This window comes from Idiotropiscis lumnitzeri, chromosome 14 (genome assembly GCF_059441095.1).
Source record: "Idiotropiscis lumnitzeri isolate Australia: NSW breed Sydney's pygmy pipehorse chromosome 14, RoL_Ilum_1.0, whole genome shotgun sequence".
In the NCBI taxonomy this organism is placed as follows: domain Eukaryota; kingdom Metazoa; phylum Chordata; class Actinopteri; order Syngnathiformes; family Syngnathidae; genus Idiotropiscis; species Idiotropiscis lumnitzeri.
In genome coordinates, this window is record NC_142404.1 from 20,011,344 (window position 1) to 20,076,320 (window position 64,977).

Genomic DNA, 64,977 nt, shown 5'->3' on the forward strand with positions numbered 1-64,977 from the left:
CAAAGCGTGTGTTGTGGCACACTGGTTGGTTTTGTGAGTTTTTCCTTGCCCTCCTGGGGGTTAAGATCGGGGATGTCGATTGTGGCTATGTAAAGCCCTTTGAGACTGTCTGTGATTAAGGGCTATACAAATAAAATTGACTCCTCCTTTTTTTAAGTATTGGTATAAAGACGCCAAGATTGCCTCATCGATTGTCCTTAACTAGATTGATGGCGCATTGGCGCCACCAACTGCCCTTGTCGTTTCACTACATGCAAGTCTACGTGAACTGAAGGTGGTTGGATGTTGCAAGGCTTGCTGCCCTCTAGTGGGGAGAATCTGACGTGCACTTCATTTAAACACTGTTAAGGGACTATTCAGCTGGCTGTTAAGATGTGGTTTAATAATTCAAGGTTTTCATAGAAACATGACGTTCAAATGCATTTGTGTTGGGTAAAAAGATTATTGCGGGCGGCACTTCCTGTGTGGCGTGTGGCAAACCAAGAAAACAGTGTCATCATCTCATGTACAAACTTTATTGAAAGATTAAAAAAAATGACAACAAAAGACGCGAGGCCGGCCACACGCACGCACGCACGCACACACACACACGCATCCTCATCCAATCAGCAACAGGTGTCCAGCAATGATGTCACCATCCAAACATGTACTCCATGGCCTTGGAGACGAAACTGTCGTCTTTCCTGGGCGTGTGTCTGTCGGTCACCACCTACAAAAATAAATGCGGACCCACACAAATATATACGCACTTCTGATATACGTGCACGCACACTCATGGTGACGCGCGAGCGTACCTGGTAGTTGCTGGCGGAGTTCCTGTAGGTGGCGCTAAGCGGTCTGATGGCCGAGCGTGGCGTGCAAGGAAGGGCGGAGCTTGCCAGAGGTGAAGCGGCCACTTCGCCGCTTTCCATCACACTCTGGCAGCCAAAACGCGACAATGCACAGACGATAAACTTCATTCATTGTCAAGAAGCCCGACATCGCTGCTTGGAGCCAAAATTCTTTGGCCTCTTAACAGTCCATAATACAAATTACATTTCAGAATACCTTGTCTATGCATGGTTTGACGCCCACCATGATGGCGTCTCCGAAGACTTTGCCGTCTTTGGACAACGCTTTACGTGCCTGAAGTCGCGACTGATACTGAAGATGCATCCAGTTGCCGGGAGACGCCATCTACACCGCACACAAACATGATGATGATTATTATTGCGACCTCACATTACAACGTGTGTGTGCGTCTTACGGTGTGTTTGAGGATGTTTCCATACTGAGCAAACTGCAGCAGGATGTAGGAAGCCGAAGCTGGCGGGAAACTGACACGTCACAACATGCACACACGTGAGTCCACCTCAACATTCGAAAGACGACATTTGGCATTTCTGGAGAACTTGCGTGTGTGAAGACGGAATTGTTTCATGCCCAATTTTATTCATGGCACGTGGACATTTTTGTGTTTTGTTGAAAACCATGAGCAAGGTCAATTGAAGGATTTGAATTTCAAATGGGAGCAATGATGTCAATCTGTTTTGTTGAATGCGTCATTGAAAACATTTTTGGTCGGAGGTCAAGTGGTGAAAAAGTTTTTGTCCGAGGGAATTTTTAGGTAAGTTGAAAATGTTTTTTTTTTTTTTTTTTAAATGTGTTTCAATTGTAATGAATTGGAATGCATGGCAAAATAATGGGTGACATGTTGCGCAACAATACACTCGTGAATATTTTGCTTGGGATTCTTTGACAGACCCAAAGACGGTGACCCAGGTCTGGTCGAGAAGGTCCTCGGAGGACAGAGCCTCTCCCTGACTGTAGAAAGGGTCCACTTGAGCAGGGGACAGGCACAGTTGCTGCACGCCTGAAAACACGTGCGTGACATCATCAGTCGTGTGACATCACAGCCTGATGAAGATGATGATGATGGACGCCGTGTACCCGAAGTGGACGCCTGGCGTGCCGACACCGGAGACTGCATGCTGGGGAAAGACTACACACGCACGCACGCACGCACGCACGCAAGGATTATGCACGCTTGAGAGACTGCGATTGTGATGCTGCTTCACCGCCAACCTGTCTGTGAGCGCTGAGGGGCGTTGCCACGGTAACCGGCCCATCGTGGATGCTGCGCACGGGCGGGGCGCCACTCTTGTCTTTCGGGGTGGGGACCACTGGCTGTGGGCTCGACCCTGCAGCGCCTCCTCAACACACACACTATTGTTAAAAACTCACTCTCTCGCTAACAAACGCACGTTGTTTCTCCCAACACACATTCGCACAGTCCCACTCACATGCTCAGGCCCTCTCACCTTTGAGGACAGAGCTGTCCATAAGGGGCATGGTCACACTGAAGGGGCGTGGCTGGGGACTGGTGGGTGCAGGCAGGTCGCCCATCAGGAAGCCCGGCAGGAACTGAGCGCCATGGGCGGGCTTGGGAGAGGTCGGGGAGCCCAAAGCCATGGGTTCCGATCCCACTGTGAGGACGCACGCAATTTACGGTCACTTTCAAATTCTTATTTCTTGCCATGGCGGAATTGGCTGGTTTTAGTGGCGGATCTGCTGCCCCGCAGAGCGTTTGGGCCAATGGCGGGCCACAAAGCCAACGCAAACGCACAAACATTTTCAGAGATGGCCAGTCCGTTTTGGACGGACGCTCATTTTTTTTTTATTTTTAGACGGAGGCCGGAGGACGATAAGACGGACTGAGCAATAGAACGGACTGCTTAAAAGTAAGGACGGCGCTTTAAAAGGAAGAAGACGGACGTTGACAGAGGGCGATTCTTTTTAGGAATAAGGATAAAACTGTAATGAGGGAAAGGTGCCCAGGATGCGGACGGACCAGCAAAATAGGGTCAAGTGCTCATCTCTGTAGATATTATTGCGGCACGACTGGTGGATCACAATTGTCAATTAATGTGGTGCCGTGTTGCCTGTCATGGTCAAACAAATTAGCCTTACATAATTTGAAATACATTATCAGATTTACGAACACAAATCTGCGCCAACCATAGCCCAAAAATAGACATTATAGTAAATGTATTACCAGAAGCTAGAGTTGCTAACGCTAGTCTGCACCAGCAGTGCAGCTCTGCTTACCTTGTGGCTTTGACATGATAGTGCTTCTGTGCTGTAAAACTATGTCTGCAATTCTTGATCCTTGGGGGACTTTGACGAAAGCGTCCCACAGAGATGTTATTAAGACGCCTGGTAACTCTTTTAAATTGTGCAAAAACGGCATAATGTCTTCTTGAAGCTAACCAACTATTAGTAAGAAAAATAAGGAGAACGATCAGCGCGTTATGGTCAAAGTGGACTTACCGTGGAGCTCCATTACGGTTTGGTAAACTTTGGCTTGTTTTGGGCCGCGGGTTTCAAATGCCGGAAGTGACGCCGGGCTAACGCCTGGCTAACGCGGCTAGCGGCACGCTAAAACGTGTCAAAGCGCTGGACGTGACGAGCCTTTCGGGGACGGATCGATGTCACCCAAATGTTTCGTAAAAAGTGGCCTCAATCCAATTTGTAACGAGTCCAAATGTGTTGGGAGTGTAGAGGGTATGTATATATGTAGGTCGCTCCGTCGGTCGGTCAGGCACGATGCATTTCATCGGTAGCTCAGACCGGAAGTAATTTGCAGTTTGAAAAGATGCGTTCAAGGACCCAACGCAGAACGCGCTACAGGTTTCACCACACAGGCTAACCTTTAAACAAATCTATTTTCAAACTAAAGTGTCTTAATTTCCCATTCCAAAACATTTGGTCTAACCGGTTTGGCCAAGTTTGCTATCGTTTTTTTTTTAACCACACACACGAATGTATCTAACTCTGCTCTCGGCACACTCTTTTCTTCTGAAAGGCAGTTACCGGAAAATGAAGCGCGTGTTCACTAACTTGATACCGGCGATATCCGGATGTCGAGGAGGATCTTCAGTTTTCACCGCAACCAGTGCGACTTTTTCCCTCTGAGGGCGATAAAGCTTCAATTTAGGTATCCACGCCTAGTTGCATGTACGGTAAAATTGTATAAAATATCGTTTCGGTAAATTTCAAGAACGATTTAGATCGCGACGAAGCCAATGAGCTCAATTAGTCGCATATGTTTCCACTTGTTAGCTTCCTTTGGCAAATCTTGCTCATTTTAAAGACGACAAACTCAACATGGCATCTCATAAGTTTCCGGATCGTATCGTTTCGTGAGTTTTAAAGTCGCCGGGAAATATAATTTTTGTAGCTGTATGTTGATGTAGTTCATATTTAAGTGTTGTGTGAAACAGTTGCTCTGTGCTGTCAAAGGCAAGTGATGTACATGTGCGGACTAAAATGTTGGTTTATTTCCAATTTGAGCTTTCTGTTCCTTTCTCATGTTATGATACATCGCAATGTATTTTTTTCTCAGGACTGTTTCTGACAATGATTCTTAGTGGTCGAGGTGGCTGCCAGGATGGCCGAGTGGTCTAAGGCGCCGCGTTCAGGACCCAGTCTCCCCCAGGAGGCCTGGGTTTGAATCTCGAATTTCCCCATTGTGGGACTAATAAAGGCATTATTATTATTATTATTATTAACCGATATTTGGAGACGATATTTATTTGCTCTAAAAGGTGTCGTAATTATGAACATTGAAAACGTTTGTTGTTGTTTAAAAAAAATCATGAGCACATGTGTCTTTTTTATTGTAGTTATTTCCATCCATTCTCTAAACTGCATATCCCCATGAGGGTTGCTATTTATATCAAGATATTTTCCATCAGCGCAAATGTAAATACAGTACACTGACTACAATGAAGTATCTTTTATGAAGCCGGTGGGCCTCTCCACCACCAAGCTTCACACATTTTCTGGGAGGAAACCCTGCTCACCATTAAAAGGGTAATGTACCCTTTAAAAAAAAAGTGACTTGCAACCAAGCAGGTACGATAGTCGACAACAATACTGAATACAAGTTGTAAGTCCACAGACTAGTATCATGCACGTGTCCGATTGAGGTGAAGTCCTATTAGGATGTCTGCACAAAGATGTACTTCGACTAACTCCCGTTGTGTGGTGTTTGCATCGTATTTGTCCAGCAGCAGCGTGCGCAATGCCAAGACAGGAGATGTGGTCCCGGCTGGCGTCGCGGGCTCCAAGACCTTGTCCCGTTGGCGCACTTCTAGCACTGCTGCTCCTCGGCGCCACCCTGTCGCCAGTCTTGGTCGGTGCGGCGGGTCGGGACTACTACGAGCTGCTGGGGGTGGGCAGGGACGCCAGCACGCGCCAGATCCGACAAGCCTTCAAGAAACTGGCGCTCACCATGCACCCCGACAAGAACCCCGTGAGCAGCAGACATCCCCCCAAAACACTATTACTGTCTAAATCAGGGGTGGGCAAACTTTTTGGGATTTTCAGAGGGGTTGGACCAGGAGGAGAAGAGGGATGAAGTGTTTTGGTAACCTCACCTCATCTGAGAAAAAAAATCAATTTAATTTGAAATGAAAGTGAACAAAAGCTTTACAACAAAATATGTCTTTGACGCCTCACAATATTTCGAAAATAAAACAATTACCAGGTTTATTCATTTAATTTTTTTCAACTTTGGCAGGCCGGATTAAATGTGGGGTTCCCCAATGTTGGCCCTCAAGAGCCCCTATCCAGCCCGTTTTAAATGTCTGTATACATTATACAATACATTTTTGTAATTGACCTCGTGAAATACTGGCACCAGCTTCCTTTATCAAATTCTGATTTTTATTTTTTCAATCTCAGATTGCAACTTCATTTTGGAAAAATCCAACTTTATACGCCACCATAATATGTATTGGTTGGAAAAAAAAAAAAAAAAAGACTTTTTTGAACTCAAATAACCCCCCCCCAAAAAAAGTGAGATTGTGACTTGAACCCTCCCCACAAATGGGTCTCCTATTGAATTCTTCTGGCATTTATGGTATGCAGTCGTTGTGTTTAATTGCCGTTTGGCTCGCTTGAAAACAATTTGCGAGCGCCTGCCTCTCCAAAATGTCAACAGGGAGACGCGTCGGCCCACGAGAAGTTCCTGCAGGTCAACCGAGCCTACGAGGTCCTGAAGGACGATGACCTGCGCAAGAAATACGACAAGTACGGCGAGAAGGGGCTGGACGAGGCGCGAGGCGGCCGATACGAGAGCTGGAACTTCTACCGCTACGACTTTGGTGAGTCGGCGCCGTGCCACGCTTTCTTTTCAGCTCACCCGGGAAAGTGTAAACCATCCTCCGATGTTGGCCAGGAATCTACGACGACGACTTGGAGATCATCACGCTGGACTCCGCAGACTTTGGTAAGAAGCCGACAAAATTGACTCCGGATTTGTGTTTGCCGGCCACAAAATGGTTGTGTCGCGTTTGATCGTTGTGTGCGTGTGCGTGCGTGTTTCAGAGGCGGCGGTGAATTCCGGCGAGATCTGGTTCATCAACTTTTACTCCCCACGTTGTTCACACTGTCACCAGCTGGCCCCCACGGTAACGGCGATGTCCTACGTGCACGCACAAGTGCGCACGCCATCATCATCACTTTGTTTGTGTGCGTCAGTGGCGGGAGTTTGCGAAGGAGATGGACGGCGCCATCCGCATCGGCGCCGTCAACTGCGGCGACAACCACCACTTGTGTCGGAGCAAAGGCGTCAGCAGCTACCCCAGCCTCTACATCTTCGCAGCGGGACACGTGAGCGCCGCGCCTGCCTCGCCGTCGGTCCTCCTTTTGCCCTCGCCGTCTTCGCGGCCTCGTCACGCGTCACATGGGCCGAGCTCAGAAACTCCTCCCGCGTCGTGGGCCTTCATCGCCCTCCTCGCGTTCCTCCCATTTCGTATTTTTCACTTTCCTCGTCTTGCTCGTCTTCGGTGCTGTTCTTCACCGTACTCGTGTCCCTCGCGACCGTTTTGCTCGCCCTCACGCGGTCATCCTTCAGAAACCGGAGAAGTTCCACGGTGAGCGCGTCAAAGACAATCTGGTGAGCTTCAGCATGCGGTTCATCAAGACCAGCGTCACGCAGCTGTGGCAAGGTGAGCGAACGGCCCACCGCCGCGCAGGCCTGCCGTGGAGCGATCCCTTGACGGCTGTCGTTGCTAGGCAACGTGTTCAAAGAGATGGAGAGCGCCTTTGCGGCGGGCCTGGGCTGGCTCATCACCTTCTGCGCGGACACGGGAGGTAAAACCGGCCGCCGCTGCCTGCGTGCGACGCGCTCGCTCACAACTGAGCACGTGCTGACGAGGCGTCTTCGCAGATTGTCTGGAGCACACAACTCGACAGAAGCTGGCGTCCATGTTGGTGAGGATGCCGATCCCTTTGGAAACGGGGAAAATAAACGCTGAGAACAACAAACGTGTGCGTGCGTAGGATGGCCTGGTGAGGGTCGGCTGGATGGACTGCATTTCACAGCCGCGACTCTGCCAGAGTTTCCAGGTAAACGTTGAAAAAGATGCATGGAAATATGATCCTAAAGGATAGAAAATAATGCGAGCAAAATGAAAGTTGCACGCAGCGATGGGCGGACGGGCAAGAAGCTTTTTCGTCCTTTTAATCGTCCGCAAGTAGCTTGGGACGACAGAAACACACTTGGCCTGTCTTGCGCGCACCACATCACTTATGCCAATTATCTGAAAGCTGGCTGTGTTGCATTCCTCCAAGCCGGAAACAGGAAACCTCTGCCGCTAGGCTTTTTTTTTTTTTTTGGGCTGGTGAAAGGTCAGGGCTCGCCCTCTCATCGATTGATCTCCAATCACGCGCCTTGTATATGAGTGGCCGTGAAAAAAAGCCGTCTTTCTGCATTTTGGCTCTTCTGAATATTGCCGAAGCGCAAGGTGACAAGTCATGACTGTCATGCCGCCGGCAGGTCACCGGCGGAGCGACCGCCCTCTTTCCGCCGGGAAGCGCTCCGGATGTGGAAGGCAGCGTGCTGGTGAGCGTTGCGTGGGCACGTCCGCCGGAGCGCACGTGACTGACGCAAGTTGTGCTCGCAGTGGCTGACGACGCTGGACAGCGGCGAGATCTACACTCGGGTCCTCCGACGCCTGCCCGACTTACAGCTGCTCACGGCCGACAACTTCCACGTAAATACCGACACGTCCGTTTGAAACCGCTCGGGACTTTCCGCGCCTCTTTTCTTTTCACACCGATACCACGGCGATAAAATGACAGCGCATTTCACAACAGCTGGAGATGTTACAAAGTGCTTTCCGTACGAAGGCGTAGAAATGAGCGGGAAACGCGTAAGCAATCGATGGCAGAAGAGCGTCTCATGTTGAGTTGCAAGCGAAGGAATCAAAATGTTTCTTCAAAGATGCGCTTTCTTCGGCTTCATTTGGGAGGACGGTGAAAGATGAACCTCACACGGGAACACGTTTCGGTCCGCCGGCGCTCGACACCCGCACGTGTTAAAAGTCGCACTCGCCGTCGCTAAGTGTCCTCGTGTCCTCAGTTGAAGCTGGCCCGCCACCGCTGGTTGATCACCTTCACGTTCGGAGAGCGCGGCCAAAGCGTGGACGAGTACAAGAAGCTGCAGGCCTTCCTCCGCGACGACCACATTCAGGTAGCGCTCCGTCTCGGTGTCACCGTCGGCGCGTGAGCGTGACGCGCGCGCGTGCGTGTGCTCAGGTGGGCCGGGTCGACTGCCTTGTGGACCTCCCGCTGTGTCAGTCCATGTACGTCGGCAAAGCCTGCGTGGCCGTCTTCAAAGGCTTGGGAGTCCACGACTTTGAGATCCATCACGGTCGGTGCTCCTTTTTTTTTTTTTTTTTTTGACACGCCTCCTGCGCTCACCTGCGGCCTTCCTCGCAGGCAAGGACGCCATCTACAACGTGGTGGCTTTCGCCCGCGACAGCGTGCGGGCTCACGTGACCACGCTGAGGCCCGACAACTTCCCCTCCGACGGGAAGGAGCCGTGGCTGGTGGACTTCTTTGCCCCCGTGAGTCCTCCTTCGACAAAATGGCGACACGTGACGAGAGCGCCAGTGGAATGCGACGCAAGCTCGCCCGTCATCCATTTTCTGCGAATGAACAAAAAAGAATATGGCGATGACGGATTTGTGCTTGCTTTGTTGTCGCGGCGGCGCCACAGTGGTGCCCGCCGTGTCGAGCTCTGCTTCCCGAGTTGAGGAAAGCGTCCATCCGGCTGGCGGGACGGATCAAGTTCGGCACCTTGGACTGTAGCGTCCACCTGGACATCTGCGCCACGGTGAGGTCCTGCCGTCATTTGCCTCCATTTAAAATCCGAACCGGTCGAATGCTTTCGAGAGATCGGGTTGTTGGAAATCAAGCGATGTCGGCGGGTAGTTGCTTTAATGAATCAATGGGTGACGATTGCTTGATGCTTTTTGCTGCCGCCCTGATCTTCCAACGGCCCGTCCGCGATGTTGCCAGTACAATATCCAAGCGTACCCCACCACGGTCATCTTCAACGGCTCTTCCGTTCACGAGTACGAAGGACGACACTCGGCCGACGGCATCCTGGAGTTTGTACAGGTGCCGCCCCGTCGTCCGCGTCGTCCGCGTCGACGTCACAAGATCGCGTTCATGCTGGACTTTTTTTTCCGCTGCGTCCGCAGGACCTGGTCGACCCGTCCGTGGTGGTTCTCGATCCTTTCAGTTTTGCAGAGAAAGTGACAGGTGAGCCTGACGCCGCTTCCTCCTTCTTCTTCTTCTGCTTCCATGTCGTTGTCGTTCAGGTTTGGGCCAAGGTGAAATGTGGGCCATTGACTTTTACGCGCCTTGGTGCGGCCCGTGCCAGGCTCTGCTGCCTGAATGGAAGCGCATGGCGCGGGTACGGACGACGCTCTCACGACTGGCACGCAATTTCATGCACAAGTATACACACAACGGAAGACACTGTGTGTGTGTGTGCGCAGATGTTGTCGGGCCAGGTTCTGGTGGGTTCCGTGGACTGCCAGCGCTTCCATTCGTTTTGCCAAAGTCAAAACGTGCGCTCGTACCCTGAAATCCGCTTGTACTCTGGCGGCGGCAAGACGACCTTTCGCCACACGTATGCGCTTCAACATGCTTCACGCGATCATGACGACGTACAACGCGTGACGTCTTGCCTTTTTTGTGCAGGAGTTACAACGGCTGGCACAGAGACGCGCACACGCTGCGAACGTGGGCACTCAGGTGGGCGCACACGAAAAACTTTCAATTAAAAAAAAAAACAAATTCTTCAGTTCGAATTGAATGGTAATCATTTTTTTTTTCATGATCCAAATTCTTTAGAAATCAATGCAAATTAGAAATTAATTTTTCCATGAAGTTGCTGAAACTTTTGGTCTTTACACAAAAAAACGAGTCACTCCCCAAAATTCTATTTTCAAGATCTCGTACAGAAAAAGAATGTACACTTTTTCCTCCCAAATAAGTCAATTGTGCGCCACAAACTCAAAAGAAATTCAACATTGATGGATGGATTGTGTGTGGTGACGTGTGAACGTGCAGCGCGTTGCCTCGAGCGTCGCTGGATCTCACGCCGAGCTCCTTCCAATCGCTGCTGCTGGAAGGTCGCGACCCCTGGGTGGTGGACTTTTATGCCCCGTGGTGTGGACCCTGCAAACACTTTTCCTCAGAGTTTGAGGTTCTGGCTCGGGTGAGACTCCATTTTCTCAATCTTACTCATCCTCGTCCCACCCCAGTTTTAAAAAAGTGGGCGTGGTCTCATGGCCTGTGCGATTGACAGATCCTTAAAGGGGAAGTCCGGGCCGGTAAGCTTGACTGTCAGGCTCATTATCAGACCTGTCAAGCAGCCGGAATCACTGCCTACCCCACGGTACGCTTCTACCCGGACCAGGATGCCAACAGGGTGAGGACACGTACGCACGCACACACACACACACACACACACGCACGTGAATTAACTATGAGATGTGGTGACAGAAACCACGCGGCGGCGAGAACATAAGCAGCCGAGATGCAAACGTGATTGCGGACGTCATCAGACAGAGACGACAACACTTGTCGTCACGGTTGCACAACAACAGGAAGGTGGGTTACTTGAGCCCGTTTATCGCGTGGTGCGCTCAACACCCCCCCCCCCCCCTCACAGCCTAAGATGTTAAGAGCTTGAAAGGACATCAGTTGAAGTAACCTAACATAACATCTGATGATGTTAGCTTTATGCTAATACATAGTTGGAATTCGCTTCAATGTTGTGCTACTTGAGCATGCATGGACAACTTATAAGCTGTAAAAACCCACCCCAAAAAATTGTCCCCTCAGGACGAACTCTGACGGACGGGATTGGACAGCCCCACAAACACTACCGAGGGACAGATGGCACCCTGGACTCTAGTCATCAGCTCCTTCTCTGCCTTGTTCTTATTTCTTAGTTTTCCGTTTTAAACATGAACGTCTCTGTGGTTGGTATTTACTCTGTGAGGTAAAACAAGGAGACATTGCTTCTGACACACACGCGCACGCGCGCACAATTGCTGAATGTATACAAATAAAACCAAACTATTCCCAGATAGTCCTGTCATCATCTTGGTTCGGTCATGATGTCACGTTAAACCAGCAGAGAAGCGACCAACGTGTCAGGTGAGTTGGCTGTCAACCAATTTAGGCTCCTGCTGGAAGGCAGCCGGGATGTGCTGCAGCATGTCCGGAAACAATGGATGGATTGTAGAACTGGGTTTGAATTTAAAAAAATAAAAACATTGATTGAGTTTTTTCGATTTTCCTTTTCATAGCTTGATGTGGATTCCTGAAACCATGAATCGATAGTAACCCACACAACGCAGTTTGGAAAACCTGCATAAGCTATTTAGAGTCAATACCTCATTCTGCCACAAGGCGGCGCAAATCTAATACATGGACTTAAAAAAAAGAAAAGAAAATGCGGGTCTGGTAACTGGTCGATGTCGTGATCAAATGAAGCAGTCGCCCGTGAAAATCATATAAAACAGTGATTAGCTCATTGATATCAGTATCTATTGAGTTGCTTCTTGTCAGGACAACAAAATGTGCGCGTATGTTGACGTGACGAGCTGTTTTCCGTCGATGTTGCGCTGCGGTGAGCTCTCCCTCAAGGCTGTTTTGGCTTAACGATGTCTTACCAAAGAAATGGGTTCGAATCCATCCAAATCCTAAAAGTGCTGAAGAAAATGTTCTAATGTATTTTAAAATACGTGATTGTAATGAGTAGAGGCTCGACAATTAGCACATTGCTAACGATAGTCGCGAGTGGCTAGCAGCTACGCTAGCACCCAAGTACAATTATTCATGTTAGTTAATTTGTTTTGGATGTGTAAAATCTAAAAATGTACACAGTTGATTGAAAAGGATTCATCAATTTCAATTATTCAAATACAGAATGTAAAACGATATGCTATGATGTGTATATTGTATTGCTTGTGATGGTGATGTCTTTTTTTCTTCCTAGAATTAATGTTGGATTCTGACCCTTAAGTGGTTCAGTGATGAACCAAAACTCAGGACAAGGCAAGCCACAGCCGGCTCGAACACCATACCCAGGTTGGACATCCTCCATCCTCCGAGGGATGAATCGAGGGACTCACGCCACACTTAATGAGCAAGCATCAGCATCAACAGTCCAGTTGCTTGGACTCCTTTTTTCAACATAACAGCTCCTGTTTGTTCTTCGTGTCACATGAAAACTGCTCAGATAATGTAGTTTGTTGCAGTCCACTTAAACCTGGATGTGACATTTACACTTGCATGTGATCAGTACAGAACATTGTTGGCAGACATGCTTTTTGCAGCAAATCATGCATCGCCGGTTTCCTCGGCTCATTTCCTGTTTGCGTGCCTGAGTAGAAGCTTTCGAGCAGCATGGACAGCCCGGTCTTACTCGGCTGCCAGGCAGGTGCGTGTTTCAGCTGAAACTGACAAGAGGACGAGCAGGCGGAGGATGGGAAAGATGACAAGGATGGGGAGGCGGTACGCCTGTAAATCCCCACCAAAAACATTTTCTCTTCACTCGCGGGGCCAAAACGCAGCTGAGAAAACACGGCGGGAAATGAAGGAGGTAAGAACTGCTGGACTTGTGCCCGTCCACACACACTCACACATGCTGCTGTTTCGTTAGTCTTTCCTCACGTTGGCATGTGAAGAAATCTGTTCAGTTCAAGCTCTTTTTGTTTGGCTTTAATTGCTTTTGTTATTTGACCTTTTTTACTTGTAGTGAGTCCTCCAATTTCCGTCCACGCGCAATTCTTCCTGCCCATCTGTTTAGCATTTCAGGTTTAAATTTGGTGGAAAAAAGATGTTTGATAAGTTGTGTTGGAACTGGCCGTGTCCAATCCAAATGGGCCGTTTGTATCTTTTCTGACATGGTTTCTTGCCACCTTTTGGTGGGTCTCCTCACGATGGAGCAAATCTTTTTTCAAATACGCTGTGTGGACCGACTCCTGGAAATGGCCGCATTGTCCTTCACTCGGTTGACGCGATCCCACATGACAGACTTGGTGTGTCTTTTTCGCGTGTGCTTTCTTGAGACTTTTGCTGGGTCTCCTCATGATAAGTTGCATGTTGCTTTGTCCAAATGGCTTTCGGGATGAATTTTCAAAAGATTTGGTACACGTCGAAATCGGTCACGTTGAACGCCAATGGGCGACTTGTGTCTTTGCCGAACGTTTCCGTTTTTGTGGCCTATGGAATGGCGCTTTGCAAAGTCAAGCTGGCGTCAGTGACTTTAGAATTTCTGTTGATTCTAAATGCTGTGCAATTATTGAAAATGACGGGGAAAGAAGCACAAACTAATTACTATTTAAAAGCCTTTTGATTTATTTTTTTGTAATTTCATCTTCACTTTCATTCGGTTCTTCCGAAGTAACCACGTCAGTTCAAGAGCAGCATCAGTTCTTCGGTTTGAAGAGCAAAGAAAAGAGTGAAAAAGTACTTTGTGGTTTTGTGATCTTGTTCATGTTGTTGCTGTGGTGACAAAAGAACTCTTCAACCAATTGAGTGTGTCGTTTTTTTTTGCCTCTTTTGTTTGTTTTTAGCACAAGGACAACAATTTGGGGGAAAGGCGCAGAAATTCCCTTTATGGCAGGAAAAAAAAGAAACGGATGACGGGATTCTGGGTGAGTAAGTTGGCGCGCGCATGCACACACACACAAAGACACACAAGTCCACTTTTCCAGACAACATTCTCACACACTCATACACACGCTCTAAATGTGCAAAGATAAATGAACTACATTCAGCTACTTGTGATAGTGCAATACACACACACACACACAATCCGAGTTGTTCCCATCTCAGTGGCGACTTCTGCGATGAGCTGCTCGTGCTTTTCCCTGCAGGATCTGATCCCAACGCTACACACACACAAAAAGGATGTTATTATGCGTTACCATTAGAGATGAGCAGCAATCAATTGTTGTCCAATTCTGCACAATTTCTCGGCTACTTTAATGAGTGCACTGCATTGCTGCTGGTCACTGACAGAAACTTCGATGAAAATATTTGCACGAAAAATATTGCGGAATCTGTTTTTTTTTTCGATGGACGGGATAAATAGGAGACGGTTAATGATGAGTGAGCTTGTTTCATTCGTCTCAAAGATGTGAATTTGTGATTCCTTTGCAGTCTGAGGCAAATTCAAAGATCGGGCCGAGGTGGGGCATGCTTCTTCCGTCTGGGCGCACGCGGCACTTTCAGCCGCCGTTCACTGGCATGTCAACTTGTCATCGTCACCTTTCCGTTCTGGGGACAAATGTTGCCTTTCTTTCTGCTGTTGCAATTTGGAAGCGACTTGCTTTTGTCGTGCTTCCGTAGCAGAGGCGACACTTGTTTAAAATGATTACAAAATAGGAGTCTAAAATAAGACCTTTGCGTCGTCTCATGAAGTCGCTGTAAATATATTCGGAGTGCGTCTGTTCAAGTCATCGTGATATTTTTGTAAAATGTGCCCCACCTTGACTTTGCGTCCCATCTTGTCCTTCCACTTCTGCGCGATGGAGCCGTCAATCAACAGCAACCTGCAATGTAGGCCCCGCCCCCTTTCAGTCACACGAAAGGCAGCGAAGGCTTGCGTGCGTCGCGACGTTTGACTTTTGTCACGCCTCGTAAAACGTGCCACAAGTTTTCCTAATTGCAAAACATTCTTGTCGCAAGGAAATTTTGAACATGGTGGAAAATCTTGTTCGGATAACAGCGGGAACACTCTCGTTAGACTTTGCAGACGCTCGTCCGGCGTTCGTGGCGAGGACGTTCGTCCCGTCCGTTTGCTGCCCACTCCTCGCCTCAAAGTCACGGCGGCGTGGCCCACATAGAAATGTTGGCGGGCTTTTTGGAAGTTTTAGGGACGCGATAACGTGTGTCGTTAAACGACTGCTCATATTCGCAGATGGTCGTGGACGGCCGCCTGCTTTTCGTCCAACTTTGCGGCGCTTAAATGCCGACGGAGCCGACCTACCTGGACGTCTCCTCGTTCTCGTATCCCATAATGAGGTACTCGTCGCCGGCGGTGACGGGCGGGCATTGGCACGACGACGAGTAGTGAAGGGTCAGCGTCTCTTGCGGGATGTGCACCAGCGAAGACTTGAGGACCTCGCGGACCTCCACCACCGCCGTGGGCTCCATGCCACGCGTACGCACCTCACGCACACGCGCGCGGATCACTACACACACATCAAAAGAGACTTTCTATCGCCAACGTGTCGACGTTTCAGAGTCACTTCTGAGTCAAACTACTCACCGTAGTTGTAGTTGTTCTTCAGGTAGCTTTTCAAACCCATCTTGACCGTCTTGCATTTGCAGCGATCTACACACACGCACGCACACACACGCACACACACGGCGAGTGTGCGTTAGCGCCGCCTCCTGTCGCTCGCTTGGCCTCCTCAAAGTGCGACTTTACCGGCATCTCCTCTGCAATGAAGGTTGTTGGCGTCCAAGGGAAAGTCTGGACTGGACTCTGTCAATCAAACGCAAAACGCATTTTGGAGAATGTGGAGTCAGGAAAAGGAAAGTGTTTGACTTTGTGGCTTTTGGTCACGACCTGGGTTGCAGCGAGCCGGGTCCTGGTTGTAGGCGTCTGCAAATACACCAAAAGCACCCGTCAGCGCAAACCAAGATCACTTTCGTTCTCGGCTTGTGTTCTTTTCGCCCGTTTGCGTAGGAGAGTCGTACCGGCAGCGTCGGCCTTGACGATGGCCTCGGGCGAGATGCAGACGCCGCGGTCGTAGAGGGGCAGCTCGCCGCAGTGGAGGCTGTCGGGCCAGCTGTGGTTGTAGCGCCTCATGACGGGCTCGCAGCCGCGCCGGGCGCGCTCGCACACCGCCTTGCACGGCTTGATGGGCTCGTGCTGGAAGTCGATGGTGCAGATGGGCGCGTACATGGCGCACAGGAAGAACAGCAGGTCGGCGCTGCAGCCCGTCCCTGCGGGAGGTAATCGCAGCACGCGCTCGCGACATCACAATCGGACGCATCAGCACAACGTGCGGCGTGAAGGCAAATGTTTGCCTTCCAATAGTTTTGCTCAAAGGCCTTTCTCACTAGCGCGACGGTGAAACTAAACGCAGCAATCGGGAAAATAACAAGACGGCCTTGGTTGGTGGCGGGATGACGCACGCGACAAATTTTGTACTCCATCAAAACAGTCGTGACACAATGAAATATTCTGCGTTGCTTGACGTGGCCACCAGGAGGCAGTAGTGCATATGCAGACCACGATGAAGAATGTCAACTTATGCAGACGGTGTCACGTGAGCTGTCAAACGTCCATTACTTGGGAGTCAATGGACGATCCGTTTTATGTTAACATGAATTTAGTTGTTGTTTGAAATCTTAGTTTTTTTCAATAACAAATTTCTATGTTAAGTGAGTTAACTAGCGGCTTCCCCACAGCGTGACATTTTGAAAAACATCAAACTGAGCCAATTAGGCAATGGTGATGGAGCAAAATATTGGGTGGCTCTTAAAGTTGCTCTCAAAGCACCAAAATGTCAGCAGGCAAGATGGGGAGCTGTGGGATGGAAAAAAACAACGTGCCCCTCAAAGAGAGAAGTCATGACATTCAAAATGTTTCCCGAAGCAACCCGAGTAACCACTCAAAGAAGATGTTTGCGTAACGGCGGAATGTGGCCGACGTGCCGGCCAGCAACTGAGCTAATCGTACACACAAAAGCGGCTAAGCGTGTGGCAGCGTGTGACGCAACATCGTGTCGTTTGATAGCACGCGTGGAACTGATATGAGAGCACGTGACCCGGCGGAGGCGTGTCGGCGGGACAAAAAAGGAAAAAGAAGCCCTTCTCTCAGTTGTGGTGGGCGTGTCCTCTGGCTGTCCTGAAACTTGGAATGATGATGAAAAGACAACTCAAGCCGAGACAAAACGGAAGATGCGAATGAAGAAAACGTGACTAAGAGGACGATGCATGAGATGAAGATTTGACTAAATTGTGGCGACGACAATCAAGACGAGCAAAGCTTAGATTGAACGACTTGAAGATGATGACGAGGAAGATGAAACGCACGCAACAAAAGCAAAGATGAGGACGGCGACTTTATGGGCCCGAGCGCAAGGCGAGAGCATCACTCGCTTGTTTTGACTGCCCCTCCCACCTTCGGACCCTCGGAAAGATTTTCTTTTTATCGGGTTGAACTCGAACGGCTTTACACTTCGACTCACTTGTGTCGCCGCTTGTCATCGTTTGCGCTCAACTTTGACTTTTGCATTCTGGCTTCGGTGAAGACGATGACATGAAGACTAAGAAAGATGAGACGGAAGCAAAGAACGTGCCCGCGAGGGCTAAAATGGAGACGACGACGATGGACAAGCCGTCCTTTTGAAGCTGGCCGTCATGTAACTTGCAAAATCCTTTTTCTTTTCTTTTCTTTTTTCCTTCCCGCAACTCCAAAGCCCCTCACTGACAGCTTTGAGTTTCCTTATTTGCAGTGCTCCCTTTGACCACCAGGCGTCGCTGTTACCTCATCGCAGCAGACTTTAAATGTGTCCTACCAAATCAAACCAGCGTCCACAATCTTTTCTATTGCAGAAACTTTGTTGTCCTTTTAAAGCCGCTCAAAAGTGGCAGAAGGAATGAGCGAAGGCACCGCCGTCCCTTCCCGATCTTAACGTGTCATGGAGTTTGAAAGTGGAACTGGAGCGGCGTGTCGTGCGTCTTACTGACCGAGCAGTCCCTCGAACTGTTCGATGGCGAGCACGGCGTTGTCCTGCGTGCTGTGGTGCAGATGGTTCGGCATCTTGGTCATGTTCCAGGGCATGGAGCGGCACAGCGGGATGCGCACGGGCTCGCACGCCGCTGCCCCCGCCCGCCTCGGGCACAGCGCGCAACAGGCGGCCAGCGCCGCCATCAGGGCTCCAAACTGCCTCATTGCCAGAAAGCAGCCACTGGCGACCGGCGATCGGCTTCTCGTGGAGTTTGTCGGGCGCGACTCGTGTGCTTGGCGCTCTGCTGCCTGTCCTTGTGACTGCGAGTCCACTCACAGCCGGAATACGAGCGAAGGGGAGGAGTGGGCCGGCCGGGGAGGGGCGCATTTCCTCCTCCTCCTCCTCCTCACCTCTTCATCCGCAACCCAACTCCCTCTTTCCCCGCCGTCCTCCTCCTCCCCTCCTTTCCTTTCCCGTCAACGGCGTTCATGGCCACCTCTCTCGACCCGGCTCGCCTCACCCCTTCCTCCTTGCACGCCCCCCCCCACCCTCGACTCATCTTCCCTTCTCCCCCTTTTCACCGCTTGCGTCTCCCTTCTCTTCCTCTTCCGCCGCCAACTGTCTCACTCTCTTCTTCCTTCTGCCCAACTCTTGTCACCCTTCGCTTGCTTCTTTCTCCTTCTCTGTCCAATTTGCTCTTCTCCTCTCAACAAGTCAACTCGAATGAAGCCTTTTGGACCGAGCAGCTCTAAAAAATTAATTTAATAAATTTCCAAAAACCAAATCCAAACTACCTGTCATGAAATGTACCCTTGTTTCCCAACACCACCCTTCTCTTCGTCCCCCCTCCCCCTCCTGCACCTTCACTCCTTCTCCCCCTCCTCCTTCCTCACCTTTGCCCTTTTCTACCCCCTCTTCCTCACCCGCTCATCTTCGTCCTCACTCTTATCTAAGATTCCTTCTCACCACCATTGTCTGGCTCCCATCCCGTCACTGTCACCCCTCTCCTCTTCTCCTCATCTCTTCCTGAAGATAAAACAAATGCGTTCCAAATGACGCGCAAGTGCGATGGATGTGTTATTGATCAAAGTATCAAATGATCGCTCGCCGTCACGGGAAACTCGGGAGGGCTTTTGTCGAGGCGTCTGCACGTTAACTCTTCACGCGCCGGCCGCACAAGACGCGCCCAAAAAAGCGCCGCCCGACGCGTGTTCACAACGCAAACGCGCCTCACGTGTTGAGCAAACATGAAACCACCAAAACGCAAAGTGACGCGAGTACAAAGCCGATGTGACGCCGTCAAACAATGCAAGACAAATATGACACGGTGCGACGCCACGTGACTCGCACAACGCGTCGCAACACAACTAAGAACGGAAAACAAGAATGTTGCTTTATTTCTGCACCGCGAGAAGAGTTGGGTCTATAATGTACCCATCGGGGGAGGGGCCCGACCGGAACCGGGACCGGGACCTCGGCTCCGAAAGCTCGTGGTGCATCCGATTGTCTTAAGAATTCAAAAACAACAAAACAAAACATCTGCTCACTGGAGTCCAATCAGAAAGTAGGAAGGAGCAACTGGGGAACTGAAGTCACTTGGCACTTTTATCTACAAGTGGACGCCACTTCCCAGCATGCTTTGCAGCCGTCATCCATTCACGCCGCCGCGGCTCACCCTTTACAGACGGACTGAGTCAACCTTGAACCTCAGTGCATCAACTCCTCCGCTCTGTTAGTCTTCCGACCAAGTGGGATGACGCTGCAAAGTGTGTGTGTGTGTGAGATCGCAGTAATTGTTGTCAGATGTTGCAGCAGGAGCTTCTCGTGTTTGAGTTGACTTCCTGCCAACACACACACACACAGCGGTTTTTCTGACTCATGTGTCAACACGCAGAAGGGAGCCCGTCAGCACTTTTTTCCTTCATCCATCCCTTCTTTCGGCCTGCGTGTGTGTGCGCGTGCGTGTGTCATGAGGATCAGCACGTCCCATTTATGTCCTCCTTCACCGCCTGCTTGAAAGACATCACTCCGATTACACGCTTTGATTCGGACAACACAACCAGCATAGCTGTGACGACAATAGTCTTGCCTGTGCGTGTGCGTGTGCGTGTGCATGCGTGCGTGTCGAGGGTACGGAAAGGTCCAATTCAAGGCAAAAAAAAAAAAAGTGTTGCTTTCCTTCTTTTTTTTGCGTCCTAAAATGTTCTTGGAAACGACTGGAATCTTTTCCAACGTAAATATAAGCACAGCTGCACGCAGACGCACGCGCACACACGTGCACACGCGCGGCTTGGGAGCCTTCAAAGATGGCCAAGCTGGAAGGCAACATTTGCCGAAAGAAGTAACTGCGCAAATGTAAGACAACGAAAGACAAAGTAACACATTGTGACACAAATGGCCTCAAAAAGTCGAACAAAAATAGGACAATGCTGTCATGACATCTTTGTGAAACCAAACGTAACACAATTGTGACACGAAGGAACACAAATATAGAAATTAGACACTGAGAAAATGTGTCACGACAAGTATTGCACAAATCTGACCTCAATGAGACACAATGCAACCAAATTATTTGTTTGGGTATCTTCCAACTTTCTTTCAACTGGTGTCAATATAGAAAGAAAATAAAGTGTCTCAACTTAAATTGCTTCAGCATCACCAGTTGTGTTGTGTCGCCATCTTATTTCCGTCGTGTTCTGCTCATTTTCTTGCCATGAAGACGCAACTAAAGTGTTGGTTTTGCCATGTTTCCGTCCGATTCCACTTGAGTGTTAAAGTTAGAGTGTGGCGACCTCCAGTGGTCGCTCACCATCACTGCATGTCTTTTTTTATGACTGGCGTTTATTTGGAACCAACATCATGACAGTGACGACACCTCGCATACTTTTCATATTTCCACGTTGTCTTATATTTGTTCCTCTGTACATTTGCGGATGAACGATCACGTCGTTAGGTTATCGTCTACAAATGTAAAATTACAAATGTGCTGGTCTAACGAGAAAAGAATTGTCAGTATGGTTAAGTTGAGTTTTATTTCACTTAAGCACGCTCCTTTTGTGTTGTGTCTCTTGTGTAAGTTGTTGGCGTCAGGTGTCATGTGACACGGTTGAGCCCGTCTCCGTATGTGGACCAGTCACACAAACGCAACTAGACAACAAGTACCTGTTTTTTGTGGCGAGGACTCACCCGCTTTGTGGACTTCAAAAAGCACCGTTTGTCAGGTGGGGGAACTTTAGGGAAAGACTGACCCCAACACCAACGTCATCAGGTACGACACGTGACCAGTTTCCAACGCGTATACGGTAACGTCCTTAAAATGTTCCCATACAAGTTCTGACCGGTGGGTTGTGGTCATCATGTCAAGCTTCTCGAGTTAACGCATCAGCACAAAGTGGGACAAAAGAGAACAGCGTTCGAGGTGGTCTGGCAGCAAGACGATGTGCAAGGAGCTGGCGCTAAAAAGTTTGGCAGGCATCGTTTTCCGCTGGTTTCGATTTCTCTTTAGTCGCTGTCTCAACGCAGTTTTCTTTCAAACTGGTCTTTGATTTGCAATTGTTAAAAAAAAAAGAAAAGGGTACCCTGCACAGAACCTTGAGGTACACCTGGCCCCCTTTGTGTTGAAAGAAATTGTTACTGAAAAATGTGACGCCGCGGTGGCATTGTCCGTCCACGATGTCAACCGTCGGTGACTTCTGTGTGAAAGGGACAGACAAATGCAAATGTTGCAGGAAAGGGACTTTATGCAGAATCCGGAGGTGCACCTTAAAGGGAGTGCTGTTGATTTATGATCGGCGGACGTTGTTGTTGTTTGTCCCATTCGGAAGTTGAGCGCATCGCAGTCATGCAGTCCTTGGCGGAGGAGATCAGGAGTTTTTCCCGCATGCGTCTGAAGCGTCAGTGCACGCGCGTGACGTCATTGAGCGGTCGCCGCATCATCGAGACCTGGAAGGGGTCCGTGGTGACGGCGCTGGACGACCCCGCCCCCCCGGAAACCTCTCTGGGGTACGTCCCCGACACCTGCTGGGACTTCCAGGTGGGCGTGGTCGAACCCAACCTGCTGCTGGGTAAGTCCCGCTCCAAAACGTGCACGTGTGCGACGTAAAGTACCAAGCGGCACGTTGCGTGCAGGTTGCCAGGACGCGGCGCATGACTTCAACACGCTGAGGAAGCACAAGGCAAGTGGCCGTCTCGCTACCTCACTCCGTCCTCGAGGTGACACGTCCGTCCGTCTCAGGTGTCTCACGTCCTCAACGTGGCCTTCGGGGTGGCCGACGCCTTTCCCGACCTCTTTGTCTACAAGACGCTGAGCATCCTGGACCGGCCCGACGCGCTGCTGCTGCCGCACCTGGCCGAATGTTGTCGCTTCATCCGGCAGGCTCGACGTGAGGTAACGCTAACGTTCGTGAGCGTTCGTTTTTGCTAAAAAGAAATGGAAAAGCTGACTTTATCTTAAAGCCCTTTGTTTTTTGTTTTTTTTCATTCCTTAAAATACAGATTTATTATTATTCTTTTTTTTTTTTTCTCGAAACAAAATGAGCTTAAAATTTCAATCATTTTTGGGGCAAACATTTAGCAAGTGATTAGTTCCGGCTCGCTGTTGTCGTTTGCGTGCGAGCGTGTTCACGTTGGACAACGGTCCACTTTTGCAGTGGCTTATGACGTGACCCGTGTCAATAATGCAGCAATGACAGCTTCCTGTTTTATTGATGAGCATGCAGATCACATGACACCTGAACACTACACCATGCGCAAACGCGCACGAGTGCTGCCACTTCCTTCCTTACACTTTCATCCTTATTCATCCAAATAATGATCCTTTGAAAGCGCTTTCCTGCTTGCAACCCCCGAGACCATTCCGAGCCATCCCAGGGACAAAATTTCCCATCTCTTAACGATGTGACACAAAACGCGACTCGCTACAGAAGCGTGAGGCATACCTGACCCCCTTTGTGTGGAAAATGCGTGTCACTGTTCCAAATGTCTTCAAGTGGGACAGTTCGACTCAAAGCAAGACAAACGGGATCATTTGAAGTCAATGTGACACAAATGCATGTTTGTGTGTCAGAATGGCGTGGTGCTGGTCCACAGCAACGCCGGCGTGTCCCGAGCTCCGGCGGTGGCCATCGGCTACCTGATGACGTGGGAGCGCCGCTCCTTCGACTCGGCGCTGGCGTGCGTCCTCGCCGCCCGACCCGCCGCGCGCCCCAACCCGGGTTTCGTGCGCCAGCTCAGGAGCTTGGACGCTGACAGAAGCGCAGACCAAAACCAGAGCAGCCAGCAGTGAAGGCCACACACGCACACACACACACACACACACCCCGAGGGAAGCGCATTTGTTAGCGTCTTCCTCAGCATTCTCTTGCTTTCATGTAAGACACAGCATCCTCTAGCAATGACATGATCAAAGCTGAAAGCAAATTTTTCCAAAAAAGTCATTTCAAAGATTCAGAATTCATCCCAATTTTTGGACATCATTTCAAATAATAAAATGCAAATCAAGCATTTTTCATCGTTTTTGTCAGTTAAGTCCTTTTTAATAATGACATTTTTTGTTGTTTTGAATAAAAAATAAAAAAGACTGAATTAAAGGTGAATTTGTTATAAATGTTGAAGGAAAGCACGACAATGAATTATTTTGTTATCCAAATTTTACAGCACTGTCCGTAACCTCATCCTCATGTCAATTAGGCTCACAATAGGATTCAAATTAGGAGCAAATCTTTTGTTTTTTTTTACATTAAAGTGTTTTTCTTTGCATTTATTTTGGGAGGAAGGGCTTTTAATGATGATTATTTTCTGCTGTCCTTTAGTGCGTCGACTTTTTGCTGTGTGTTGCAATCCACGACAAAGTGAAATAAAGGCGAGATCGCTGCTTGCTCCACCACAAAACGTCGTTTATGTTTCTTGACATTGTCATGAACGCGCTGTCGAATCAGGACCTATTCCGCTTACAAGAATGCACGACGAATGAATTCACATGTCATATTGGCTATTGAAGTGCAATCATTTCCCGATTAGTGGCCCACGTTGGAAAAGACAACATCAGTTTGTACTCCCCCTGGCCCCTTCTCCTCTTCCTCCTCTTCTTCATTGCCTGGAGTGCGCCGACGTCGGCAACGCTCGGACCACCAAAGCTTGCAACAGCGTCTGCCGCCACCTCAACCTCCGCTTGACCATGGGATCCTTCTGCTCCGGCCTGGACCCCAAGACGCACGTCACCGCTGCCGCCGCCGCAGCCGCCACACCAAGCACAGGTCAGATGTCACCACTGAGCCTGCACGTCGTGAACGCCAACATCTCGCCAACTATTCTTGCGCGTCTTTTTGAATGTGATTGATGCACAAGATAAACAAACACAAAGTGCGCACACATGTTGTTGTCTTTTCAGAATACACCGCACACACGCATGCACACGCAAGAGCCTGATTATGTTATGCTCATTGGAGAGCAACAATTAACGCGCCATCAACGGCACGGCTGACCAATCCTGCGGTTGCCATGGCGATTTCTCCCAAACTAAAGCAGAAACACAACGTCTCTAAGGCCAAATGATAAATAAAATAGCAATAAAGTTCAATTGGGGAAAGCAAAATTTTAAAAAAATTATGACATCTCTGAAAAAATAGAACAACGTGAAAATGAAACCCAAAAAAGATATCCAGTGTGGTTACGTTTGTAATATCGATATCCTAAATGAAATTATCCTTGAACCAAATCTTAATCTTTTAATTTAAAATAAAAAGGAAAAGTCCAAATGCAAATCAAAGTGGAAAGCGTTTCGTGTGTCAGTACTCCGTTAGGCCAGCAGTGGGCGCCCTTTGAAGCGTTAGAAAAGTTGCTCTTGTGTTTTTTCCTCGGTTTTAGTTTTAATTCTAGTTTATTTTCAATTTTCTTGGAGTGTTCATTATATGTTTCAATGATTGTGAACAATTTCATTTATTCATGTAACTATTTGATTCTAATTGTAGCTTTATCCAGTAATTCAAAAAAATGTTAACACATGAATTGCTTAAATGTTAATGCACTACTTAGTGAATACATTTCTGAACATAATTTCCATTTTCACCATTTAACTCCTTCCAATTTGTCAAAAGTTTTCTCGTACATGTGACGTCTCCGACAGGTGACCTACTCCGGCCAATGGGAGGACACGGCCAGACACAGAAGAGCAGTCGAGGGATAAGGAGGCGGGGTCACGCAGCCTCGGCCAATCACAACACAGAGAAAAAGTCCCAGACAAGGTGCCTGCGCCGCGAGCTTCTCTTCGCAAATGACAAAAAAAAAAAAGGATGGAAAGGAGGAGAAGGACAGAGCAGGAGCGGAAAGAATGGGAGGGAAATAAGGACGAAGGAAGTTTGAGGGAGTGAGGGAGGGGAATGCAGGAGGGGAAAGGAGGCAATTGAGTAAATAAGAACGGGAGAAGGAAAGCGAGAAATGGGAGAAGGAAAGAAAGGAGAATGGAAAGAGGAAAGGAGGTGAGGCGGGCTGAAAGCAAAGATGACAGAAAAGTAGAAAGGGAGGAGTAAAGAATGACAAGTGCGATGATGGGGTATGTGTGTCGGCTGCAGGATTCCATCACTCTTAGCAACCGGCCGCTTTGGCGTTGCCATGGTAACGCCGTCTAACGTCCTCCGCTGCCGCCCTCTCTTTCTCTCTCTCTCCCTCCCTTCCTCCCTCCCACCGCCGCGCGCGCTTCCTGCCTGCGTTGCCACAGTGACACACTCTGGGACGAGGAGTGCGATCCTCAGGAACGTCTAGACCTGCAGGAAGTCCGCAGTTTCTTCTTTTTTTGACCGTCCTCTCCACCTGTCAACACTGACGCCTCCTTGCTCTGCGCTTCGTCGTCGTCGTGGAGATCCGTCCGTCCCCGAACAGGAAGTTGATGAACTTCCGACGTTCCTTCCTGGCTTCCCCCTTCTCCTTCTGCGCCTCCTCCACACCCATATGAACACCCACGGCGAAGAGGAGGCCACGATACCGCTGGAGGAGGAAGGGGACACGCACCAGGGAGAGGAGATGAAAGTCAAGGAGGAGTCACAGGAGGAGATGCAACGGACTGAGGAGGAGGAAGGGATGAAGGAGGCGCAGCAGGAGCAGGTGCAGCAGGATGATGCGGTGCAACAGGAGGAAGATGAAGAGGAGGCGCTAGAGGCCATTGACATAGAACATGAGGAGGTGCAGCAGGAGGCGGTTCAACAAGAGGAGGTACAGAATCAGGAAGCGGAACACGTGATGGGCATGGTGCATCAAGGGATGGTGGAATGGCAGGGTCAAATTGACGAGGAGGTCCAGGAGGAAAAAGATGAGGAGGGGCAGGAAGAGGAACACGCAAAGGGGATGCAGCGAGGTGCTCGTATGGAGCCGGCGGATGAACAGGAGAATGCGATAGAAGAGGAGGTGCTGCAACAGGACGTGCAACAAATAAAGGAGATGCCGCAGGTGGAGGAGCAACAAGACGACATACAGCTGCAGGAAGAAGAGGAGGCGCAACAGATGGAAGAGCAACAAATGCAGGAGGTGCACCATGAGGAGGAACAGCTTGCTGACAGCTTGGAGCGAGAGACTCAAGCTGAGGAGATGCAGCAGGAGCAGCATGAGGAGGGACTGAAAGAGAAGCAGCCGGAGCAGAATGCTGTACTGCAGGAAGAAGAGCAACAAACGGAGGAGGAGGTGCCGGAGATGGAGCAAGAGGAGGTGCGGCCCCAGGTGGAGGAGGAGAAACAGCAACAAATGAGGGACTTGCTGCAGGAAGAGCTGCAAAGCAAAGCGATGGCGCAGGAAGAGGAGCAACAAATTGTGGAGGTGCGGCAGGAGGAGGAGCAGGACTTTGTGGACCCGTTGGAGCAAAACCACAGCAGTCAGGTTCTCATTCGGCTCCGAGGAATGTAAGTAAAAAGCGGGATGACGTCGTACTGATGATGTCATCGTGAGGCAAGTGTCGTTTGCGTGTGAAGCCGCGGCAGCAGTTTGCCCCGTTGCCGTGGCAACAGAGCGGCATTACCAGGAAGCGAACGTGTCACATGCGACGTGCTCCGTGCTCAATGTTGCGTGTGTCACATTTGTCGCCGCAGAAGCCATGTCGAAACAGAAAACGTCGCAGCACATCGAGCACAAGGACAGATTGGGTCCAACATCGGTTAAATTCGAACGTCCTTTCACGTCGAGCGGCAGATGAGATCAAGTTGGAGATTAGATGCTGTCGCGCTTGCCGGTGGACCCAAGAATGCGGGGAAGCCAGGCATAAGGGTAACTTAACGGGAATTTATTAAATGGATCAAACAAGGACAAACAACGTGGCAGGGTGCAAAGTAACAAGGGCAACCAAAACGTGACTAACAGAACTAAAAACCGAGGAAAAGGACAGTGACAAAAACTAGGGACAAGAGCGGGAACGGGAACAAGAGCGGGAACAAGAGCGAGAGCGAGAACAAGATCAAAGAGCGGTCGTGACAGTCCGTAACGGAGTAATGTTCCGACGCTGAGCTGTCGGCAAGGGGTGTTTAAATAGTCCATTGATTAGGGGAGCAGATGGGAGTCAGGTGTGCGCGGCTAACGGGGAACAGGTGCGTGGCTGGTGGGGACGGAGTGCTGAGGGGAAACGACCCTAATCAGCTGACAAAAATAAACAACACAAAAGCACGGCGTGGGACGTGACAATAACAAAACCCCTGACATGACCGACACGGGTCATGACAGATACGATCAGTAGCTAGGCAGCTAAATTCGCGCTTCAGATGAGATAGACAAGACAGCGGCAGATGAGGTTGAAGGAGGACGAGGAGGTGGGCTTGAGGTCGATCGGGTCGAGTGCCAAATGTGGTCGGCCACGCAAAAGCCGGTGAAGTGGAGCAACAGAGGAAGCAGTTCAGGTCACCGTCCAGATGTGGTAGCGGCGTTTGCCGGCATTTGCTTCAGTCGCGAGCTAGCTTGTTAGCATAGCAACGCTAACCGCCTTTATGCAGATTGATTTCACAGCGGTGAATATCGTCCAGAAGGTTCACGTGGCGGGCCTTGCCGGAGGTCTGCGTTGGTGATGATGTCATCATCATCATCGGTGGCGGCGGCCATGTTGGGCCACGCGCGTTTCTTGCTTGGCACACCTGCCGCGCGGCGCCCATCTTGTCCTCTTTTTTTGTCATCAAACAAACAAATGAGTGCAACAGGCTGAGACGGCGTTTTGCAATCCTGACACACACACACACAAATGCACGCACGCACACACACACAAACGTGTGAGAAACAAACAGTGAGGGAGACACATTTGCTTCAAGCGTCTCTCACTTTTTTTTTCTTTCTTTTTTTTTATTGCAAATGTGCCGCAGAAGTTGCCTGGCAACACCGCGTGTGACAATAGAAATCTTTCATTTTATTTTATTGTTTTTATTGCACGTCCACGGATAAAATTGGCAACATCAAAACTATGAAAAGATGCGCAACAGAAGCTGAGCCGTTGCTGAGCGGAACGTCTCAACAATCCATTTTTTAGACTCGGACGCTTTCTTTTTTTGCTGGCTTGCTGTTCGTTGGCGTCGGGGCCTTTCCAGATGTTTGTGGCTCAGAGCTCGAAAGATCAAATTGAATTCAATTGAAGATGGAACGAAGCCAAGGTAGAGCGTCGTCATCATGTGAAGCGGCAAATAAGTTGAAGCGGTCCTCGGCAATAAGGTCGAGCGGGAGAAAAGGCGGAGCTCTCAAGCAATCGGCGGCCAATGAGATGGCTTGATTGGTCGCGTGGAAAATGAGCAAATGTCACTTTTTGTATGAAATGTCTGCGCTTGGGCCACTTTGAGCCGCACGTGAGCGCGCACATCATCGACACACACATCCACTTTTGTTGAGGTGAACGGAGTGGCGGTCCGTCCTGTCTACTTGTAAACAGAAGATGTGGTGGTTGTTTGCTTTGGACCCTTTCACTATGCGCAACATTTGTTTTTCTTTGCAGGCAGAAATACAAAAACACATCACAGAGGTAAGGCACGCGCGCACGCACAATGATTGCTCCCAGTGGAGTCTTTCTGACTTTGACTTAAGAAATGTCTCCATCGCTCGCTGTCCTGTTGCCATGGAAACTAAAACATATTCCATTCCGTTTGGTCACCATGACAACTGCACAATGCCTTTCATCCACACAAGTCCAGCGGTCCAGACATAGTTTTGCTTCGTTGACGTCTCCAAGATGTCCGCCAAGGCCCAAGCACATCTCCTAGGTGGACTTAATGATGTCATGATGGAACACGCTTTAGTTGCCATGGCAACAAAAGACCAAGTGATCATGAATAGACCAGGACTAATAATAGCAGCGGTGGTACTGGCTATGTTGTGGCGTTTTTGTGGTGCCTTGTGACATTAAATGCAATTCATGCCATTTTCATCCCTTCCGGCCTCTGCCCTGAAAAATAAAAGACCCCAAAAATGCCTTCTGTGTTGTTTCATCCGGAAACTGTAACTCAAATAATCTTGTCGTCTATGAAAACGAGCTGATTTATTTGAATGACAAAAATGAAAAGGAACGTTTGCATCCCGATTGTGCTGCTCCTTCTCGTATGCGTGCCTTGGCCACATGGGGGCAGTATAACGCTGGCACGCTTGTCCTCAGTCGTCACCTGCAACATAATGTGCAATACATGTCACTCACATGCCTGCGAGCGCAGCGGAACCTCGTATATTTGTGCTTCTGCATTTTCTCAGTGGAACCTGTTGGCTGTTTTTTTTCTAAATGCACCACTTATCCACACTATTTTCCGACCCTCTTTGCCGTCGTTTTTTAAAGGGAAAACTTCTTGGCAATTGAGTCAATTATGACTTTTTGGGGGGGGTATTCTGTCCCGTAATTCACAGACGCTTGATACCGAGGCCTTTGGAATGACTGAAAATATTTGTTGAGCTCGCCGTCGCTTACAGCGCTGCTATTTGTTAGCCTGCCTATGGCCTTTCGCATGATATGTTAGCGTGAAGCGAAGCGGACTTCCCCGAGGCCAAAGCGACGCGCGTCTGTTTGTGTGCGTGCGTTCCATTGCCGAGTGTGTCATTGAGTTTTTCTTTTGAGGCTGAAAGCGGCGATGGCGGCGATGGACGGCGGCGGCACGCTGGACCTTGCCGAGCTGCGCGGGAACCTACAGATGGCCGCCGCCATGCTGGACGCCGTCTACGCCGACGAGACCAAGTCAGAAGGCCCGCCGCACTCTCTCACACTACTTCCAAAACGAAACGGAACCACAAACATTTGCATCTAAAACATGCAAACCAAAAAGTGAAGCGCTCTCACATAAACCTGAAAGACGCTTTCACACTCGGGCAAAACATTCTCACACGGCACTGAATTGCTTGCACACATCGCTGAAACTCTCACATCGTCTGGAATCGCTCTCGTGCCACAATTGACACGCTCTTGCACGCAACACTCCAGCATTCTCACACACTACTCAAGCGCTCTCATTCACGACTGAAATATTCTTCCACTTACTTGACTGAAATGTTCTCAAACATATCTCGCCGGAAGACGTCTACTGGACCCCGAAGATGATCTAAGCGAGCTGCCGGCCGAGTCGGTGCCCAGAGAGGTTCGCGATTGGCTGGCGTGCACGTTCAGCCGCAAGATGGGCGTGGCCAAGCGCCGGCCCGAGGAGAAGCCGCGCTTCAGGAGCATCGTGCACGCTGTGCAGGCTGGGATCTTTGTCGAGAGGTAAGCGCCACCGCCATCGATGCTGTTTTTAAAAAAATGTGATTTAATTATCTTTTTTTTTTTTCCCTGAATTTATAAAAAGAAATTCTATGAATATGCTCAATAGTGCGTGTGCGTGTGTGTGTGTGCGTGGTGACCCGCCAGGATGTACAGACGGACCTCCAACATGGCCGGCCTGACGTACCCGCCCACGGCTCTCACCGCTCTCAAGGTAACAAAATATAATTCAACTTTTCTTTTCTCATCATGTTCTTTCAACGGGAAGTCGTGTCAAAATAGTATTCAATACATTTTTTTAATTCAAAATATATATAAACTTTTTGAGAAATGTATTCTTAATCTTATTATTATTATTGCTGTGTTGTTATAATCTATCAAATGAAATCAAAGCAGTCCAACCTAAATAAAAACATCTGTAATCAAATGTATAATAATCAACTAGTTATCAGAATGATGAAAACTAGTATGTTGATGATGATTATGATCTTTTTCTTTTTGTGTTTGGTAGAAAGTGGACCAGTGGTCCTTCGACGTGTTTTCGCTTCACGAGGGCACGGGCGAGCATGCCCTCAAGTTTCTGGTCTACGAGCTCCTGACGCGCTATGACCTCATCAACAGGTTCAGGGTACACGCGTCTTCATGTGGTCACGTGTGCGTGCGGAGCGCGCCGAACTTGACTTCCAAGTGTCCCAACTTGCGCTTTGGCCAGTTTCGAGCCAGCACTCGCTTCCTTTTTTTGGGGGGGGTGCGGTTGAGACTTTCTGCCACAAGGTGGCAGCAGAGAACGCCACAACATCCGGGCAGCTTCAGTTGATGTTATAAGTGAAAGCATCTGGTGTGTTATTTTTTTGCTTGCGTTTTCTACTTTTGGTGCGGGGAAATGCAAGTCTCATTTGGAATTTCAACAAACAACTGCAGATAGCCATGAAAAGTTGAAGACATTCCATTTTCAAAATGCATTGATTATTCTTTTTTCTGCATGGTAGTTCACGTCTGCCCGAAGACATTTGTGGCGTTTTCTCTCTTTCAAAGGGGGGGGCACGAGCGATTTGCGTCGTGAGCGAGGTGACACTCGATTGTGTAGTCGCCGGATGTTTGTGTGCGTGTGCTTCAGATTCCGGTGCCGGCGTTGGTCCAGTTTGTGGAGGCTCTGGAGAACGGCTACAGCAAACACAAGAATCCTTACCACAACCTGGTCCACGCCGCCGATGTCACGCAGACGGCGCACTTCCTCATGCTGCACACCGGAACCATGGTAACGCAATGCTGCTACACTGACTGCTGCAACTTCACTCAGCAATGTCGCTCGCACACACACAAAATGAACACACAAATAATGCAGGCACATTCAAACACGTTCTATTTACACACACACAGTATAGCGATGTATTGAAACACACACACACAATGTCTTTCAAATGTAATTGCAATGTGAGCAACTTTTCTGTTGCTTCCACTTTAAGGGGATGAAATTCATAATTGTGTGTGTGTTTGTAGCACTGGCTGAGCGAGCTGGAAATCTTGGCGATGGTTTTTGCTGCAGCCATTCACGACTTTGAGCACACGGGAACCACAAACAACTTCCACCTCCACACAAGGTTTGTATCTTGGCCAGCGGCCGTTTGCGTTCATGTGACCCGATGTGTGCGCGCATCAGGTCGGAGGTGGCCATCTTGTACAACGACCGGTCGGTCCTGGAGAACCACCACGTGAGCGCCGCTTACAGGCTGATGGCGGAGGAGGACACCAACATCCTGGTCAACCTCAACAAGGACGACTGGAGGTCAGCGTGCACACGCTCACACACACGCGCACGATACGATGCAACTTGATTGATTTGGCTAGCGCGTTTGACATCAGCCGGAGCCGTAACAAAGCGCTTTCCGTATGGGGTCGTAGAAATTAAAACACAAACAATAGAGAACAGCAGAACGCGTGCACACACACGCACACAAATCCCACTTGACAAATCACTCGCACACTTTTGAGCTCCGTTTGGTGTTTTGCATGTGCGCCACGCAGGGAGCTTCGCGCTCTGGTGATCGAGATGGTGATGTCGACGGACATGTCGTGTCACTTCCAGCAGATCAAGACGATGAGGAACACCCTCGCGCAGTCGCACAGGTCCTCCAACAACTCCTCGCAGTTTTTGGTCGTCCGTCTCTTTTTGGATTGCGGCGCAGCTTTATTTGGCCTTTGTCTTCTTGCTGCGTGTGTGTTCTTCCAGCTTGGACAAAGTGAAGGTTTTATCTCTGATGCTGCACGCCGCCGACATTAGCCACCCCGCTAAAACGTGGCCGCTGCATTACCGCTGGACGCATAGTCTCATGGAGGAGTTCTTCAGACAAGTGCGTGTGCGCTTACACACACAAACACACCCCATCACACGTGCGCACACACATCTCATGCGGATGACACACACGACGTCTCTCCACGATTGATCACACACACACTCTGACCTAAATCACCGAGTGTGTATTTTGTGTTGCAGGGAGACAAAGAAGTGGAACTAGGCCTTCCTTTTTCTCCTCTTTGCGACCGCAAAGCCACCATGATCGCACAGTCGCAAATCGGTAAGAAGCCAAAGTCATCGCAAAAAGTAGCGAGCGGCTGGCTAGCTTGCTTTATTTATTTATTTTTTTTGTCATGATCAAATGTTGCAAGCGGCACTTTGCAACATCATGTGCAGCACAACGTTGAAATCAATTTGCCGAGTCGCGGTGAGCACGACCGGAACCTCTGGCGATCGAGCCGCGCTACAAATTGGAAAATGTCCAAAATGTTGAGGACTTGTGAAATCGGTTTGGGCAAAATAAGATTTGCCTTTTGGGGAGCAAATATTTTGTTTTTCATTTGCAAAACATCAAGAGAAGCACAAAACTGAGCTAAATGGACCAATCGATTGCTCGTCAGGTTTCATCGACTTCATCGTGGAGCCGACGTTCAGCGTCCTGGTGGACATGACGGAGAAAGTGATGGGTCCTCTGATCGACGAGGAGAGGAAAGCCCGGGAGACGGGAAAGCGTCGATCCAGGTGTCGCCTCGTGACGCCATCCACGGCGATTCCCAAGATGCATTGCGCCCGTTGACTGCCGATGTGTCCGTTTGTCCAGCCTGACGGGAAGCGGCTCCGTCACTGTGGAGTCTGTCCAGAGACACAGCGGCGGTCGCCACGGCAACCGCGACGATGGACAGATGGACTTTTCCCTGAGCGCCATTGACCTGCCTGCCCTCAGGAAGCACCTGAGTGATGTCATCAACAAAAACAAGGACAGGTGGAAGGAACTCTCCGTGGATGGTATACACACACACACACGCGAACGCGCGCAATAATATACGTGCGTAAATTGCCACCTGAATTCTTCATGGGAAATATATAAACTCACACGAACGAACACTCGCAGACATGCATGCGCACGCACGCAAACACAAACGAATGTAAAGTGTCTCGTCTCGATATGATTGGCAGAACTGGCCAATAAAAAGCAAGAAGATCAGGAGAGGGCGGAGTCCAAGATGGAAAGCTGCACAACTGACCAATCACAGGGCTCTGCTTGCCGCCCAGCTGATCAAACACGTAACTACGACGACCGTGACCGAGACTCAGCTGACATCCAGCCCGAGGACCACTCCAGATGGAACGGTAGTGCGCACGCACATGCGCGTGCTCACACTAACATGCACATTGACACAAACACACTAACACGTACACACTCAAACTCGCTATACTGTAGCACGTATACACACTTGAAAACATGAATTACCAAAAATAGCGTGTGCGCGTATATGGATGTGTATTATTTTCGCATACACACACACACACGTATGCATGATATACAATGCATGCACGCACATATTGGCGCACAATGACTAAGTTCCACGAGGACACACGTGCGCACACACACACAAAAATGTGTGCACAACAATACACACAAACACAAGCGGCCTGACTTGATGCTATCGTAACTGTCCAAGGGGCGGGGCCAGGAGAGGAGGACCAGGAGGAGCCAGAAAACGCCTAACGTCTCGTCTCGTCTGCCGTGAACTCTGGCGGGGAAACTGTCGCCATGGTCGCAGATTGTAAGATGTCCGTCAGGAGTCCTGGCAAAGGCCTTTGGAACTTTTCTTTACGTCTGACCTTGAAGGCGTCACGCCAGCGCGGCCTCTTGTGCAAACACAGCAAACAGCGAGTGTCGCAGAACACACTGGACGCTCAACAAGCATTTAACTTAGCACCCATCTAGCTAACTTAGCAAGAGTGTGATGGAAGCGTGATGGTGATGTTTGGAGCTTTGTCAATCACCACATCGCCATGGCAACCCTCTCAAAAACACTTTGTGCCAATGAAGAGTGTACTGTGTGTGTGCGTGTATGCGTGCATGTGCGTGTGGTACAGGTGTTTTGTGTTTCAATTGAAATAAACATTGTCAAAGACGTGACGTCACTCCTCCACATAAATGACACTGACTTGTGGGTGACCCACACCACACGCTTACATTCTCGTGATCTGGACTCACCAACACACAAAGATGCCCGCTTACGTGTTTGCATAAACAGACACACGCACACACCGAAGTACACGATTTGCCGCTCCACGTGAGTGTACCACCGGTGGTGGCCACCAGGTGCCAGTAAAGAGTCAAGTGAAACCACCCCATCAGTCAATTTGCGTGACAGTGACGTCAAAGACTCCGCTTCCGACTTCATCCTGACCAATCTGAGGCGGCCAGTCATCCCAAAGGTAATTTCAGTTCATATTTTATGGGCACATCGTTTGTTACTTGTGCTTATGGAATGAAGTTACCAAATAATTCCGTGTTGATGCCTTCTGAGCTCCGAACAAGCGAGAAATATAAATAAAAAAAAATTGTGGATTGAACAAGTGGCAACCTCCAAATGCCAATAAAACCATTAAATGTTTCGACCGCCATGGATCTGACTGTGTGTGTATGTATGTATATATATATATATATATATATATATATATATATATATATATATATATTGTTCTTTCTAACCCTAACTCGCAATAATATCGACATTAGTGTATCAAATATATATCACATGTATCACATATTTTCTTGTATCGCGCATTCCTCATTAGCCTGACCCAGTACGTGCGGAGGTGCCGATGACGTGGTGCAGAGAGGCTCCTCCCCCCCCCCGCTTCCCCTCGTCGTCCTCCTCCTTTCGGAGCCGCCTCAGCCCCTCCCTGGCCGGGTCACATCAGGCGGGCTGGCAGTTGACGAGGCGAGCGGGCCGGCGCTTGCATACCCCCCTCCCACCTCTCCCTCTCCCGCCTCTCCGTCGCTCACTCGCCCGTTGGCGGAGCCTCCAGCCCAAGCAGGCCGTCAGGCGAAGGAAGCTCCACGGCAACGGCGGCGGCTCGGCTCGGCTTCGATGGCGCGACGCGACGTGCTAGCCGGTGAGCTGCCATCTTTTCTTCATCTTAATCTTCGTCTTCCTCTTCATCTTGGCGTCGTCATGGCGGCGCGTTTAGCGGATTCATGGAAAGTTTGCGACCCCGGGAGCAAAGTGAGCCCGGGAGGCTCGACGACCTCCCCAAAAGACTTTACGCAAACGTGGAGGTTTTGTTTGCTGCTCTGTTTACTTGTCGTGACGGAGTCGTGGCTATCGAAACGAGTCGGTTCCGATGCGAGGCTCCGGTGGCGGCGGCTCCTCGTCCAACACGTCACGGTGTCGGAAGGTTAAACTCGCGGTTGCCATGGAGACTAGGGACGCGGATGCTTTGTAGGCTTCTTCGGGCTCACCGGACCTTGTTCGGTCCGCGATGAGCATCATGGGAGCTTGTTATTCACCGAGACTAAACGGGACGCCCAGTGGTTTTGGAGTGGAACGTGTGCTGTAGTGTCCACTCCAGGCCAACAGGGGGCCACGTTGAGAAAGCCACCGATGGCGTCATCGCAATTAAAACAAGCAAACAACAAGCGAGCGCAAAGAAATAACGCGCATGTTTCAATAGTCACCAAATCTCATTTGATGTTTTGTTCTGTTTTTGTGATGAGTAATGAATAATTGCACGTCATTAGTAATCAATTTTTAAAGGGACACTTGATTGGGTTGAATTTTATAGGTCTGTGCGTAAATATGACGTCAGCACTAAATTTCTTTCCCTTCAAAGAATCTGTAGCGATATAAGTTTTCTTTGTAACGGCTAAAACTGCCTATTGGCACGCCCCTTTTTGGTGCATATGTTTTTTTTCTATCTCAGGCTGTCTGCGTCATGGCAGGGAAGCAAATTTTGCAATTTGTGTTGTTTGCCGGCTTGATTGATTTTATTATTTATATATTATTTATTTTATTTTTTGCCACCAAAATTCATCTGCACACTCCTAATCTTGTCCATTTCAATCTGTGAAAATATAAAAGCCAGCTGCCCAATATTTTGGATTTATTGACATCAAATGTGAGCTCTTTTGCGGACCTCCCCCAAATCGCAAATATTGTGGTGATGGTCGCGCGGTGGTCCTCCGCATCCCACGCGAGGCACGGACACGACGGCGTTGCTCTGTGAGTGACAATTTCCAATCAGTCCAAGCGCAGGAGGTCAGCGTGTCCAAATGTCAAAGTTGGACTAAGCAAGATTGACAGCTCCGGACTTCCAGCGAGGTCGTCCCTTTCGCGGAGTGGGGTCGTTTAAAGCACTTCATTTTGGGATCGGCGGTGAAGGGAGTACTTCAAAAACACAAGTGGACTTTGGGGGGGAAGTCAAGCTAACACTTAACAGATTTAATCTTTGAAGGAAGCACAATCTATGCGAGACGCAGTATCCATCTCTGAAGAAAAAAAGAGACCGATTGATTCAATGAAAGCAATTTATGGAAATGAAAGCAAAAATAATAAGCAACAGTTGTCAGGTCGTGGTCGCGCTTTTCGCAAACTTGTGCTGATCTCGGGTTGCTTCTTGAATGAGCTTCATTGTTTCCTGCAACGCATGTGATCTTCGATAAGCCTCCTCGGACCCCCACGCACCGCGTCTCCCCCGAGCCTGGACCCGCTCCCGCTCCCCGCCAGGGAGGTCGCGTCACGGCCTGGTATCAGCCGCTCGCCGAGCATGTGACAAGCTTGCATGCAAATGTTTGTTTGTTCACCTGCTGCCTCTCGCTTGAGTCGATGCCAACGGGCGAGCCGCTGGCGCTCCTTTCACGCTGCTCGAAAAAGCAACAAGAATTATCGTCTTGATTTGGACGCGACCGAACGGGCTAGCCGGCGAACCAGCTCATCTTTTTTTCTATTTCATTAGCGACGTCAGAAGTGGCTGCATCGTTGTTAAAAAAAAAAGTTGAATGAGCACTTCAAGCGCCTCAAAAAAGGATTTCAGGCCTCCGACAATCATTTTTTTCTGATTTCTTTCGTCATCAGGAAAATATATGAATATCAGCAAATATGCTTTTGTGAGCAAACCAATCACTTAAAATCACTCGCTCTTGTTCTTTAGTTATTGTTTTTTGAATCACTAAAAAATAGCAAATAAAGAACAAAATTCAATTCATGGTTCAGTCACTGTCATAAAACAGTCAAACAATATTTTTGTTGTCGGAAGTATTCAGGGTCCCAAAAATAAGTCTTTTTATGAATTACGTCATTTATAAATGAACGAACAAATATCGGGATCGGTGTGAGCAGCCTAAAAAAAAAAAATCCAAATCTTTATCAGTCAGGCCCGTGTGAACAGCGAGTGAGGAAGATTGGCGTCATCTGAATGAAAGTGATGATGTCATCAACGAGACAAAGAGCGTGGCTTTCCCTCGGCGGTGGTGGTCGCGGTCGTCATGGCCGCCGCCGCCGCCGCCGTTTCGGGCTCCTCCTGAATAATTCATGATGTCATTCCGTGGACCGACATTCCTCACATTCCTTCTGTCCAGATCCCGGCGCGCCGCTCTGCTTGGTTTGGAACATTCTCAGAAGCACGGCCAACCTTCGGCGGGAATATTTACACTGTTGTTGGGGAAGGTCCCGTTAGGACATAAAAGCAAAGTCTTTGAAGGAATGTGGGGCCCTTTTTTGGGAAAGGTTCGCTTCGCTCCAAGAAAGGTGGCACAATGGTGCTTTCTGTGGCCATTTTGTTTTGGAGTGACAAAATGTTACAAACATTCAAGTTGCTAAAATGCCGTTGTCATGGGAACAAGAGTGTGTACGACCCATTAGTATCCGTTAGCAGCCTTTGCATTAGCCATGCTAGCGACTAGCCAATTATGCGACCTGCAAAAGTGATCCAAACAAAAACAACAATTTCGTCAAAATCGTTAATCCTCCTTTTGCGTTTTATGTGTGTGTGTTTTTTTTATTTATTTTGATGCTAGCTAACGAGTTATGTGGCAGCCGCTAGCCACTTCAGCCCCTTTAAAAGCGACCAAAGTGAGAGTTTAAAACAAGAGTGGCAAAGTCATTTTTGTGTTTTTCCGCTTTGTCGCCAAGGGTGCTTCTGACTGTGAAATCGAATGTTTCGGCGCCCTATCCTATCGTTTACATGTCAACAACAGATTGATGTTTAACGAGTTGACGCTTAGTTAGCGACTCGAGTTTGACATCTGGAGTTTAAAACAACAACAACACTTCAGTGACCACTTAGCCACATTAGCTGTTTTAACGCTGCCTGTATAATGTGTAAAAATCACGCAGGATTTCAAAACAAAACAAAAAACCGCGTTTATTAATTGAAGCACGAGCCGGCTGTTTGTTTTCTTTCATTTCAATTCATTCTTTTCCTCTCTTTGCACTTGTATGAGAGTTAGGAATGTTAAAAAGTAACCTTGCTTTTGACGGTTCATCAATGTTTCATCGTGGCCGTCGTTTGACATTGCAGTAGATGATGTTTAACTGTTCCGCCGTCGCGAACGGACACGCGCTCGGGGGCATGTCGTTAACTAGCCCGCTGGCCGAGAAATGATTTGTTGAGCGTTAGTTAGTCTGCGTGCTGGCACATAATACGAGCGGCGGGAGGATCTACCTTGCGGTGGTCTCAGACTGTCATCACAAAGGCATTTCCTCCTCGGCCGCTCACTTCCTGCTTCCCGGCAAGAGGCCTAAAATGGACGCCCGCCCCCCCTCCCACGTCACCATGGCAACTGCAGCTGAGGCTCACTTGTAAACATCAAAGTGTCAAAATGCGTGTGTGTCCTTAAAACAGGAACGTCTCCTTCCTGCGAGCTGCCGGGTGGTCCGCAAGCGGCACCGGGCTGGGCGAGAGGCAATTTGCTAAACGAAATGCGAGATTTTAACATCTCAAGGGCCACATGAATCACTTGTCGGCTCGTTCTCAAAATAACTCACCATGGATGGGACATTCTTGAGACTTGTCCAAGTGATGGTTTGAAAATACCAGCGCCGGGGCACTTGACCCTTTTTTGCCCGTCAGTCCCCCGCCCTCCGGCCGCTATCTCGGTTCAATTCCGGCCTCGACCCTCCGGCCTTATTCATAAAAACTGTCGACCCCGTTCAGAGATTTACAGATACTCACTCTGTGAAAGGACGGCGGCTCCGGGATTGATTTTTTTTCGGAGAATAGCAAATAAAATGCTGCAGAGGCTTAACTGGGCCGACCCAGATTTGTGACGGGCCTCTCTTGGCCCGGTTGTAGCGTCACCCCCGCCCCGTTCAAAAGTCGTGCTGCAGCAATCTGTCCGACCTGCCGGCTTTTGGTACTCGACTTGGAGAGACGGGTTAGCGGCACTTTGCGGTAGCCGACGTGAGGCGTCGCTCCGCGGTCTGCGTCGTAAGTGAAAGTGGCTCAAATTCGGGCAGGCTGTCGAAAGGAAGCCATTTGAAAAGGTCACGATGAGCGTCGTTTGACATTTCATGAAATCTGTGCGGTGTCTTTCAGAGATGACAGGAGGAGGACACTGCTGACGTTGCCCCCAGAGAATCGTCTCCAAACATGGCCGCCCACCGGATCCGAGCCACGGCCAATAGCAACGCTTCGCTGCCTCGCTGCAGGTCCGAAGGGACGCTGATTGACCTCGGTGAGAGCGTGTCCGAGTCCAGCCTGATTGATGTCAAAGGTGAGCTAAGAGCACTTTGTGTCGAGCCTCGTCAGGTTGGAAGCGAGCCAGTATTTAGTCCAAGACGGAGTCTTCACACCCTCATACCTGACACGGTCCCTGATCTTCTGTTCCCAGTGCCTTCTCCCAGTGCCTTACGCTTGGACGCCACCGCCTCCTTCAGCACCGCCCGAGAGGTCGTGGCCATCAAGGACTACTGCCCATCCAGCTTCACCACGCTCAAATTCTCCAAAGGCGACCGACTCTACGTTCTGGACACGTCGGGCGACGAGTGGTGGTACGCTCACAACAACACGGAGATGGGCTACATCCCGGCCGCCTACGTGGAGCCCGTGAATTTCAGAGACTCGTCCTTCAGCGACAGCGGCATGATTGACACCTCGGGGGACACCAGGGAAGAGACGGCTTCGGAAATGGACCTTCTCGGGGAGTGGGCCGGTGTCATTCTGAAGCCCACGGCTTTCCATAACGGAAATCCTTTCGCAACCACACAAACCTCAACCAACCCGTTCCTGTGCGGCGGTCCTCAAAGCCCGCTGGACCAGAACAGCAACGAGAAGTCGGATGATCTTCTTCTCTTTGACACTCCGTCGGTATCCGAATCCGTCATCAGCACCGCGGACTTTAATAACGGTTTTGGCTGGAGTGGTTTGAACCCTCTAAGTCACACGACGGGGGATGGGCTTCGAAGAGATAACCCCTTTTTCCGAAGCAAGCGCTCCTACAGTCTGTCCGACATGTCCATCCTGCAGGCCCAGTCGGACAACCCTCCAATGTCCGCCGGTTTCTTCAGCGGCCTTCAAGCGCCGGCTCCGGAGCAGTTCCAGAGCAGGGAGGCTTTCCGGACAGCGTGGCTCACCCACCGCAAGCTGGCCAGGTCCTGCCACAACTTGGACTCTCTGGGCCAAAACCCGGGCTGGGGTCAGACGCAGCCGGTGGAGACCAACATCGTCTGCCGGCTGGACAGCTCAGGAGGCACCGTCCAGCTCCCGGACACCAACATCAGCGTCCACATCCCTGAGGGACATGTTGTGGATGGCGACACCCAGCAGATCTCCATCAAAGCGCTCTTAGACCCTCCTCTGGAGCTGAACAACGATCGCTGCACCACCTCTGGCCCCGTGGTGGAGCTCAAGCTCAGCAACATGGAGACCAAAAGCAGCATTACGCTGGAGATGAAGGTGTCTGTCGTCGTCAAAGCCGAAAACCGTGAGACCACACGGATCCTGTGCGTCAGGAGCGAGTGTAAAGAGGGGCCGTACAACCCCATCTCGCAGACCGTCGTGTACGGCGACACGGTTCACGTGTCCCTGGACAATTTGGAACCATGCGTGTACATTTGCGTGGTGGTGCAGTCCCAGTCCACATTTCCAGACTCCAATGTGTGGGATCACGTGGTCAAAAAGATCACATTAGGGGTGTATGGTCCCAAACACATTCATCCCTCGTTCAAAACGGTTGTGGCCATGTTCGGTCACAATTGCGCCCCCAAGTCGTTGTTGGTGAGCGAAGTGGGCAAGCAGGCGCAATCGTCACCACCTGTTGCGCTACAGCTGTGGGGAAAACACCAGTTTGTCCTGCCCAGGCCCCAGGACCTGAGTGTCGGGGTGTACTCCAACATGGCCAACTATGAGGTGAAGGCCAGCGAGCAGGCCAAAGTCATTCGCGGTTTCCAGATCAAACTGGGCAAAGTAAGTCGGCTCGTCTACCTGATAAGTTCTCGCAACGGCGCCGATGTTTCAGACTTTACCCTGAGGATCCAGGTCAAAGACGACCAGGATGTGATACTGGGCCAGTTTTGCGTTCAGACGCCCACGCCGCCGCCCAAGACGGGTCCAAAGACGTCCATGCAGCGTCGCTTCCTGAAGAAGAAGGAAGTGGGCAAGATCATCTTGTCTCCACTTGCCGTTGCCACCAAGTACCCGGTGTTTCACGACCGCCGGATCACCAACCTCAGATTTGGAAAACTGATCAAGACGGTCATCCGGCAGACTAAGAACAGCTACCTATTGGAGTACAAGAAAGGAGACTTTGTGGCACTTCTGAGTGAGGAGAAGGTCAAACTGAAGGGCCACTTGTGGACCAAAGAATGGTACATTGGGTACTACCAGGGCCGGGTGGGACTGGTCCACGCCAAAAATGTGCTGGTGACGGGAAAAGTCAAGCCCATTTACTTCAGCGGGCCGGAGCTCTCCACGTCCTTGTTACTGGAGCAGGTTCTAAGGCCCTGCAAGTTCCTGACCTACATCTACGCCTCGGTCCGCACTGTCCTGATGGAGAACATGGGCAACTGGCGGGCGTTCGCCGACGCCCTGGGCTACCAGAACCTTCCCGTGACGCACTTCTGCCGGGCTGAGCTGGACAGTGAGCCCGAGAGGGTGGCCTGCGTTCTGGAGAAGTTGAAAGAAGACTGCAACAACGCCGACAGCAAAGAGCGAAAGTCTTTCCAGAAGGAGCTGCTCACGGTGAGTCCACCAATCCTGATGCGCAAAGTCCACTTTGGTGCCGCCGGCGTCTCTCTCACGTGCCGATTGCGGCACCAACAAGTCTCTGGCGTCTGTTGGCAGTTGGTGACGAGCTAGTCAGTCATCTACTTTGGGCTTTTATTCTATAGTCAATTGTCCGAGTTGCTCAGTCACCGGTTTGAGTTATTTTCTAGTTTTCTTTGTGCTCGTCACTCGTCTCTGTTTTAATTAGTGCCTGTTGACGACACACTCTGCAATGTGTGTGTGTGTGTGAGAGAAAAACAAAGCAAGAAAATTGAGCACGAAGGCGAACGTAAGAGTCAAACGTTTGAGGAAACGTCTTTCGTGGACGTGGCCGCATTTTAAGCGCAAACATTCCTAGCGAGTGAAAAGAAAATCCGCAAATCATGTTTTTAGTGGGCCGCCTTCGTCACCGACGGCGGCTCTCGTGTTCCTCTTGGATCCGAACATTGCGGCAAGTTGCCGTCCACACTGGAGTCTATTTTTAGATGAAGGCAACCCGGGGAAAGCAGCTCATTTGTTTCTCCTCCCCGTTCTAGTTACCGTACTATTGTTACCCCGACGAGCACCCCGCGCTCGAGTCGTCATTATTTCCGTCGCTGCTTGTCTGCATTTTGCACTCGTCTGCTTCGCGTCAATTCCGTCGTGAATTGGACGAGTCGCAAGTCGGAGTTTGTTCCTCGTTCAACTGTCACCAGTCTGCACGTGCTTGGGTTGGTCGCTATTCTACAAAGTTCTCGTCCCAATAAGCGGCCGCCCGTTCGTCACGAGTCCAGTTGGCTCGTTTCTGCTCCACCTCCCTCACGGCACGTCTGCGTGATGAGTTTGTGTCGAATCGCTGACGAGTTTGTCGCGGGTCAGCGACGTGTTCGTTAGTTGCAATGAGTTTGTTGCGCCGACGGAGCCGCTTCGCTTCATCGCCAAAGACCGAACGAAATCCTGACCGCACAGCAAACTTGTTCTGGAAGTTTGGGTGCCGCAAAGACGGCAAGCGGGAGAAAGACGGATCAGGTGCCAGCGTGTCGTTCGGAAGCATCTCGGGCCGCCAGATGTTTCCCGCCTCATTGTTCTCAAGAAACACAAAGCGGCGCCGGAGCCTCCCTCCCACAACTCGCTCAGTTGGGCCGAGACGTCGACTCGAAACCGCGTCGCCGCCAATATTGAAAGAGATGAACGGCTTCAAGAAAAACTGCTTTCTTGCGACTTTGGACTTGTCCCAAATCGCAATATTGTTTTTATGGAGTCCATTTTTTTTTTGTCATTCTACTGTCCGTTATTGTTTCACACCATATCGTGCTCTTTTCCTTCACTGAAACGGTCATGCAGAAATTCATCGACAACTCACCTTTCGTCAAATGACTCAACAATGATTTGGATGACGGAGGAATCGTTTGGAGATTTTGTTCAACTTCAACTTCAAATTCAAAATCAAAATCAATTCGTTGATTCATCTTCAGTTGACGTCGTTTGTTGCCGTCCTCCAAACGGCAGCTTGAAAGGGATGATCAATAAATCGAGTTCACGAAAACGCAAATATACGATCCGGCGGTCGAATCGATTGTGTTGGAGAAATGCAAAAAAAACGGAGCCGAGCCGAGCGCTTCGTTTAACCGGCTGAAGTTGTTTTGAGGTTGTGCTGTTGATGAAGACGTCCTCCAGAAACAAAAAGAAAAAAAATGCAAACTTCATGATGTCCAATGAGCGACGGTTTTTATTGTCTGTGAACAAAAGGAAGAAAAGGTTCATTTTCAAAAGACAAAAGACATTCCACGTTAATATACGGCACAGCCGTGTGCTTTTTTTGGGGGGGGTCGGGGGGACTCAAATGGACGAACGGCACTTGCATTCATTCTCAAGGACAAAGATGCTTTGAGGTAAGAGCGCCTTGACGACGCCAACTCGTATCTCAAGGCGCCAGCGTCCACACGTGACAAACCCGCAAGTCGACTCGCTAACAAATTCCCGCCATGTCGGCTCACGCCAAATAAGAGTCCGACGTGAGCCGGGAGGCTACAAAATCTCCGGCCGGACCTTCCGGAAGCTTTCCCGCATAGATAAGATAAGATAAGATAAGACCATCATGGCTTTCAAGTCCACTTGCTCTCATTTTCCCGTCTTTGTTCTCGCATTTCCTGATTTTCGCCTCATTTGCTCGCCCGCAACCCCAGAGCGGCCCGGCTTGGAATGCGCGACTCATTTCAGTCCGTCAGACGCGAGGGTCAGAGGTCACGCACACCAGTAACGAGACGCCGGAATGAGGTCGGAATGTCACCGATGGTGCGGCGGCCCCGAATGGGAAAATAACGACGACGATGAGAAGAATCAAGCGGAACGGAAGGAAGGAAGCACGTCCGGCCGAGCTCGTTTAGTCGCCGCCCGGAGTTCAAATTGTCTACAAAAAAGTATTGAGGCCAAAGATGGCGTCGCTTTTTGCATTTTCCAAAGCAGCATTTCTCTTCCAAACATTTGATTTGTGTGGCGCGAAGCTCGCCTCGATTGTGGGCGACACAAAATGTCGCCGTTTGCGCCGTTGTGGGCATGAACGCAAACACAGAGCGCCTTCCGTCCTCACGCTTTTGTCCTTTTTCATCGATTGCGCGTCTCTTTAAAAACATTCAAATTCATGTGGGAATGCTGAAGGCAAACCATAGAATACAATACAATCGGAAAAATAAAGGCAAAAAACCGAGGTACTCGAGGTTGTTCCCTGAGGAACTCCTGTCGACCGTATTCGTGAAGATTAGACATGCAGCCTTTGAGAGAAACGCTTGTGGTCCTTTTTTTTTTTCTTGTGCATTAGGCGCTGCTGAAGCTGGATTGCCAGGGTCTGGTCGCCCGTCTGGTGATGGATTTTGTGCTGCTCACCACGGCGGTCGAGGTGGCGGGACGCTGGCGCGAGTTGGCCGAGCGCCTTGTCAAAGTTTCTCGCCAGCAGATGGACGCCTATGAGGCGCCGCACCGCGACAAGAACGGCGTCGTGGACGGAGAGGTGACCGCCGCTCGCTCTCTCTCTTTCTCACGCCTTATTGATGATGATGATGACGATGACGATGGCGCTGTTGCGGTTCAGGCCATGTGGAAGCCCGCGTACGACTTCCTGGTGACGTGGGCGGCGCAGATGGGCGACAGCTACCGGGACGTGATCCAGGACCTCCACGTGGGCCTGGACCGGATGAAGAGTCCCATCACCAAACGCTGGAAGCACCTGAGCGGGACTCTGCTCCTGGTCCACTGCCTGGACGCCCTCCGGAGCTCCGCCTTCAGCACCGCCTCTGCCGCTTCCGACGACTTTGCCGTCTGACGCGTTTTCTACTCTCGCTTTTCTACAGGCCGCACGTTCGTATTTGTTTACACTCGGTTGTGTGTCTGTCCTGCGGTTGCGCTCATGCTCGTGTCTTTTCTTCTCAACGGCCGACTGCCAAATGCTCGGAACCGGACTCTCGATGAATTCCGGGTCTTGTTTCTTCGTCAACGTTCACATTCTTGCCTGTTTTGGCGCTTCACGTCGCCAATTCTGCCGTATCCGTTTGTTTCTCATTTGATCCGGTCCGATTCGGTTCAGTTCACCCAATTGGGTCACATTTCGGCGTGAATAGGTCCGTTTTGTTGCGATAGTTTCCCTTTCTGACGCAGTTGGCTTCAAGTCCGCTGTGAACTTCTGATGTCATTGTGTCGGTTTTTGTCGCAATTGGTCCAATTCTCGTGGGATCCGGTTGGTTCTGAAGTGATGGTTTCAATTTCTGGGGTGCGATTGGTCAGTTCTGCTGTGATTGTGCCCGTTTTAGTGCAATCGGGTTGCGTTGAGATTTCATTGGTTCAAGTTCCGATTTGATGGGATCCGCTCTGTGCTCCTCCAAATTCGGTCCGTCATGGGAAGTATTTTTGGGGAGCGTGTCGTGGAACCACACCAATTTCTGGTGGCATCTGGTCGGTTCTGATGTGATTGGGCCAATTCCAGAACCATTAAGTCAAATTCTCACGTGATCCGGTTAGGTGCCAGTGCCATTTGGTTCTGTATAGTCGGATCACGTTCTTGTGCAACTGGGTCTGTTTGGGATTTGATGGAATGATCTTTCTGGTTCTGACGCCCCCTTTCAGCAAAGACAAGAGCGACACCATGTGGCCCGGTTGTGCGTTTCAAGTGCTTGCTGACACGGCGACGACAAACAAGCGGCGCGTTCACACTTGCTGTATTTCCTCTCAACATCTGCCAAAAAAGGGCGAGTGCGCGGTCACGTGACATCATCGCCATCATTGCTGCTCATCAGAAATAAAGTGTAAATATTTGCATACTCGTCAGTCGGATCGTTGTGCATTTTTATGTGTGTGAATGTTTTCCTCCTTGGCGGTGGCAAAATGTGGACTATTTTCATATTTTCCTCACATTGAGGTGAAATCGATGCTCTCGTTTGGATGGCTCTATGTCAACGTCCAAATATCTTTTCTCCTTCGTTTGGCCACTAAAGTCGCGTTTTGCTATGAACTGATTCTTTTTAATCAACTTTTGGTGGTCAACATTGGTGTTGATCAGCTTTTTCGTGTTGTCACTGACGGACACCCTTTCTTCTGACAATTGCTGAACTTAAAATAAAACTTTAAAAAAAGTGTCAGTGTAGTCATCAGAAACCGGGTGAAACCTTTCGTCCGTCACCGACTGACGCCCGTTTTGCTGACGTCAGAGAGACACGCCCCGCCCGTCTCTCTGTGTTTGCTCTCCGAGATGACTGCATTGACTTTATAAGTGCTCGCGTTTTCAAAGGGATCCCTGCAAAACTGACGGCTGGCTATGATTGGTTAAGGAGGCGGAAGCAGGTCTCGCTTCACTTTGCCATGACTCCAAAAAAAAACTTGCTATGCCCGCCCTAATATTTTATGAATGTGTATTTATTTGCATATAAACATTCATGATTGTGCTTTTACTTGAAATCTTGGAGACCTGATTTCTATTCAGGACTGTCTCGTGTGTTTAATTTATATTTGGAAACGCTTTGCCCTTAGTGTACAGTAGGTGGCGCACTAACGAGTTGGAATCAGCTCATGAAAGGAGAAGAAGAATAAGACGACAAGTTGGCGTGCGCGACTTGTGTCGGATTTGATCTACGCGTGGTTGACAGTGCGGAGTTGGATTCTGGTTAAGGTAAGCCATTGAAAGTTGAAATGTAAACTTTTGGGCCTTTTACGAGTTCAAAAGAGCTGCGGGCGGCCTACACTTTTGGAATAAGTGAATGTGAAAACACAACGATTGACCAAGTGACAACATGACGATGGCAGCTTGGACTGACAAATGATGGAAGCTTTCTCAGGCAGCTCGCCACTGACGAATGACAACATTTAGTCAAATGGCCACCTAAGAATGTAACCTTTTGCAAAAGTTGTCACTTTTGGCATACCACAAAAGCATTTTGGTGGCCTTGTTGAAGTGATTTGGGCTTAGGTCGCGTTTTTATGTCCAAATCTTGAATTCATTTGGGAACCAAAAGATATCTCTGTTCCTATGGTGAGAATCCCTTCTCGTTTTTTTTAACCTGATGTCACTGCAGAAAATTGGCGGCATCTGTGAAGCTGAAGTTCACGTTGAACGCAGTCAAATCTTTTCTTTTTCTGGTCATCTATTTAGATTTTTGGGGTTTTCAAATTGCGCTTTCGTGAGGCTTCCTTCAATCTTCACGTTTTCGGATTGCGCTTTGTGTGTCCCACGCGCGCGCACGCGAGATCCATTCTGGTGGAGAGTTTTTCGTTTCCTGTTGAGACGCTTGCTTGACTCCGCCCCCCTGTGCTCAGCACGCCTTCTGATTGGAGAAGATGTGGCGCACCTCCTCAGCTACTCCACAGTCGCCAAGACAACCAGCGTGCTCTTCTCCATGGCAACCAGCCCTGTTTAAGAAAGGGGAGTAGCCGTGGATGCTAACCATGCTCATGAAAAAAGACACAAGACGTTTGCCTGCAAGTCGGTCACCTCTCGCAGTGCATTCTGGGGGCTTATTGCGTCATTTTGTCAGATTTTTCTTTTTCTTTCGTTGTGTTTTCAAACCGTATTAGCTGGCAAAAGGTCAAAACATCACAAAGTAATTCATGACAAAAAAGGTCATTTTGACTCTGAAAAGTTGGCATGTGACAATTTGATTTTATCAAGAAGAAAAATGCATTGTGAGTGGAATTGTATTTATTAATTTTGAAAACCCACCCCCCAAAAATGGCGAATTTTGATGGATTCGGCTGTGAGGTCCGTTGACATTTGTTGAGACTGCAAACTTTCGACTGACTGCGAACGTGACGACCAACACAAGACAGGACAGGATACGGAAAGTAATGTGGAGGGTGACCTCTGGAGGGTCACATTTAGTCATGCATGTATGATGAAAAACTACAAAAAAACGATGACACTTTAAAGACGTATTGATTTTAAATGGAAAATGTTGACTTTGTGTATTTTGTGTCATTCGCCCTCCTTTTTATGTTTTAAACTCACACATGGGCATTCTAAATGCTGTAGTTAGTTATTTATCATGTATTTATGATAACATTGTTGTAAATGATTATTACGTTGAGTGAGTCATTACTACTGAAAACAGTTCCGAGTATGACGGTGACAAAACGTCATGCCGTAAAATTGCTTTGAAAAAGAAATGGGCCCTTTGCGCCCTCTGGTGGCCGTTAAGTGAAGTAACAAAGCCGACAATGTGGACTGATTTGTGGACGCCCTTTTGAAAGGAAACAATTGCGCCAAGTGTGACGAGCATCTCAATCAATTTGAGAAATTTTCTTTTCAGATTGACATTACGTTTGTCTCTCAAATTTTGTCACTTCTGAAAAATTGTCGTTTGCGGCCGTTCAACAACAAGAGCTTGATTTTGTGAAAACACATCACAGTAAACGAGCATTTTTGTAAATGGCGTTGGCGCTCTGAAGATGATGCTTATTTGCAGTCAAAATTTGTTTCCAGTTTTAATGACTTGATCATAATCTGGATTAGAGCAAAAAAAAACACGTTGTCATCACCACAGACTGACATTTAAATTGAATATGACATGTTGCTTTTTCAATGCATTTGTGGCAAAAGAAGAGAAAAAAAAAATAAAAAGCAAAAAGGAATCTTTCGTTGATGAGCAGAAGAACAATTTTCACTTTACAGCAGCACACCAGATCCAACTAGATGAAACGCAAAGTTGTTCCTTTTTCTGAGATGAAGTTCATTTTTGTCCGGGATGTGTGTGTGCGCGCGCTGAATGTCCTGGTTAAAGGAATGACATCTGGTATAATTCCGTCGCCGTGTTAATTTCTCGTGTGGAATAATTGGCGTTTTGCCAAACTTGCGACCTGTCAACATGACGTGCAAGTTTCGGAAACCCGACAGCGCTAAACGTGCAGACTTTTGTGCCGCCACGTTTTGCTCTAGAGCACGTCGGCCCCCCCCGAGCCGCGCCGCAGAACGCGCAGCGTGACGATGCGTCGGACGGCGCTTCGAAACCACGGGTAGAACCACACGTAGATCAACGGGTTGACGCACGAGTTCAGGTAGTACACGTTGAGCACCAGCGAGGCGCTCCACGCGCCGGCGGCAGCCAGCGTGACGCAGTAGTACGGACAGAAGCACACGAGGAAGACCAGGACCAGGACCCCGAGAGTCCTGGCCGCCTTCAACTCCGATTTCTTTGCTCTCACGGGCGGCGCGCGCGGCGGATGGCCGCACGTCACCTGCGAGCGCACGGCTCGCGCCTGCGCCACGGCGACCGCAAACACTCGCGTGTACAGAGCCACGATGATGGCGAGAGGGAGCACGAAAGTCACCAGCAGGTCCAAAACGGCCGCGCCGTAGTCCAGATGAATGACGCACTCGCCGTGGCACGACGCGTGCTTGCCGGGATGCGCCAGATCGTCCTTCACCAGGACGCAGCTCAGGAGGAGAGACGAGAACCAGCAGAGACAAACGCAAAGTTGAATCCGCTTCACCGTCACTTTGACCTTGTAACGCAGCGGCTGGCAAACGGCCACGTAGCGGTCGGCCGACACCAGCACCATGTTGCCCACCGAGGCCGACGTCACCGTGAAGGAGACGCAGTTGTACGCCGAACACACCACGTGGCCGTGGGGCCAGCACCATCGGTGGAGGTAGAGCTCGCCGGGCCACACCAGGAGGCCCACCAGGAGGTCGCAGACGGCCAAGGAGAGGAGGAGCAAGTTGGTGGGCGTGTGCAGCTGCCTGCGCGCGAGGCCGGCGAGGAAAAAGACAAAGGTAAGCGCCCGAAATGCACTCGGACCGACCGGCGGCGGCGGCGGCGGCGGCGTGTGCCTGAAGTGCGAGATTGAGGTGACGACCAGCACGTTGAGCAGCACGGTGACCACGCAGACGAAGCCCAGCAGAAGATCGGCCGACACGTCTTGGGACGGAGCGGGCCAAGGCTTGCGGCAGGAAAAGTTGGCCAGCTGCGGGAAGCACAGCTCCGGTCGCTCCTCGCTCGCCATCGTCCGGAAGAGGCGGCGCGGCGCTGGCTTTATCTGCGCCGCGTCACGTTGCCCCTCCCATTGCCACGCTCGCACTTCCTGTTCCGCCTTCCCGCCGTTGGCCCGCACGCTCCAACCACGCCAACGGAAGGAAGAGCCAACCCGAGAGATTGACGAGGGTCCAAAAAGTGAAATGGCAAATTAAAACTCGTCTTGAGGTCCTCGCGGGCCCGTTTTGAGGGCCCGACTGTCGTCGCTTGCGAGCGAAAAGCGGAACGGGAAATGAAACGACGCGAGCGCTTGAAGCCAAACTTTTCCAAACGCGACACGCAGACCGACGAGATCTTGCTTGTCGAGTCGCTCGTTCTCGGCTCTTTACTGCCCTCGTGTGGCCGAGGTTCGCGCCGCAGGAGGCGCTCGTTCAACTCAAGAAGCAAAAGATGCCCGAAAACGATCCAGATTCCTGCCGGTTTTGCTCTCGCGCGGCACATTTTCGTCTTCTTTCCATTTTAGTTTGGAGGGCGGCGGCAACGGACGAATGACGTTTCCTTTCGTTTCAAAGGAGAAAACGCACGACTTTTTTTCGTCGTTCGTGACGACGGTGCGGTCGGACTGCCGATATCATCGTCGCTCGTCCTGAACCGAGCGAGATGTCGCGCGAGCCGTTCGTCTCCGAGCAGACGCCGCCCGTCCGTCGCGTCAAGCGAGGCGTGACGAGCGTCTGCGTTTTGTCTCGGCTTTGAGAAGACGGCGGCGCGCTAAAAAAGAAAAACCGCCGGCCGACAAATTGTTTTTTGCGCCACCTCGTCGGCGACTCGGCAACGAGCTTGGCCGTTGGCGAACGTAGCGCGAGTGCGGCCGCGTGCGCGCGTCACGTCCGGTCTCTCGTCAGATTGTCTTCGTGTCGCTCAAGTGCGAAGAAGCAAACGACGGCGACGGCGACGAGTTGAGGAGCTCCCGACAAACAAACAAACTTTGCGCGTTTGTCACGCGCGTCCCCGGAGGACGTCCTCGGAGGTTTCCCGAGTCGGCCATGTTTTGCCGCCGCTTCACACCTCGGCTCGTTAGCGAGCGATGACGGCACGTGTGAAGACAACATGTGAGGCAACGCTTGCGTCGCGACAAACAACAATCGACTTTTTTTTTTTTTTTCATCTCCGTCTTGAACTGACGACCAATTGACCTTTCGGGGGCCTCAAAAACAAAAAAAAAGTTGTTTCTTTATGAAGCCAAACATTTTGAGCCAATGTCTAGTTTGAAAATGTCTCAAGCGGGTGACGTGAATTCATTTTGGCCAACGGTGAAGATCAAGAAAAAAGTCTGCCGCGTTCGTTCGGCAGTCAAGACTTGGAGAGCAAAACGGCGCCGACACCTCCAACTTGATCTTGAGCGGCGTCGGCGTGACGTGCAACGCAAAGCAAAAAGCGGCGCATCCGAGCACCGGCGAGTCGCCCGTTGGAAATGTGCGCCGACCCCATCGGGAGCTGGCCGCTTGCGACCTTTGCGGCGGGACGCTCCCTCATCTCGCTGGCTTTGGGTCGGACGGCAACCGTTCGAGGCTCATCGGAACATCCTCCTCGGACAAACTTTGATCCAATCCCAGCTGCGGTGGGCGGGGCTAGAGCCCAATAAAAGCGCGGCGGCCGAGCGGGCGCGGCGTCCGGATGGCGAGCGAGACGCAACGCCAGCTCTGCTTCCCTCAGCTGGCCAACGTCTCGTGCGTGTCGCCGTCGCCGTCGGCGTGGGAAGGCGTTCTTTTGAGCGCGGTGCTGCCCGTCGTCTGCGTGCTCACCGTGCTGCTCAACCTGCTGCTCGTCATCGCCATCGCCCACTTCAGGCACGCCCGGCGCTCCCGTCCGTTTGCGTGGGCCGCGCTTTTGGCTCCATCTTGTGGTGTTTTTTTTGCGCGCAGGCAGCTGCACACGCCCACCAACTTGCTCCTCCTCTCCTTGGCCGTGGCCGACCTGCTGGTGGGCCTCCTGGTGTGGCCCGGCGAGATCTTCATGAGCGCCGCCTGCTGGCCGTTCGGGGACGTGGCTTGCTTGCTCTATCACTCGGCGGCGTTCACCGTCACGTCGGCCTCGGTGGGCAACGTGGCGCTGATCTCGGCCGACCGCTACGTGGCCATTTGCGACCCTCTGCGTTATCGGCTCAAAGTCGGCGTCTCCAAAATTCGAGGCTGCGTGTGTCTGTGCTGGCTTTCGTCTCTTCTCTACACGGCCGTCCTCTTGAGGGCTCAGCTGGCTCGGCCCGAAAAGTGCAGCTCGTGTTTTGGCGAGTGCGTTCTTGAAATGGACGCGGGCGGCGGTCTGGCGGATCTGGTCGTGATTTTCGCGCTCCCTCTCGGCATCATCGTCACTTTGTACGCGCGAGTGTTTGCGGTCGCCGTGGCGCAGGCGCGGGCCGTGCGCGCGCACGCCGCGTGCGGCCCGCGACGGCGCGGCGGCCCGCCCGCCGCCAAGAAGTCCGAGTTGAAGGCGGCCCGGACGCTCGGCGTTCTGGTGCTCGTCTTCCTGCTTTGCTTTTGTCCCTTTTACGTGGCCTCGCTGGCGGCCGACGTCACCTTTTCGTCATCGGCGCAATATTTCGTCTTCCTCTTTGACTTCAACTCGTGCGTCAACCCCATCATCTACGCTTTGTTCTACCCGTGGTTCCGTCGCGCCGCGTGGCAAATCGTCAGCCTGCGCATTTTGCGGCCGGGCTCCAGCGAGGCCAACGTGCTGTAGACGCAACCGCCGCCGCCTCGCCTCGTCTCGTCCTTCCAACGTGACAATAAAGTGTGGAAATGTGCTGGCGCGTTTGCCGCTTTTGCTTTGGACGCCTGCGACACTTTGCAAGTCGCGTAAACAAAGAAAAACGCAAACCGCATCGACACGAGTGCAACATCATCATCATCGGTCATTAAGGCCCAAAAAAAAAAAAAAAAAAGGTCACCAAGCCAACGTACGATTCAAAACAAAGCGAGATAAGATTTGAAGGCCGAGTCGCAAACTTGGATGACGTCTTCAAATGAATTTCGTGACGGAATATGAAATCGTCGCACTCGCAATCTGCAAACGATGAAGACGACGCAGGACCGGCAAACCAAAAAAAAAAAAATGGAGTCGACGACGGCGTCGGAAGAACGAATCGCAAACGCCGCAAAGCCTCCAATTTGATTCGCGACAAAAAGCAAACTCAAAAGATTTTCAAAAATGTCGTTTGCGTCTTTTCGTTCAAATTGGGTCGAGTCGCGCTCAACGTTTTGCTCGATTCCAAATCGCATGCCGACGACGACGCAAAGAATTTGCTTTTTTTTGTGTTTTTCAACGAAGCAACAAACTTGCAAAGCCGCCGATTGCTAACCAATCAATCTTTCAAATCCGAAGCACTTTTGTTGGCCGAGCGTGTCACGAGACGCCCAAAAAATTCTGAGACGTGACGCGCAAAGACGGCAGAATAAAAGTGTGCCGTAACGACGTTTGTGTGAGCGCTGCAAAGAAAAGTTGTCATGACGACACAACCGCAAACGTCAAAGTTTTACTCAAATATATTTTCCAATATTATGTCAAACACGGGAGGGAGGGGCTTCGTCGCCACTCATGTTGACTGTCAAACAAAATGAAAAGTACGACGACGACGACGACGACGCGTTCGCCTGCTGGGACACGCTCGAGCGTCGCCTCCGTCTTGTTGTCTTGCGGCGGCGTCACAACGGATTGCGAGCCGCGAGCGCCGTCGCACGCTAATGAGCCGAGGTGTCGAGATCACGGCTGACTGAAAGCTCAAAGGGCCCCCCGCCCCCAAGGACACGCCGGGAAATCGACTTCATAGAATGGCTCGGATCACAAACAAATGCGACATTTGATCGGATGACAACACGGTTGAAGTCGAAAGCAACTTTATTGTCGAGCGTCGAGTCCGGACTGCCTTGTGCTCCAAAGTCCCGTTGTTGGAACGTGTGCAAAATGTGGTTTGCTCAAATAAGCCGAGGCGTCCGTGAAAAAAAAAAAAGGCGGTGCTTCGACAGCACGTGTTTGTCCAAAGCCGCTGCGCACCTTTTTGGCGCCTTTGGAGACTCGGACTTCTCAACTTTGCGTCCATAACGGTCTTGATGATTTCCTTCCGCACCACAGACCACGTTTGCGCTTTGCGATGAGCTGCGCTTCGGGGACGCCAGCGGCCTTTTGCTTTGCATGCGCCCAAACGTTTTTAGAGACGCTGATTTTGTCAAGCGTTGGTGACAAACAGATTGACGGACGACGCCGTCAACGGGACGCCGCACCACATCGCGGAGCTCCTCGATGGCACCGCGCGACAATCCCGTTTGTGGACTTCAGCCCTGCGTTCGGTACCATCATCCCGGAACTCTTCCGAGAAATTGACACGCCCCCTTTTGGAGCCGGGCTAGTTATTTTTTTTCGGTTTGCAGCATCGACGTGACCGCGGGGAGGCAAGCGAGGCGATGGCGACCGATCGACACCAAAATGCAAATGTTGGGTTCCGCGCAATCGTTTGGATTGATGGACATCAAACGTGAGCCGATGCGATCGCCGCCACAAAATGGATCGCTTGTCCACTTCGGCAGGCTGAAGAGCCAGAACGCGCACACGAACCCCCAGGGGTTCGATTTGGGAGGTTTAGCGACGCCGAAGTCGTGCCGACTCTCAGGAAGCAGACGGCCGGCCGGCGGGCTTGGTCCTTTATTCGATCCGCACGGAAGAATCTGAAAGCTCGGAGAAAAAGATTGCGACGCTGGTATTCTGAAATCTGCCCGGCAACACAAACTAGCTGAATTTTGATTGGATAAAAACCTCAGAGGACACGATGGTGAGACTCTCCAAATCGTTGCACCGCCGTCATCGCCCGCCGCACTGCAAAATGGTGTGCTAACATTCCGGAAAGATTTTCTGTCAGATTCATCGCCGTTGCTCGTTATCGTAATACTCGTCGTCGTGCACGTAACAAATTCCTTGCGTGATGAGCCATTCTGATTCGATTAAATGACAATAACTAAATACATGTAACTTTAATTTTTCATTTGAATCGTCCCCCAACTGGATGGATTTGTTTGCCACTGGACGACGACTCCGCAAGGACAAATATCGCCACCTGGTGGACACTACGCGTACTGCATGCGCACGGCCTGCCAGGAGATGGCGTTTCCGTTCAGGCGGCCAAAAGTCACGAGAGAGATGAGCGAAAAGAAGAAATGAAGACTTGAATTTGGACAATTTGGACAATTTTGCGTTTGGGAATCAGATTTCAAAAGATCATTTAACATTTAGAGAGCAGAGTGAATCGCAGGTTAATTTGAACAAAAGGAAAATAAACCATTTTACATCTACAAATGTTAGTAACGGGTTCATTACATTTCAACAAAAGTCGACAATATACATGCACTTTTTTTTCCACCTTTGAACCTGATTGAGAGACAGAAAAAATAAAACAAGCAAAATGATTTTCTTTTATTTTCTGTTGGACTGTACAAAGATGACACACAGTAGATATCAGCACAACAAAACGTTATTGGACGCGCACACACAAAACATGAGCACAGATCAACCCTCAGCAAGCTTGAAAGCAAATGAAAAGGACAAAAAATTCGGACGTCTTTAATGCTATCCCACACGAGAAAAAGTTCGCCCGCTCACTCGAAAAACTGCCAGCCAATCAACGCTACGGCGACTTGGATTACATCTCATCTGATTTGTTGCCCTTTTTGTGCCATTTCGTCCCAAGAGAAAACGCAAAAGCCGATGGCGCCTCGTTCACGTTTCATTTGCGCCAACGACTGAAGATGGAATAGGAAGGGAAACGGAAAAAAATGGCCGGCAAACGCGGGCCGACTTAAAGCTGGCAGATGGTCGTCTCCACCACAAACTTGCTCTCAAAGTGGCGAATCTTGCGGCAGTCCAGAACTTGGCGCTTCTGCATGCCTGCCAACACACAAGCAAACGAACGTCACCTCCGTCGGATGGCCGAGCGCAAAGCGTGGCGCGCTTGCCATTTTCTTTCCAGATTGCCGAACGAAAGCGGACGCGAGAGCGCTCGGCGCCAGCGTACCCAAGATGCGATCGCGCCGCTGCAGCTTGAAGGTGTCCTTGCCGCGACAAAGGTTGCGGATGAAGCCGCCCATCTGCTCCACGTGCTCCAGCCGCTCCGTCACCACCATCTCCTCGTGCACCATGTACGTCTGCGGCAGGTACGTGCCCGCCTGCGGAGGGCGCCAAACACAAACGTCAACATCAACCAATAGGTGGCGTGCAAAGCCGAATGACAAATGCTACGTGCTAAGCTAGTCAAAAACAAAAAAACACGAAGATTGGTTTGTTTTTATTTTTTTGAAGTAAAAACATCAAAAGGTGACATTTGTCCAAATGGGAAAGGTCCGAGCTTGGCGCTAATGCTAACAACAGATGCTAACGGCTAAGCTCGTCCGAGGACAAAACATGAGAAGCGATGAGTCGCGTGCGGCAGGTTGCAGCAAAACACCAAATGCTCCGACATAATTGAGTTCCCTTTGGCTGGAGAGCAGCCGCCGCGTCTCTCGGCGTGGGCTGGACCTCAACGTTTTGACTCCGCCCACGCCGACATCATTTACCTTGAAGCGCCTTATTTTTTGTTCGTCCGTCTCATGACATCACGCTTTTTTCTCTTAGCATTGACTGGCGACTCTATTGCGCGCTCTGCTGGTGACATGAGGTACTGCCCCTTTTCGATGTGGACGTCTTTTTGTCCCCTCAGGAGCGCGGCAACTCGCCCATTTTCGGGGCTCCTGAACACGCTTGATGAGTTTCCGTGGCTCAAAGTTTCGGACCACCCCACGCGGAGTCGCGCCTCAAATTGCGCTCCGTGCGCTAATGCTAACAAGAAAGTTTGCGAATAATACGAGACCAGTTACGTTGTGCTAAGCGGGGGCGGCAGGAAGGCACCCCAAAAAAAAAAAAAAAAAAACTAGTCGCTGCTGCTGCTAACAAATGTTAAATGCTAAACTTGTCGCTTGCGCCAATTTTGTCAACCACCAAAACGTGCGACTTATGCAAGAGTCAACAAGCGCGGACAGAAAAGGCGAGCGCGACCTTGATGCTGGCCAGCAACTCCATCAAGTCGCCGGGCGGCATGACCACGGAGGTGTTGAGCGGGATGACGTAGCACTTGTTGAGGCTCAGGTCCAGGTAGGCGGTCAGACGCTGAAAAAAGCACACGGCAACGAGGTGAGAGGTCGTCGGCGTGGCACGGGACCGACTCGCTCGCTCACCCTCTGGAAATCGTGCACGATGTCGGCCGGGTCGCCTTCTGCGAAATCGGGCACGGGCACGTTGATGAGCTCCACCTGCTCCCGCTCCAAAATTCGGATTCGCTCCTCCAGCTGCCGCAAAGGGTTGGAAAGCTCCGCCTCCACCTGCTAACATGGCCGTCACTCAAAAGTCGTTTCTTTCAAAATGATTCACGACACGCGTTCATCTCATGGCCAAGAAGTTTCGATCCAATTCATCCATTGCCATTTATTCAATTCAACTGACTTGAAGTTGACACAAATGTCTCTTCAATTCTGTTAGCCAATTTATTGAATTTGCAGTCTTGATTCAATTTGTCATTCTTTTTCACAAGCAGTCAAATATTTGTTTGCAAATATTTCACTTCCTTTCAAACAATTTCCGTATTTTCACGGCCAAAAGGGCGGAGCCTCACTTGAGGCTGCCGTTTCTCCATTTCACACATACACGAGACGCATAGCATGCTAGGAGAACGGCGCATTTGGAGAACGGGAGCAGCCGGAGTGCGCCTTATGGTCGCCCAAATACGCTCCGACACTTGAAAGCAGACGCAATCCCCGTGAGACGCTGAAGCGGATGTGCAGATCTGAAGCGGCGGCCATTTTGCTGACCTGCTCCAGTTCCGTCAGGCTGAGGTCTTCCTCGCGGTAGTTGACGCCGCACACAAACACCTCGCCCTCCTACGACAAACCAACAAAAACAAACAACGCAGCCGATGGACGCTTGGACAAATCGTTAACGTCTCACACGCGCGCTTCTGCAGCCGCAGACGGCGACCGACTCGCCTCCAGGAAGTAGTAGCGGTACAGGTAGGCCCCGCCCACCAGCATTCCCGACAGCATGAGGGCCAGACCCAGACACGTGCACCAGCGCCACGCTCGGAACCGCTGCCGGCGGACCAGCACGGCCGTCGCCGTCTCGGGATCCTGCGGGAAAACCAAAACCGCATTTGACAAAAAGATCGTCTCGGGCACGTTTGCCGCCTCCAAACCTTCTTTTCAAGCGTGGCCACTTTTCGTGGCTCGACTCACGAAAGACGGCAAGCAAAATGTCTGGTTGTCGAGTCGAACCGAATTTTCTTTTCAGTCGCCAATTCTGGCGGCGCTGCTCATGTTCGGCTCGTTGCTTCGTCGGATGGGCTTCGGGGTACGACTTTTTTTTGGGGGGGGGGGAATGGCATTACGATGATTACGCCGACAGTGGCCCGTCGTTACGAGCTCGCAAAACCTTTCAACACTTCGACGCTTGGCACGTTGCGCTTTTAACACTTTGCGTCTCCAAAACCCGATAACCATAAAGCAGACTTGAACTTTCTTGTGTTGCTTAAAACATTCCGACGCAACTCCCAATTTGGGAGCAACAGTCCGACATGTCGGGTCTGGACCGGGCCGCCACACCCGCCAGGTGCTCGGCAGGCTTTGCTGACAGCGCACACGCACACGCACTGGTGACTCATGGCAAAAACATTTTGCAAAATGTTGCCAACTTTACAACTTTAGCCCCTCCCCCTCCCCCTCCCAAAAGGTGCGAGCGGTCCTCTTGACACACAAGCACCAGAAGATGGAGGCGCAAGCGTGTCTTGTTCTTTTCACTTCCCGTCAAATGTTTCTTCTCAATCGTGTTCCGCTGACGGCGATGTAGGATTTGCGCTCGCCGCTTTTTAGCGATTAGCGGCTAATCTCTTTGCTCCGAGCAGCTTTGGCTTTTGCAAGCCGCTTCTGGACGGGCAAGACGTTGGCGTCATTCTTGCGCTCGGTCGCAGATGTTGAACTCGAGCCGCACCAAAAATGCTTTCAATCATCCTTGGCGCCTGCAACGGGGCAGTTGTCGCAAAAAAGCTTTGACGCAACACACTTAAACGGCGGCGGTCGGGTTGAGGGCTGATTTTGGAGTTACAAGTCCACCAACTTTGTGATCAACTGGCGTGTTGCAGAAACAGACGTATCACTAGAGAGCATTGTTCGTGCGTTGCTGCTCAAATAGTGGGGCGTGGAGCCAAGCTGAGGGGGGCACGTGCATGCTTATTTCCCGCCGTACTACAATAAAGTGTAATTGCACTTCCACTCCAGTAGTTGGCAGTGGCGCTCTTCTTGCTTATTGTGCGCAGCGAGTAAACTCGACCGTGTAGGTTTGTTTGGCAACCAAAATGCTTTTATTGAAAGTTGCGATGTGGCGTGGGCCGCAATTTTTTTCATGCAGAAAATAACTGAGAAGCACTGCTTTGAGGTTAATAACGCTCCGTTTAAAAGGTTGTAAACATACGCAAGGGTCTCCCTTGCGTGACAAAGCGCAGCAAAAATTAAATGAAGCAGTGGACATCTTGTTCCTTTCAAGGCCGCCAAGAAACAAAGCAAACGCCAGTTTTCAGAAGAAAAAGGCACACACTCACTTTGCAAAGAGTTGGGTGAATATTTGCACGATGGTTGGCTTCGATCGCCCAAAAAGCAAAAAAGAAGACAAAAACACGTCAGTGAGACGTTGTTGGAAGTTGTGATTTGCATTTCAACCGAAAGAGTTCAAAGTGACGAGAAGGCGAATTGGGGGCAAATAATGGCGAATAGGAAGGCCAAAACGAACAAACACTTCAACGTGCAATTCTAATCGCCATATGGAAATATTTCGATTGTATTGTCAATCCAGCAACAACTGCCATCGAAGTGTGTGGCGAAAAAAAAAACAACGAAAACAAGGAAGCTGACGTTTCCTACCGAACAAGGTTTTAGCCGCGTTAGCCCTCTTTTTTTTTTTTGTCTCCGTCTCTTTCTCTCTCACTTACTTGGTAGTCCTGGTCGGAAAGAAGCGTCAGCGAGTCCTTCACCTCTTTTAGGGACAAGGCAGAGTTGAAAGCCACTTTGACCATCGTGAAATCGCTTCAAACTTCCCCTCGACGAAAAATCGCAAGCAAAGGCGAGACTGGGCAAGAAAAGAAAAGAAATTTGATTGTTGAGGCAACTTGGACGTTCCGCTTTCGGGTTGAGTTGAGTTTCTTTTGTTGTTGTGACGCAACGCGGCGGAGGGGGGGGGGGGCGGGGCGGAAATAGAACGTGACTTCCGGTTGCCTTTCAACGTAACAGACAAGACATCAGGCCAAATATTCCAACGCATCATATTTGATCGTTCTCTGATCAACAGCCGATCGCAACGCAAACATCAAAACATCGGAATCGATTCGAATCGAATCTCTCTTTTAATGGCGTATCAAATGTTCAGCTCGGAAAGGACGACCTTCAAATCAGTTCGTCAATTCCCCTTTAAAGAAGAAATGGGTGTCTTCACAGAAGTGAATTTCATTATTCATAAAGAAGTAGCTCGTGGTTGATGAGTCCTGCTGCAAAGTTTAATCTATGTATGTGTTGAGAAACAGAAACCCAGAAAAATAACTTTTTATTTTTATGACTCTATTTTCCTTCATTCTGTCTGACTGTCAGAAACCACAAACAAATCAAGTGTTTGATTTTTTTTTTTCCGGTTGTTGACTTGATTTCAATGGCGCTCTTTTAATCATCACGTCACACGAACATCGCATGTGTCCACGCGTGCCAGGTCGCAGAATAGTTCTTTTGACGTCGGCATTGTGTTCAATTCAATTGTTCAAGTCGTGGCCTTTATAAGATGGGAAGAGGAGCGCTTGCATAAATCACGTGACACGGAGGTGACCTTGGACATTTTTTTCCCTCCACCCTGTGCATGATTCGGCCGTCCACGGCTTTTCCCGGCTTCGGCACCGCCCCGGTGGGCTCATCAGCGCGGCGCACGCGGCCAGGAAGGAGTGATGGAACTCGTGGTCAGAGAAGCGCATGACGGAGCGGCGGGCGTGGACGCCATCCTCACGCTGCGGCGTCAGCTCCCGCTTCAGGTCCCGGAAGGGCAGGTTGAGTTTAAAGAGCACGCGGTCCTCCACGCCAAGGTCCCGGCAGAGCTGGCGCAGGGCCGCCGCTCGCTCCTCGTCCCGGCGGTCCCCGCAGCTGCCGATCAGGACCAGCCGCAGGGAGGAGTCGTCCGGCCTCCGGGCCAGAAGTTTGCCGAAGGTTCGGATCTGCAAAGAGCGGTTCTTCTCGGGCCGGAACTGCGCCACCGACACGATGGAGCGCCGCTCGCCGTCCTCCTGGCCGCGCGGCTCTTCCCAGCCTTCCTCGTGGTCCCGGAGGTCCCCGAGACCCAGGAAGGCTTTGACGTGGCAGGGCGGGTAGACCGGGCTGGTGCGGGCCGGGCAGCGCCACAGCGCCAGGATGTGGCCCAGCGTCCAGGTGGAGTTGACCAGGACCAGGTGGTTGCACGAGCCCGCCAGCCCGTACAGGACGGCGAACATGCGGTAGTAGCAAACCTCAGCGCGGCGCTGCCGCCGATCCGGTCGGCGTTGTTGAACCTGACGCACGGAGACAGCAGGTCGTGTCAACGGACAAAAACGTGTGACATACACAAGCGCTTTGCATGAATGGGCAAAATGGCGTCGACGTCACGCAGGGGAAAGGACGGGGAGAGATTTCGATTCAGAAATGCGTTGATGGGAATGGAAAGGCGCTTTGGAAAAACAAAAAGTTTGGTGAAAGGTGCGCGTTGCCAAAGGGAACAAAAAGCAGACGCGTCCGTTATCTGTACCGCTTGTCTTCACAATGGTCGCGGGGGTCCCAGCTGTCTTCAAGCAGTAGGCGGGGTCACACCCTGAACTGGTCGCCAGACAATCGCAGGCCCATCAAGTCATAAAAGCAAACTTGTTTTAAAAACAAACTTGCTCCAAAAAGGAATTGTGGAACGGATATGGGGGGGGCGCTCAGAATTAAAGGGGGCTTTTTTTCATTCAAGTATTTCTAATGTGGAGCTTCTTTTTTTTTTTTACTATCAGCTATCATCCTACTCAGTTTTCGAATTGTGTTTGGCATTCAGCTTTCCAATGAATGCGATTGAATGTTCTTGATGAAGAGAAGAGATTGGAATGCCCTGGCGGGCGCACGTCGGTGCTGACGGTGGGGCAGTGGACGTAGCTGGCGACCCGGCAGCCTCCCAAGGAACTTTTTTTTCTTTCATAAATAAATTCATCATTTAAAACCTACATGTATTTGAACTTGCGGTATTTCTGCAAAAGAAAGAGAAAATAATCAATCATTTGAGAAGAGGTTAAGTACCAATTTACAACACGCTATCTGACTGTACAAAGCCCGAGTACTTTTGCCACCTCTAAAAAAAGCAGACCAAATGTCACAACTTTAAAGCAGATTTGATTTGAAATTCCGGTTCGAATCGATAGTATACCAATATTTCTCAATTGATTTATGGCTGGATAAATGAGAAATAAATGAATGAATAATAAAGCAAGCTACCGCCTAGCATGACTTTTTTGAGTATTTACTTTTGTGAACATGTTCCAAAACGAGAGACATTTACCTTATTAGATCGCAGAAGCAGGGCGAGAAATTGTGATGATGATGGAGGTCCGCCATATTGACAGCTGACGAAGACCCTGGACTGACAGAACCGGTATGTGTCACGTGACTGACGGAAATAGCCGAAGTTCATTTCGGTAATTGTCGAGCGTTGTGAATAATTGGACATAAATGCTATTGAAACGACAAGTCATATAACGTTGTATTGTGTTGTATATTATTTAATATACAAAAAAAAACTGAATAGTGTCGTCTCCGTGTTATCAGGCCCGGTTCCTTGCGTCATTTCCGTTTCCAATCCGGTACGGAAGTCGCGGGAGCGATCATGGCGACCGCCGTGACGGTGAAGCCAACAAAAGAGCGTCTGTTGAATGTTTTGGACGATTTGGAGGTCTTGTCTCGGTAATATCAAATCCTGTTACTTCATTATAGTGTTTGGAAATAGTTAGCTTGCTATTTCTCTCCACTTGGTCATTCAGTCGCCTCTCCTGTGGTTGTTTCTGACCACGTGACTACTGTTTTCCTTTCCAGGGAGCTGATCGAAATGTTGGCTCTGTCCCGGTGTCAGAAACTCCCCCAACCCGGCGAGGACACACAGGTACCGGGCCTCGTGTGTCGGCATACGAGCCGCTGACATCCGCAGGCACTTTGTACT

General features: G+C 50.2%; 10 protein-coding genes and 1 pseudogene across 21 annotated transcripts in view; 6 read left to right on the forward strand and 5 right to left on the reverse strand.

Moving 5' to 3' along the window:
- Positions 1-496: 496 nt before the first annotated feature.
- nup35 (nucleoporin 35) lies at positions 497-3,665 on the reverse strand. The gene is made up of 9 exons (XM_088314718.1): positions 3,310-3,665; positions 2,301-2,465; positions 2,065-2,189; positions 1,930-1,981; positions 1,744-1,852; positions 1,247-1,316; positions 1,048-1,176; positions 795-917; positions 497-709 (listed from the first exon to the last, which is right to left on the reverse strand). The coding sequence occupies exons 1-9, from the start codon at positions 3,320-3,322 to the stop codon at positions 632-634; spliced, it is 864 nt and encodes a 287-aa protein (XP_088170844.1). The 5' UTR covers positions 3,323-3,665; the 3' UTR covers positions 497-631.
- Positions 3,666-3,845: 180 nt separating this feature from the next.
- Positions 3,846-11,440, forward strand: dnajc10 (DnaJ (Hsp40) homolog, subfamily C, member 10). 4 transcript variants are annotated; one of them, XM_088314714.1, is made up of 25 exons: positions 3,846-3,976; positions 5,055-5,296; positions 5,987-6,149; positions 6,224-6,274; positions 6,373-6,455; positions 6,526-6,657; positions 6,902-6,995; positions 7,063-7,140; positions 7,217-7,260; positions 7,330-7,395; positions 7,826-7,891; positions 7,953-8,042; positions 8,411-8,521; positions 8,587-8,701; positions 8,770-8,897; positions 9,050-9,166; positions 9,352-9,453; positions 9,537-9,597; positions 9,657-9,751; positions 9,837-9,970; positions 10,042-10,095; positions 10,414-10,561; positions 10,652-10,774; positions 10,849-10,956; positions 11,191-11,440. In XM_088314714.1, the coding sequence occupies exons 2-25, from the start codon at positions 5,066-5,068 to the stop codon at positions 11,200-11,202; spliced, it is 2,406 nt and encodes an 801-aa protein (XP_088170840.1). In that variant the 5' UTR covers positions 3,846-3,976; positions 5,055-5,065; the 3' UTR covers positions 11,203-11,440. The 4 variants fall into 4 exon arrangements, with proteins under 4 accessions (XP_088170840.1, XP_088170841.1, XP_088170842.1 ...); XM_088314715.1 differs by having other exon boundaries at positions 3,854-3,976; positions 5,052-5,296; XM_088314716.1 differs by having other exon boundaries at positions 3,907-3,996.
- A 149-nt stretch (positions 11,441-11,589) lies between these two features.
- On the forward strand, positions 11,590-24,016 carry LOC148323950 (dual specificity protein phosphatase 19-like). 3 transcript variants are annotated; one of them, XM_088314721.1, is made up of 7 exons: positions 11,590-12,958; positions 13,935-14,015; positions 21,128-21,318; positions 21,875-22,114; positions 22,179-22,225; positions 22,285-22,437; positions 23,116-24,016. In XM_088314721.1, the coding sequence occupies exons 4-7, from the start codon at positions 21,892-21,894 to the stop codon at positions 23,332-23,334; spliced, it is 642 nt and encodes a 213-aa protein (XP_088170847.1). In that variant the 5' UTR covers positions 11,590-12,958; positions 13,935-14,015; positions 21,128-21,318; positions 21,875-21,891; the 3' UTR covers positions 23,335-24,016. The 3 variants fall into 3 exon arrangements, with proteins under 3 accessions (XP_088170847.1, XP_088170845.1, XP_088170846.1); XM_088314719.1 differs by having other exon boundaries at positions 21,128-22,114; XM_088314720.1 differs by lacking the exon at positions 11,590-12,958 and having other exon boundaries at positions 13,913-14,015; positions 21,128-22,114.
- On the reverse strand, positions 13,693-18,397 carry frzb (frizzled related protein). The gene is made up of 8 exons (XM_088314717.1): positions 18,070-18,397; positions 16,069-16,317; positions 15,938-15,973; positions 15,797-15,853; positions 15,635-15,700; positions 15,353-15,557; positions 14,852-14,915; positions 13,693-14,252 (listed from the first exon to the last, which is right to left on the reverse strand). Exons 1-8 carry the CDS (start codon positions 18,272-18,274, stop codon positions 14,193-14,195), a joined length of 942 nt encoding a protein of 313 aa, XP_088170843.1. The 5' UTR covers positions 18,275-18,397; the 3' UTR covers positions 13,693-14,192.
- A 1,717-nt stretch (positions 24,017-25,733) lies between the features above and the next one.
- Positions 25,734-35,171, forward strand: pde1a (phosphodiesterase 1A, calmodulin-dependent). Of its 2 annotated transcripts, XM_088314832.1 has the most exons (16): positions 25,736-26,935; positions 28,993-29,019; positions 30,097-30,213; positions 30,550-30,732; positions 30,877-30,943; positions 31,241-31,357; positions 31,847-31,987; positions 32,230-32,330; positions 32,390-32,515; positions 32,755-32,856; positions 32,960-33,080; positions 33,224-33,305; positions 33,646-33,766; positions 33,846-34,030; positions 34,202-34,375; positions 34,708-35,171. In XM_088314832.1, the coding sequence occupies exons 1-16, from the start codon at positions 25,995-25,997 to the stop codon at positions 34,752-34,754; spliced, it is 2,652 nt and encodes an 883-aa protein (XP_088170958.1). In that variant the 5' UTR covers positions 25,736-25,994; the 3' UTR covers positions 34,755-35,171. The 2 variants fall into 2 exon arrangements, with proteins under 2 accessions (XP_088170959.1, XP_088170958.1); XM_088314833.1 differs by lacking the exon at positions 28,993-29,019 and having other exon boundaries at positions 25,734-26,935.
- A 787-nt stretch (positions 35,172-35,958) lies between these two features.
- On the forward strand, positions 35,959-47,539 carry LOC148323953 (SH3 domain-binding protein 4-like). The gene is made up of 5 exons (XM_088315715.1): positions 35,959-36,157; positions 40,577-40,754; positions 40,872-43,219; positions 46,041-46,229; positions 46,311-47,539. The coding sequence occupies exons 2-5, from the start codon at positions 40,631-40,633 to the stop codon at positions 46,539-46,541; spliced, it is 2,892 nt and encodes a 963-aa protein (XP_088171841.1). The 5' UTR covers positions 35,959-36,157; positions 40,577-40,630; the 3' UTR covers positions 46,542-47,539.
- A 3,093-nt stretch (positions 47,540-50,632) lies between these two features.
- LOC148323954 (trace amine-associated receptor 1-like) lies at positions 50,633-51,703 on the reverse strand. Of its 3 annotated transcripts, none has more exons than XM_088314623.1 (2): positions 51,636-51,703; positions 50,633-51,440 (listed from the first exon to the last, which is right to left on the reverse strand). In XM_088314623.1, exons 1-2 carry the CDS (start codon positions 51,701-51,703, stop codon positions 50,633-50,635), a joined length of 876 nt encoding a protein of 291 aa, XP_088170749.1. The 3 variants fall into 3 exon arrangements, with proteins under 3 accessions (XP_088170749.1, XP_088170748.1, XP_088170747.1); XM_088314622.1 differs by having other exon boundaries at positions 51,531-51,703; XM_088314621.1 differs by having other exon boundaries at positions 50,633-51,703.
- A 1,643-nt stretch (positions 51,704-53,346) lies between these two features.
- On the forward strand, positions 53,347-54,408 carry LOC148323955 (trace amine-associated receptor 13c-like). Of its 2 annotated transcripts, none has more exons than XM_088314624.1 (2): positions 53,347-53,519; positions 53,595-54,408. In XM_088314624.1, exons 1-2 carry the CDS (start codon positions 53,347-53,349, stop codon positions 54,406-54,408), a joined length of 987 nt encoding a protein of 328 aa, XP_088170750.1. The 2 variants fall into 2 exon arrangements, with proteins under 2 accessions (XP_088170750.1, XP_088170751.1); XM_088314625.1 differs by having other exon boundaries at positions 53,347-53,423.
- A 2,706-nt stretch (positions 54,409-57,114) lies between these two features.
- Positions 57,115-61,962, reverse strand: LOC148323956 (integral membrane protein 2B-like). Of its 2 annotated transcripts, none has more exons than XM_088315308.1 (7): positions 61,718-61,962; positions 59,727-59,867; positions 59,553-59,621; positions 58,923-59,066; positions 58,744-58,854; positions 57,728-57,878; positions 57,115-57,600 (listed from the first exon to the last, which is right to left on the reverse strand). In XM_088315308.1, exons 1-7 carry the CDS (start codon positions 61,799-61,801, stop codon positions 57,512-57,514), a joined length of 789 nt encoding a protein of 262 aa, XP_088171434.1. In that variant the 5' UTR covers positions 61,802-61,962; the 3' UTR covers positions 57,115-57,511. The 2 variants fall into 2 exon arrangements, with proteins under 2 accessions (XP_088171434.1, XP_088171433.1); XM_088315307.1 differs by having other exon boundaries at positions 58,923-59,069; positions 61,718-61,960.
- A 302-nt stretch (positions 61,963-62,264) lies between these two features.
- On the reverse strand, positions 62,265-63,770 carry LOC148323957 (GDP-Man:Man(3)GlcNAc(2)-PP-Dol alpha-1,2-mannosyltransferase pseudogene; annotated as a pseudogene). Its single transcript, XR_015846502.1, has 2 exons — positions 63,541-63,770; positions 62,265-63,307 (listed from the first exon to the last, which is right to left on the reverse strand). The product of XR_015846502.1 is annotated as a GDP-Man:Man(3)GlcNAc(2)-PP-Dol alpha-1,2-mannosyltransferase pseudogene (transcript).
- Positions 63,771-64,589: 819 nt separating this feature from the next.
- The window catches only part of med4 (mediator complex subunit 4), a 2,413-nt gene continuing 2,025 nt past the window's right edge, over positions 64,590-64,977 (forward strand). The window contains exons 1-2 of the mRNA XM_088315254.1: positions 64,590-64,724; positions 64,854-64,920. Of these exons, the coding sequence (XP_088171380.1) occupies positions 64,648-64,724; positions 64,854-64,920 (144 nt within the window). The 5' untranslated portion in view covers positions 64,590-64,647. The remainder of the gene's footprint in view (positions 64,725-64,853; positions 64,921-64,977) is intronic.

Coding starts and splice junctions, on each gene's coding strand:
- LOC148323955 (XM_088314624.1), top strand. CDS start 53,347: ATGGCGAGCGAGACGCAACGCCAGCTCTGCTTCCCTCAGCTGGCCAAC. Junction 53,520..53,594: donor ATCGCCATCGCCCACTTCAG/GCACGCCCGGCG, acceptor TTTTGCGCGCAG/GCAGCTGCACACGCCCACCA.
- LOC148323956 (XM_088315307.1), bottom strand. CDS start 61,801: ATGGTCAAAGTGGCTTTCAACTCTGCCTTGTCCCTAAAAGAGGTGAAG. Junction 59,622..59,726: donor ACCGCTACTACTTCCTGGAG/GCGAGTCGGTCG, acceptor GGTTTGTCGTAG/GAGGGCGAGGTGTTTGTGTG. Junction 58,855..58,922: donor TCGTGCACGATTTCCAGAGG/GTGAGCGAGCGA, acceptor TGCTTTTTTCAG/CGTCTGACCGCCTACCTGGA.
- LOC148323954 (XM_088314621.1), bottom strand. CDS start 51,703: ATGGCGAGCGAGGAGCGACCGGAGCTGTGCTTCCCGCAGCTGGCCAAC.
- LOC148323953 (XM_088315715.1), top strand. CDS start 40,631: ATGGCCGCCCACCGGATCCGAGCCACGGCCAATAGCAACGCTTCGCTG. Junction 40,755..40,871: donor CAGCCTGATTGATGTCAAAG/GTGAGCTAAGAG, acceptor TTCTGTTCCCAG/TGCCTTCTCCCAGTGCCTTA. Junction 46,230..46,310: donor ACGGCGTCGTGGACGGAGAG/GTGACCGCCGCT, acceptor GTTGCGGTTCAG/GCCATGTGGAAGCCCGCGTA.
- pde1a (XM_088314832.1), top strand. CDS start 25,995: ATGAACACCCACGGCGAAGAGGAGGCCACGATACCGCTGGAGGAGGAA. Junction 30,214..30,549: donor GTCTACGCCGACGAGACCAA/GTCAGAAGGCCC, acceptor TCTCGCCGGAAG/ACGTCTACTGGACCCCGAAG. Junction 30,733..30,876: donor GCTGGGATCTTTGTCGAGAG/GTAAGCGCCACC, acceptor GTGACCCGCCAG/GATGTACAGACGGACCTCCA.
- frzb (XM_088314717.1), bottom strand. CDS start 18,274: ATGAGGCAGTTTGGAGCCCTGATGGCGGCGCTGGCCGCCTGTTGCGCG. Junction 15,854..15,937: donor CCCGGCTCGCTGCAACCCAG/GTCGTGACCAAA, acceptor TTTGATTGACAG/AGTCCAGTCCAGACTTTCCC. Junction 14,253..14,851: donor AGATGGGACGCAAAGTCAAG/GTGGGGCACATT, acceptor GTGTGTGTGTAG/CGTTGGGATCAGATCCTGCA.
- dnajc10 (XM_088314713.1), top strand. CDS start 4,085: ATGTTTCCACTTGTTAGCTTCCTTTGGCAAATCTTGCTCATTTTAAAG. Junction 7,261..7,329: donor AGAAGCTGGCGTCCATGTTG/GTGAGGATGCCG, acceptor GTGCGTGCGTAG/GATGGCCTGGTGAGGGTCGG. Junction 8,043..8,410: donor TCACGGCCGACAACTTCCAC/GTAAATACCGAC, acceptor TCGTGTCCTCAG/TTGAAGCTGGCCCGCCACCG.
- LOC148323950 (XM_088314719.1), top strand. CDS start 21,835: ATGATCGGCGGACGTTGTTGTTGTTTGTCCCATTCGGAAGTTGAGCGC. Junction 22,115..22,178: donor CGAACCCAACCTGCTGCTGG/GTAAGTCCCGCT, acceptor CGTTGCGTGCAG/GTTGCCAGGACGCGGCGCAT. Junction 22,226..22,284: donor ACACGCTGAGGAAGCACAAG/GCAAGTGGCCGT, acceptor CGTCCGTCTCAG/GTGTCTCACGTCCTCAACGT.
- nup35 (XM_088314718.1), bottom strand. Junction 1,317..1,743: donor ACCTGGGTCACCGTCTTTGG/GTCTGTCAAAGA, acceptor GTGACGTGTCAG/TTTCCCGCCAGCTTCGGCTT. Junction 918..1,047: donor TCAAACCATGCATAGACAAG/GTATTCTGAAAT, acceptor TTTGGCTGCCAG/AGTGTGATGGAAAGCGGCGA.